Source organism: Trachemys scripta, chromosome 6, assembly GCF_013100865.1.
Source record: "Trachemys scripta elegans isolate TJP31775 chromosome 6, CAS_Tse_1.0, whole genome shotgun sequence".
Classification (NCBI taxonomy): domain Eukaryota; kingdom Metazoa; phylum Chordata; order Testudines; family Emydidae; genus Trachemys; species Trachemys scripta.
Window position 1 is genome coordinate 118,496,451 of NC_048303.1, and position 67,924 is coordinate 118,564,374.

A 67,924-nucleotide genomic window follows, 5' to 3' on the forward strand; every position below is an offset into this window, starting at 1 on the left:
TTTCTTACAGGTCACTCATAAAAATGTTAGATAACGTAAGGACAAGAACTGATTCCTGTGGGACCTCACTGGAAACACATCTGATCAATGACAAGTCTCCATATACAATTACATTTTGAGACCTATTAACTATTTAATGTGTGCCATGTTAATTTTATATCATTCATGGTTTTTAAACAAAGTGTCATGGGTACCAACTCACATGCCTTAGTGAAGTTGAAGTATATTATGTCAACACAATTACCTGGATCAACCAAACTTATAATATCATTAAAATACATCACATTAGTTTGATGAGGATCTATTTTCCATAAATCCATGTTGATTTACATTAATTATATTTCCCTCCTTTAATTTATTAATTAAGTCCCATATCAGCCAATCCATTCCCTTGCCCAGGATCAGTCAGGCTGACAGGTCTATAATTACACAAGTTATCCAGTTTGCCCTTTTAAAAATAGGCAAATTTGTTTTTTTCCAGTCTTTTGGAACTTCCAGTGCACCAAGACTTATTGAAAATCAACATTAATGGTCCAGCAAGATACTCAGCCAACTCTTTTAAAACTCTTAGAGACAAAATTATCTAGACCTGTTTATTTTAAAATATCTAACTTTAGTAGCTGCTGTTTAACATCCTCCAGAGATGCCCATGGAAAGGAAAGGTGTTACCTTACCTCTTTGTGTCTCTGATTCCCCACTCATACAGGGGGCACCAGACCCTCAAAGATATTTACACTTCTAACTTCCATCTGGGGTTCTCATAATACATGCTAGGCACTAGACCTACAAAATGAGACCACATTATCTATTAGGGCAGGGGTCGGCAACCTTGCAGAAGTGGTGTGCAGAGTCTTCATTTATTCACTCTAATTTAAGGTTCCGTGTGCCAGTCATACATTTTAATGTCTTTAGAGGGTCTCTTTCTATAAGTCTATAATATATAACTAAACTATTGTTGAATATAAAGTAAACAAGGTTTTTAAAATGTTTAAGAAGCTTCATTTAAAATTAAATTAAAATGCAGAGCCCCCTCACCCACCCCCCAGGACTGGTGGCCAGGACACGGGCAGTGAGAGTGCCACTGAAAATCAGCTCTTGTGCTGCCTTTGGCACGCGTGCCATAGGTTGCCTACCCCTGTATTAGGGCCTCTAAGTGCTACTGTAATACAAAGAATAAGTTATAGATCTAATGTTTCCTTTTCTTCATATGCATGAACAAATCATGAAATTCTTATGAAATACAATAAAGCAGTCAGATTTCTTTCGGGTCTAAATCATGATCTATACATTGCAAATTCTGTATGCAGAAGACAATTTGAATTGTCTTAATTACATGATTACAGTAAAGGACCAGAAATAATGCCACATGACTTATGTCTCTAGCAGAACATATTTCAGATTGTATATGTGATTGTAGCATTTACTATTTACCACTGGCAATGGCTGTAGCATTGGGTTTGTAAAACCAATATTCAAACCATTGAGCTTGAAATTCACTTTAAACTAGTCAAGGCTCAAGTTCTCCAAAGCTGTGGGGAGTTGACATCAAAAGATAATAGTCCAATCAGGATCCGCTTTCTAATTTGAAGTCAAAATTTGCCAGATAATCATTTCAACTATCCAGTCAGCTCAAATCATAACCCATATGTGAGTGTAACTTGTTATGTACACTAAATACTGCAAACAGGGCTGTGCACAACCCCTCCATCTCCTGCTTCATGACAACTAGACTTGATTTTAAAAATCAGTAAAAAGCCAGCTGTTCTTTGAGAGAAATTTTGAAAAACAAAGGTTGGGGGAGTTGATAATAAAAAAGGGAAATTATAAGTTTCCTTTAAAAATGTTTGACAAAATATTTTGGACCAGCACTAGTAGTACTAGACAATGATTAAATAGGAATTTTACACAGAGGGGTAGCTTTCTAAATATATATTTAGAATCATTTTTACTGGAGGAGGATGGAAAGGAGAGAGAATAAAAAAGTCCATCAGCTTTGCTAGTAGGGGTGGGAGACCAAGAGATGGAGAGAAGGAGGGTCTGAGCAAGGGGAAAATAGCTTCCTAAAAAAGGCAAGGACACTTCTGGTTACAGAGTGCCAGCTTTTTACAGGGATTTAAGCATCTAATACCTTTAAAAATTGAGCGCAGAATGACTGCTGGGCTCAGATATCCTGCCTCAGGATGTAGACTGAATTTCACCAAAGCACAAGTGAGCAAGTCAGACACACAGTCTCTCCTCCAGTAACACAACAAAAAAACCACACACACACACACACACACACACACACACACACTTCCTTACCTAGAACCACAAGCCCTGGAGTCAGGAACTACTGTTCTTCCATACAATCTCCTCCTCTCTACTCCTGGAGCAGCTGCATCAACAGACCTTGCCAGGAACTCCTGCAGGAGCCTAAGTTGGTATTAACCCCTTGTTTGATAAGGCAGGGATCTAACCCGCCCTCAGGGAATTACTCATCCTGAGACAGGAAGATCAGGCCCCTTGTTTACAAATGTTTCTCCAATCATCCACTTAATTATTTCTATTACATTAGCACTTAGAATCCCCAGCTGAGCCCACTGTGCAAGGCACCTCTGCACAAACCTAGGAAGTCCCCCCCTCAAAGAGTCTGAATGGACACAAGGATGTATTGTTCGCCCCATTTTACAGCTGATGAAACTAAGGCAGAGAGAAGGAAAGTGACTTGCCCAAAGTCACGTAAGAAGTCTGTGACCCTGACAGGAAATGAACCAAGATCTTCTGCTCTCCAGTCTGGCATTTGAACCACACAGTCAAGTTCCTTAGCGTGTCTATACATTCATCTTAGCTAACATTGAACGGAGCTGTGATAATTATTATTAATGTCAGTCATCTCATGCAGAATGAAAAGGCACAAAACACTTGAATTATTTTAAATGGCATATTTCCACCTTTAAAAATCCATTGCCCTTTTTAAAGCAAAGAAGCCATTTGCTCATGAAAAGGCAAATCCCAGGTACTCAAGCCATCATTGGAGTACTACGCCTAATACAGTTATAATTGAGGGCAGGAACCCAAGAGGAGTTTAGCAACTTGCATTTCCTTGTTGAGAAACCACAGTGTGAAGCTAACGCTCCACAGGGCACAGCATTTACTTTCATAGCTTCTCCATGTACACAGAGCACAAATGGAGAACAAGGCTCCAAATCTGTTGGATTAGAAATCCCTTATGTCATCTATAATTTTAATCTATTTCCTTCACCTGCTATTGTACAAATAAGGATGCACGTCTCTGTTGGTATTTTCATTCCCATAGATACTTTAATAAAAGAATAATATCATTCTTTCTTTAGCTAATGCGTAGCAGCAGCAAGTTTTGGAGAAAATTTGTTCTGAACTCACACACTGTCGGAGGCAGGAAGATTGGATTTCTTGTTTAATTTAAATCTACAAGAGCTGAAACACCTCATTAACAGGCAGGCCCTGTGGACTGGAATATGTCCCCCTAATATCAAGATTGATTTAACTAGCTGAATGAAAAATGACTTTTTAAAAACCATTGAATTTTGTAAGACATTTGATAACGTAGTGCCTGACCCAAAGCCCACTGAAGTCAGAGGGAGTCTTTGTATTACCTTCAGTCAGGGCCGGCTCCAGGCACCAGCAAAGGGAAGCAGGTGCCTGGGGCAGCCAATAGAAAGGGGCAGCAGTGCGTCCATTGTCAGGGTGGCACATCCGGATCGGGGGGGGGGGGCAACACTTTGGCGGCAGCGCAATCGGCCTGCTCCGGGTTGGCGGCAATTCGGCAGTGGGTCCTTCAATTGCTGTCTTCCTCTTCGGCGGCAGCTCAATCGGGTTCTTCCCACCCCCCCCCCCTCTCTTTTCTTTTCCGCCGCTTGGGGCGGCAAAAAAGCTGAAGCTGGCACTGCCTTCAGTGGTCTTTGGATCTCACCCTTCATGGCCAGCTTGTGTCTCCAGCATTAGGGCTGGCCCAAGAGCAAAAAGAAACACTAGACCTTTAAAAAAAGTGTGAATAAATACAAGACAGTGCCCCACCTCCATGGTTAAGGGACTTCCTTGGGCTGTAGTTGACCTTGGTTCAAGTCCTGTTCTGAATCAGGCAGATCCCACGTCCCAGGACAGTGCCCTATCCAATGGACTATTATAGTGTCAGTCTTGTGCTATCGCCCAATGAATATTCCATTATATAGGTAAGCAGAGTCTGGATGAGCTCTCCCATGACATCTAGTGGTGAGCTGTGGAAAATGACTTCAGAAGCTGATTTCGTTTGCATGGACACTCACCCTGCCTAGGTGCTCAACATGGGGGGACTGCTGGCCCAAATGATCACTTGTGGCTGGTGTTGGATCCCCAGTCTCCTTGTTATTGGGGCAGGAGTAATAAAGGGTTGTTATCCTTGTTGTGTGAACCGAGGGCAGCAGAACTGTACCTGGCATACCCTGATAGAGGGACTCACCCTCAACTGAACAGCACTCGCTAGGCAGGGGACATGGGTTCCAAAGCCCAATGAGCTGAGAGAGTGTGGGGATAGATACTTCTACCTGTTGGGGGTGGGCCCTGTTTACGGGTCCTTGACACCATTTGACCTTTCTTCTCTCCATAGTATAATAAAAAGATAGAATTTAGACTCAATTGAGAGTCTTGTTACATGCTGCAGTTGAAATCACTGATACATTTGGGACAGTGTCTCTATTGGAAGAGACTACCCAGTGTGCACTAGCAGTGAGGCTCCCTCACTAACAGCTGAAATCACTTAGTGCTGTGTTAACTGTGTGTGTGGGAGGGGCTGAAGACATCTTGGCGAGCAGGCAGCTGGTGGAGAGGTGTGGCAAGCAGGGTGGCTGGCGGAGAGGTGTGGCAAGCAGCCAGCAGAGGAGCTGGTGGAGAAGGCCACAGCAGAGCTCCACAGAGGTGTGGCAATCGGCTGTTGGGGCCACGAGCGAGTGCCCAAGCAGTGCAGCATGTAAGATGCCTCCTTACCTCCCCCTGCCTTCCACACAGCATGGGAGGTGAACTCTGTGGATGAAACTCTGAACTCTGGGGCTGCACTGGCCAAGGACAGCAACTGCGAGTGGGGTACAGAGAAGGGATGGGCATGTTAAAGGGACTTTTGGGTTGCTGGACTTAAGACCGAGGGGAAAAGGACACTGCCCAACTTACTTGGGGGTGGGTCTTTTGCTCATGGTTTGTGTTTAGGAATCCTAGTTGTGGTGTTTTCCCAAATTAATGCTGAGTTAATTCCTTACTTTTATTAAAAGTTTTTGCCACACTCAGACTCTGTGCTTGTGAGAAGGGAAGATACTGAACCTGTCCCTTGTTGCTGCTGGCTCCACCTGGCAGAAGAGTTACATATACAAAAAGTGGAACAGTACCAACCGAGGAGCATTCACAAGAGGCTGATTCTGTATCCAGTGGCCCGAGCACTCGTCTAAGATGTGGGCAATCAAAGTTCAAGTTCTTACTCAGGTAGAACAAGAACTTCAGCCTGCCTCTTCCAGGTGTATGCCTTGGCTAGGCTGGTCTCTCTCATTTTGCCAGAAAATCCACCCTGGGCCTGAGAAAGCTTAGACATTCCCAGCCACCTCTACTCAGGGTGCAGCCTGGATAACTTCACTCTTCACTAGGGATATACTTCAGAACTGAGGGGAAATAATCTTGTCCCCCGTGGTGAAGTATAAACCACTACTGCAAGCTCAGTATTGCAGAGGTGCCTGCAATTGGTGTGCTACCCTCATGGAGGGGAGAAGGTCTGGTGTATCTGCATACTCAGGGATGCACTAGATGCACCTCATTCCTGTGTCTGTGCTAGTGAACCAGGAGGCCATGCTGGGGAGGGCAGGGGGTGCACATTTCCTGCCCAGGCTTGCAAAAGATTGGTCTCTCCGCACCGTGAAACTGCATTAATTGATTCCGCTCCATGCAAGGCCTTGTTAGTTTGTGGGGTAGGTGGAGCAGGATTTGCCCATAAAGGTGAAATGCAAGATGCCAAACTACATGGAAATAATCATCAGGACAAAATTACAAGAGTTGGCAACATTGACTTACTCTAGTATTTGCATGAAAAGGAAGTGGGGTAAAGGTTAAACCAAAACAAGCATGCTAAAAGCCAGGCCTTCTTCGGCTTTGATTTACACTGATGTAACGTAGGAGCAACTCCAATGAAGTCAGAAGGCCAGGTTCTGCCTGGTCCATAGGCAATGGGAGGGGTGGCAGTAAGAAATCTCCAACCCCACTCATGGGGCCCACTTAAGGACCAATCAGAAATCCAGCCCCTGTGCACAAGGGAGTACACAAACTGCTCCCTCATAGAATATCAGGGTTGGAAGGGACCTCAGGAGGTCATCTAGTCCAACCCTCTGCTCAAAGCAGGACCAATCCCCAATAAAGCAGGACCTACTTCACTGGGGTGTACACTGCCTCCAAGGGGAAGGGAGAAGAGAGGCAAGGAAGATGCAAAGTAATCGCTCTAGTCACCCCCATGAGCCAGCCACGGGGCATATGCTTGAAATTATGAAGAGGTGTAGCAGCATTTGTGCTCCCTGAGATGCTGGGGACTTCCAGGAGGAATGGTTCCAGGTGCTCCCAATGGGCAGCTCTGCACTGCCTTTTGTTAGAGAGGCGGCATACTCTAGCCCAAAGAGATTACAGTGGCGTAACGCTGAAGTAGTTGAGAGCAAAGTATATGTAGAGTAACCCCTCGGGAATCTCCTAGGCCTGATTCACAATTGCTGTGCACTTTTCAGAGTCTCCCTGTGCAAAGTGGCCATAAAACACCACCAACTAGGCTGGATTGGCATTCCGCACAGGTACATGTCAGTATGCCAGAGGCATGGCGACGTCAGGCAGTTAACATGGTATCAATACACCCGTGGGGTTTTTGTGCTGCATTAAATATGTGCTGCCGTTTTGGAAGATAAGTAAAAGTAAAGTCTGCTGTGAAGAGTCCACTTCCCTTTCAAGGCCGAGGTTCTCAGAGTTACAGTGAACTTGGAGAAACTGAAGGAGAAGGCTGATCGCGGACGTGACACATCCTTTGGCAACAGCCAGCTACAGTTATTTATTGTAACGATGGCGAACACGTCAAGTCCAGTTTCAAATGAGTTCCACTGGGATGCCCCACCTCCCCCCAGTGAAATTTGCCATATCCATGAGGCTAGAACCTCAGCAAATAAACATTGTCTTTGTGGAGTCTGAGTCAGCTCATTCCTTCTGGTCACCATTCCACCTCCCAGTGTGTCAAACCATCCAATCATTCAGTGCTTTACTCTACATTCTGCTGGCTCCCTGTCATTAAAAAGCTTAACTGTTCATTTCTTTGGCCATTCTCTTGCTCTAGGAAGAGATGAATGGTTAGAATGGGGGCTATAATGAGACTCTAGACAACCATAAGGAGCCCTGGAGAGCTGTATATAAACAAGTTTGGTCCAGTCCTATAGAGCTGTGTAATTATTTGTGTGTAAAAAAAATCCCCATTCTTTTGAGTTGCACAGCGGGAGCATGGAAGCTTAGGGGAGGCTCAGAAATAATCAGGGGTTGCTAAAAACTAGTTCATTAATTAGTCACGTCTTTGTGGTCCCCTCTCTCTTCTGCTTCATCTCATCAATATTAATTAATAATGAATATTAACAAAGATATACAAGAGGAGCAGACAATTGCTGTTTGACGGCGTGCCTGGAAGAAGACAATAGTCCCACCAAATAATAAGTTACTTTTATTACAGCACAAGAATTTCTTCTGGTAGTCTTTTGAAGAAAGGGAGGAAATATATTACTGTGACACAAAGGTAGCCAGAAGGAGCCAAAATGGAGCTGAAGTAGCACTGCAGCACAGCAGCCTCCTACCTCAGAAGGGGAAGCAGTTTTATTCATGGCAGGTGGGGGACTGAATAGTGCCTCCCAATCAATCAACACACTGGCTAGTGGAACCCTCCATTCCATCAATGCAGAGTATTTGGGGACCTAATGGTTTTAAGATGAACCACTAGGACATGCAGAGTGCAGTATTTTCCAACCCCTTCCCACCCCCGCCAAGAAGTCCTGTTGAAAATTCCCAACTAGCTCTACCCAAAACATTTCCTCCCACAGCTGCTGTAGGAGAAAGAGCCTGAGACATGAGGCCTCGTATAAGAGGCCCAGTATGAGGCCTGTCGCCTGGACTAAAGTGATAGTCAGGCTCTGCTGATATAAAGTAAAGTGAGCAAAGGTTAGGCTGTGAGCAGAAGTCAGGCCAGTATACAACATGCCTGGTGCAAGCTCACAGAACCTGGCAAGACCAGGGCTGGTATTACAAAAAAAACAAAACAAAAAACACACATGTTCCTGAGATGTACTAGGCACAGGACATAAACGCAGTCCAGAAGGATGGTATGAGAACACCCTGGTACCAAGTAGGGTAAAAACACTCTCCACAAAGATAACAAGGACACATTGGCCTCTCCTAAAGATAAAGTCAGATGAGAGCATGCTGGTGAGATATGTTTTGATTGAACCAACATGTACAAGGAAAAGGGTGGTAACGAACATGAAAACATAAGAACATAAGAATGGCCATACTGGGTCAGACCAGTCCATCTAGCCCAGTATCCTGTTGTGACGTTGCTCCCCATAATGTTTTATAGAAATATGCTTATGAGTGTAAATATGACATAACTGGAATATGTTTTATGACAGATAAGCCATGTAACATATCTTTGCAAAGGTTATGATCTACCGAATATATTCATCCTATTCATATGCATGTATCACTTTTATATCTGAAGTTATGAGTGTTGGCTCTATGCTTGTATTTAAAGATTTGGTCAACATAGTGTGAAGGGGTTATTCAAGTAATTGGGAATACTTAACTAACAATGGACTTTGGGAGTTGCCAATCCACATCTGAGCTTTCCTAGGAACGTTCAAACGAACATGTAAACAATGGCATCGCACTGCAAAAAGCTGAATCATTCATAGACATGTGACTTGCCCAGGTGGCTAGAGACCCCATCTTGTGGCTATGATGTTGCACAAGAGAGAGAATATAAAAAGGCCCTGGAAACCCCTCCATTTGGTCTTCAGTTGGCTCAAGAGATAGCCTCTCCACCCCAAAGAGCTGCCTGAAAGAAACTGGAACAAAGGACAGTAACTACAGGGGTGTGAGTAGGACCCAGGCTAGGAAGGAAGCTAGTAGGACCCAGGCTGTCAAAGAAGCTTATTGGAACATCTCAGAGTGAAATTTACCTGCATTTAGTTTCCTACTGTATTAGGCTTAGACTTGTGTGTTTTATTTTAATTTTGCTTTGTAACTTACTTTGTTCTGTCTGTTATTACTTGGAACCACTTAAATCCTACTTGTTATATTTAGTAAAAATCACTTTTTACTTATTAATTAACCCAGAGCAAGTAAGTAATTCCTGGAGGAGCAAACAGCTGTGCATATCTCTATCAGAGTTAGAGGGCAAACAATTTATGAGCTTTATACAGAGTAAAACAAATTTATCTGGGGTTTGAATCCCATTGGGAACTGAGTATCTGGGTGCAAGAGACAGGAGCACTTCTTAAGCTGTTTTCAGTTAAGCCTGCAGCTTTTGAGGGATGTGGTTCAGACCTGGGTCTGTGTTTGTAGCAAGCTAGAATGTCTGGCTCAACAAGGCAAGGTACTGAAGTCCCAAGCTGGCAGGGAAAACGGGCTCAGAGGTAGTCCCAGCACATCAGGTGGCAGTCCCAAGGGGGTCTCTGTGACCCAACCTGTCACAGTGGCATAGTCGAGCAGGATCTGTGCTCAGCTGATTGCTTTGAAATACTGGTAGTGATTTTAAATGAGTTTTGAGTGTGGTGACTGGAGAACAGACAAAGTGGTTACTGGTTAGTTATTTTCGGTTTGTTTATTGTGGGTGAGGGAAATAAGCACAAGAAAGCAGGAAAATGACTACCAGTGAGGCAGCTACAAAACTAGAGCTGGCCAGACTGGAAGCAGAAGAGAAGGCAAAGGACTGAGAGTTTCAACTGAGGCTCAAAGAAGCAGAGGCAGCCAGGAAGAAGACTGCAGCAGCCAGGGAGGAAGCTGCTCACCAAAGAGCCATGGAAACCCAGAGGCTAACCCTGGAGGTCAGAGACCGAGAAATACAGGCCCAGAAGCATGAACTGACTGTTATGGAGTGGAAGAGACAAAACCCTCCAGCAGCTGGCTCCACTTCCCCAAAAATCCACAAACGGGAGTGACTATGTCTGCAGTATGATGAATCCAGCAATATTGCTGAATATTTCATCACCTTTGATAGACTGTGCACCCTCCATGCAATTCCTGACGATAAAAAAAATGACTATGTTGATGGCAAAATTGACTGGAAGAGCTCTGGACATATTCAATAAGTTGCCTATTGATGATGCTTCAAACTATGGTAAATTTAAGGAACTGGTTTGAAACAGTTTCAGAATACACCTGAAACCTACAGAATGCATATGCTAATTGTTGTATCTTCAATAAACGCGGCGTATTGCCTTTTCCCCTGAAAAAGATCCCATGTGCTTCTTATAAGCATAATATTTTTGGTGGAGAACTGCAAAAAGGGGGAAGCTATTCACTGTGATTGTTGAAAATACTGCTAAATATTGCTAAAAGGTATACCATCCATAGAAAGTGATCTACAACGGGGTGTGTGCACACCTGAATGATTGAAGTCCTGTGCAATAGGGAGAGGATTAGAGTCCTTGCTCCAACCCGTCTGTCAGGGAAAAACTATACAGATAAGATATATACAAACTGTCTAGGTATATACACCCCCTGTTGCAGAGGTGCTGGGCCATAAGAGGGAGGGTTAGAGTCCTCATTCCTACCCGTGTGTCGGGGGGAAAATTGCATATGTGAATATACCCTCGGTTGCAGCAGGATTGAGCCCAAAATGTTTAGCAGTCCTCCCTCCTGCTCTGTCAGGCAGAGTTTTTAGTGGATATAGACTTTTTGTGTTTTGTAAGTCCCAGCACAAGGGTGGGCAAATAAGGAGTAGATTTCTGTAAGACCTCACTCTGAAGGATATAGGAGTGTGGGCTATTGTTGTGATTTCACAATTTTAAGAAAAATGTTTAAGAAAAGGGACCAGGAGGTGTGGGGGCTAGTTAGCCCACCCTCCTTGCTAAATGGGTAATGGAACACAGCCTGTGTCCATGAAAAGAGACGGTTCAGCGAGGAAAGCAGGATCGGGCCCAGACAAGCAGGCAGGCAACAGATAAGGAGATTGGAAAACAGATTGGGAGCCCCGAGGGGCATAGTGGCAGGAGTAAGGGAAGCAGTAAATCCAGGCATGGGGAATTCAGATCCCTGGGACAATACTTGAAATGGTGAAACCCGAGTTGATGAAGGGGTCATATGAGGAGATAAGCAAGTGAGTTAAGGAAAGAGTGAGAAGTTAACTCTGCAGAGGCTGGGGAGGGGGAGAATTACGCAGTTGGCGTTAAAAAGCAAAAAAGTGTTATAGAAAGAATTCTTGGTTTCTTTGCAGCCATTCTGAAGGGAAAATGGGCCCCTTTCCAAATGAATGTCTATAAATAAGCCAGGCAAAGAGACAATCTGATTTAAATAATTTGACTTTGAACAATTTAGTCAAATTTGCTAAAAGAACATAAAGGGTTTCTATTGGAATTTAACTACCTACAAATGTAATCTATGTACAGCTGTGTATAAATGTTGTGTAAATATGTGGAGTGTTTAGAACCTAAACCAACACTCCTGGCTTGTAAAACTCTGTTTTGTAGGTTTAAGATAAGAACAAAACAAAAACCAATCTAAATACTACCACTAACAAATTCACCCTTTAACTCCCCTGTGTGGCCACTGCTAGAGGCAGACGGCTAATCCTGGCGTTTAACAATTGATTATAGAAGAAGAATTGTTAAGGGCCCTGTCCCTATGGCCCTTATTGTGGCTGATATGACACAGGTCATACAAACAGTGCAGGCCACATCTAAATATTTCTCAGTTATTGATTTGGCCAACTGTTTCTTTGCCATCCCCCTACATCCGGAGTCACAAGATCGGTTTGCCTTTAAATAAAGAAGCAACAATGGACCTTTTGTCGGTTGCCCCAGGGATATCACAACAACCCGGCTATTGCCCATTGGCATGTTGTGGACAAAACTGGTTTAGCATATCCACAAGCAAGGCCTTTTGTGTTTTCATATGTAGATGACATTGTAACATTTGGGGAAACTCAGGCGAAACACTAACAGAAAAAGTTTTGGCACGAATTCAGGAAACAGGGTTCAAAGTAGCCTTAGACAAGGCTCAGCTGGTGCTACCTCAGGTTACATACCTGGGCGCTGTCGTTGGACAAGAAGGGAGACAGGTGGAGGTGAGGGCCCTGGCAGAAATGCCGGCCCCTACCGACGCTCACTCTTTCAGAGAGCTGCTAGGAGGATTCAGTTTTCTTAGCCCACACATTTATAAATATGCTGAAATAACTCACCCATTGTGGAAACTGCTAAAGAAAAAGACAAAATGGGAATGGGGAGAAGAGCAGGACTCCGCTTTAACCCTGCTAAAACAGAAGGCTCTCAACCCCAGCCCTGCATTTCCCTGATGAATCACAGCCTTTTGTTATTCCTTTGGCGGCTAATAACATGGCCTTGGCTGCCACACTATTACAAAACAATGAAGAGGGAAAGCTAGTACCAGTAACATATGAATCCAGGAAATTACAAGGAGCAGAAATAAATTTTGATCCCTGTGAGCGTGAGTGTCTAGCAGCCATCTGGGCAGTACAATTTTTTCAGCCTCTTACAGGAACAGCCCCTATTACTATCCAAAGTACCCACACTCCTCTCAAGTACATTTTATCAGGGAGATTGATGGGAGGTAAAGTCTCAAACACCCAAATGGCCCAAAGGACGCTTATTTTAGTTAACAGAGGGGTGACCACAGAAACAGTGTCCAAGCTGGACATGCTAACACATGCCCTATTGAAAAAGGGAACTGACATGAATGTCACTCTGGAGCAAAGAATTGCCTTGGTAAAGGCACCCTCACTGGAAGAATTAGATACCATGGGCCAAGAAAAGCACGTCTGGTATACTGACAGGAGTGCAATGGTAGGAAAAGGGAAAAGATGTGTAAAATACGCTGCCATTAACTTAGAAGAGGAAGTCATTCAGGGACATTTAGACCATGGATCAGCTCAGCATGCCGAGCTCCACGCAATTTATTAGGTTTTAAGGCAATATGAAAATTCCCCCCAGCCCGTGTATATTTATGCTGACAGTGACTTGTGTGGAGGGGATACAGTTTTGGATACATGATTGGTATAGGACCAGGTGGAAGGCAGCAGATGGAAAGGATATTGCATATTCAGAGGAATGGAAATGGATTTGCCAATGGGTAACAAAGAACCCTAAACAGTTAAAGGTACGACATGTAAAGGCACGGGTATGGAGACCACCTGGAATAATTAGGTAGATACAATAGCCCAACAGTATGACATAGCAGTTGTAACCAGAAGTCAGAAAAGGAATGTCTGTGTTGACACATCTGAGCCAACAGATGGCACTGCAGACCACCTTAACCGAGTTCCAGGAAAGATAGAAAGACAGGAGTTACTTAATGTAGCCCATCAGTTTATGCATGAAGGAGTGGAACGGATTTTAAGAAGGCTAAAGCAAGTAGCAGAACGGGAGTGATGTTAAAACATGGATGTGTAATTTGTGCGATAAGCTCAGGACAAGGCTCGTCCTCTGCACTGGCAACCCAGGATGCACCAACGAAGGCTTGGGCCGTGGTACAGGGTTCACATTGATTTTATTGCTAAATTGCCAAGGAGTAAGGAAGGATTCCAGTACTTATTGGTGATAACTGATTCCTTTTCAGGATGGATGGAGGCATTTCCTACTAAAGATAACAGCACCAGGGTAGTGATCAAAAAGTTCTTTAATGAGGTAGTATGTAGATAGGGCACCCCCAAAATAATAGATTCTGACAATGGGGGAGTCTTTGTAGGAGAAATTTTTACAGCAATGATACAAGCCTTGGGAATTAAAGAAAAGCTCCATATACCATACCAGCCTCAGTCCTCAGGCCAAGTAGAGCGCATGAATCGCACTATTAAAGAAGCGCTCCGGAAGGTAGTAAATCACACAGGGAAAGACTGGCCGGATAAACTGCCTCTGATTTTGGCAGCCATCCACAGCAGTAGTAGACTAAGGAGAAAAATTCAACCCTTCCAAATTCTGTTTGGACATCCAATGCGCCTAATGATTGATCCGAGTTACCTGATAGGGTCAAGAAGAGAACTAATATAACCCAGCATGATTATTTTCAGTGGCTTAAACAGTTACAAGAAGATAAAACCATCCTCTTGGGTTAATCAGGCCATTGAACACATGAACAACAAAATTCAAAAACAAAGGCAGCCCTGTGGGAAACAGGGGACCAAGTCATGTACTTTAAAATGGGGAAAAGGGGTCACTCACTGGAATCAAAGTGGATAGGCCCTTACTCCATAGCGGACTGCCTTAGCTCATTGGTATACCATATTGAAAAAGATGGAAAACTGAAATGGGTACATGTTTCACAAATTAAATGGTTTACATAAATAATGATGTTTCAGTTCTTTGCAGAAAAGGACATCCCGGAACTTGAGCACGAGGCGCTGCTTAACCACCACAATTTTAATCCACAGAAAATGAGATTCCATTGTAAGGTTTGGTTTTACCTGCTTCTGGGAACTTTTAGTGTCCAGATAATTAGAGCAATCATTGGAGAAGATGCAGCCCTTCTTATAAGCCAATATTTAAGGAATAATTCACTCCCTGCCAACCAATCATGGATTCCTACCTGTGATCCTCATGGAATGGTATGATAAAAACACTAGCCAAATCTTAAAAATGTTAGGAAATACCAATGTGTATGCCTGGTAAGGGGAAGTGGGACTTAAAGTTCACCTTATAAATACCACAGGAATACCAAACCACTGGGAAATAGGAGTTAAAATAGAGGGTCTCTATGGGGATACCACCTGGAGTTCCAGCTACTCACGACTACCATATCAGTGGGATGAGCCTGTTAAGACTGGAACAATACTAACAGTTATTGTGGGATATTGTCCAATACCCCGTAGTGAATTAAACCTATGGTTCCCGTACACATGCACCAGAACCTGGACCAGAGACTATGCATTCGAAAGAGGTACCCCAATTAAGATAAAGAAACCAAAATTGTTTGTGACTCAGTGATCCAGTAAAAGTCTTGTTAAATCCACTATTAGTAAAAATGAAACCTGATATGTATTAGACTCAGTTGAACATGTCTAAATTGGAACCCAAATGTTCACCCTACTCCCTTCCTATTATAACGGCCTGGATAAAAACACATCAACACTCCAAAGGCCGAGCAAAACAAAATGTAGTAGACACCATATTAGGAGGAGCTGGATTTGGAGCAGGAATTATGGATAATGTAGACCTGGAGGTAATTAAGAATAAGTTAAGTTTCTTGTCACAACTGCAAGATAGTCTCATTCAGCAGCAGGCAGATAATACTGTGGATTTGGTACAAATAGGTCTGGGAAACCTAAAAGCAACATGGACTATGTGGTGGTGACTAAACACCACCTCCTGGCTGCTGTATAAACAACCAATAGAATTAGGGAATAAAACTGCCTCGGCCATAGGATGCACTGAGGTGCAAATTCTTAGTTTAGCATCACTTGAACACGAAATGTTGTGTGTAATATCTGTGAATGTTTGGGTATTAACGCATCTTTTAAAAGAACAGAAGAGGTCCTGGTTTGACGCCTACAAATATGAATGGATGCAATATGTTTCCAGCATGGTTAAGCCTGATTTCTTATTAGGTGAAATTATTGTTAAAATTGCTCACCAACAGTCTGTGGAGACAGAAATATGGAAAGTGAGCCCTCTCCCAAAATTGACTATGGGATCCTTTTGGCTACCCTGAGTTATGGGTCAGTGGTCTGGGAAAGAGAAGAAATTATTGGACACCCAAGGGTGTACAGAGTGGAGCCCTCAGAAATGGGTGTGCTTGTCCCTACCTGTCACCACAGAACTATGCAGCAAGGACACATCATTGGGAACATGTGTATGGGACGAACTAGAAAAGGTGACTTAGTTTTTACAACAGACAAAGAGGGATATTGGGAAGTGTATCATTCAAATATTACATGCCAATGGAGACTTGCTAAAAATTGCTAAGTCTGAAAAAGAACTGACAGCCTATCATTGGTGTGAAGTTTTTACAGACTGGTCCCCGACCTCTAAGGGCATATTGGCTATTATGTTTCAGCCATTACTAGTTGTGTTAATATTGTCCTGTGTTTGCTTGCTAGGAATGTGTTGTATGTGCTGTTGGACAAAAAGAATGCTTGTTAAATTACAACCACAAGCTCAAATGGTCTCAGTATATTGCTATGAAACAATTGTATAAAATATGACCCACTCAAGAATTGTTCTTGAGGGATCAAAAGGGGGATATGTAGTAGTAGGATTTTATGTTGGTATTTTGTATAATTTAGAATGAAGGATTAAAAATAAAATAATAATAATACAGCATGTATTAAATGTATTGGTGTATGATTTGATCAGATCCTGCCAGCCACGCTTTTTGAATAGCAGAAAGGAATGGCCTAATGGGCCATTTGGTAAAGATGCATCAGCTGGAATCTGTGTCTGGACTGATTTCAAGGCAATAACAGACCTTTTAAGGTCACCACTTTGTTGTGGGTTTAGCATTTTAAAATAAGTAAAAGAATGCAATGATTGTTTTTCCTTTGCATTGCAATTTGATGTTCCTGTTCAAAATGTTCTGTGTAAATCAATTCTGTTTTGTGTGTGAATGAGGAATGTGTGTATTAAGAGATAAGTGTGAAGGCCATCACTGAACCAGATGCTCTAGGGAGGAACCGAGGACAGACGCAAGGGCGCCAGGAGGCTGCAACACGCCCCTATTGAAATGTCAGAGGAGGGCAGATTGACAACTCTAAACATGAGACAGGCACCTATCAATGGGGACACAATAGCGGTGATCAAAACCAGCATGGGATAATTCCCTGAGCGACTTGATAAAAGAACAAGATAAAGGATGAGATGGACAATTTAAGAAAACAAGCACTCGTCAAACTGCATGACGGTGCAAAACTCATTGGTCCCAATGAAGGGAAATCACTATATGAACAGGGTGCCTTTCCATGAAACTTTGGGTTTGTCCTGCCAAGACTTCCCTGGAGCATCGTGTCATGACCAATGGAACCCAGCTCCTCCCTACCCGTGATCAACCTAGCTGGCCCCTAGATTGATCCAGACTCTGGACTGGTAACTAACATCAGCTGGCGGGAGTGGATATAAACTGGACATTAGGAAGTTTAGACTTTAAATTAGACGAAGGTTTCTAACCATTATAGAAGTGAAGTTCTGGAACAGCCTTCCAAGGGGAGTAGTAGGGGCAAAAGACATATCTGGCTTCAAGACTAAGCTTGATAAGTTTATGGAGGGGATGGTATGATGGGATAGCCTAATTTTGGCAATTAATTGATCTTTGATTATTAGCAGGTAAATATGCCCAGTGGTCTGTGATGGGATGTTAGATGGGGTGAAATCTGAGTTACTACAGAGAATTGTTTCCTGGGTGCTGGCTGGTGAGTCTTGCCCACATGCTCAGGGTTTATCTGATCGCTATATTTGGGGTCAGGAAGGAATTTTCCTCCAAGGCAGATTGGCAGAGGCCCTAGGGGGTTTTTGCCTTCCTCTGCAGTGTGGGGCACGGGTCACTTGCTGGAGGATTCTCTGCACCTTGAGGTCTTTAAACCACGATTTGAGGACTTCAATAACTCAGGCATAGGTCAGGGGTTTGTTACAGGAGTGGATGGGTGAGATTCTGTGGCCTGTGTTGTGCAGGAGGTCCGACTAGATGATCATAATGGTCCCTTCTGACCTTAAAGTCTAAGAGAGAGAGATTGAATGCATATTTGTTGTATGGTCAATAAACGTGGTGTATTGTCTTTTCCCCTGAAAAAGATCCTGTGTGCTTCTTATAAGCATAACACTATCTATCCCTCCCCTTACAACCCCTCTATTTCTCTATCTATCTGTTTATCCCCTTTTGCCCCCTCTATATAGGTATCTATCTATCTATCTATCTATCCCCATATGCCCCCTCTATCTATCTGTCTCAGCAATGGCTCAAGCAAAACAGAAGAGACACCAGAAAAAGCATGACCTATCTGATGCTACTTTTTAAAATATCAATTATTTGCCAGCTACTTAATCACGTTTTAGCAGAAACTCAATTCACATAGATTTCTTAGCGAAGGGAGCCTTTCTGCTAAAAATTTTAGTACACCTGCATGTCAGCCAAAGCTCTCTTCTTCAGGATATTGGAAAGGAGATAGAACATATAAAATGCCAGATTCAACAGCATAAGAGGTGACAACTTGCCAGTGTTACCTAAAATAACCAGATGTGTCCCTCAGCATTTGCAGTACTTTCTCGTACTTCCCAAATGCCTTGAATACTGCAAATAGCAAAGTTCTCATTGCAAATTAGTTATTTACGGTCACTGACATGCTTTTAATCCACAAACCAAACTTGATGGAATGAAGTACGCCGATTTAAAAGGTCTCCTAGTTCATTCTGCGAGAGAGGCATACTGATGTGGAGGCTGGCTAATGTGTGTTATTTTCTAGAAGCTGGACTCTCCATTACCAAATGACTCTTGAATTGATGCTTTTAAATTCTCTTCTTTAGAAGTGCCTACATGCCCTTTGGGTCCCTTCCTCTCCTCCCCTTTTAGACACAGTGTTGGAAATATGCCTGTCACGGCTGGGCTCTGGTACCTCTCACAATGAATAACTCTTTAAATCAGAACAACCCGGTAATTCGAGATAACACCTTACACTGGGAAATCAGACTAAAGGTCAATCAGCCAACCTCACGCAGCCAGCTGTATTGCACCGGTGTCCAAACCAGAAGACTAAGGTGCTTCGATACCATGGTAAGAGGCCACAGAAGTAACTTAGAAACATCTATGTAAAATTACTCATGTAAGGGCTTGTCACAGGTCAGGGTAACTGAACTTGTATTTCACTTTGGTGGTCCCTCAAGGGCACACACTCCAGGCTCCCAGCTGCCCAGCAGTTACCTCTTTTGGGCAGAGATCTGCATCTCTCTCCTTCCTGGCCTGGGTTTTTCCAGGCTGAACAGTTCCCTGCCTATACTGTGATGTCCCCAGCAAGCAGACTCCTAAACAGGCCAGCGTCTTTTTGCTTTCTCTCCAAAGGCTTATGAACAGTGTAATTGCCAGCATTTATAAGTTACCACATAGCTCTTTCTGAGCAAGCACATTTATTCTTAAGGTGAAAGCATTCCAGAGAAAACATTAAAAACAAACATTCATACACATATGCTAAAGATTTACCAGCGGTCACCCCTCAAGACTTACGGGGCCTCATATAGGCTAAAGTCCTTCCAACCTCTCCTAGGAAGGATTGGGACCCTCCTTGGTAGGAAGGCCATTAAACTCAGGCAATTTATTTAAAGGTCCTCTATTGTTTGCTAAAGTATCCAGCCTGAACCAGTATATGTGAGCCTCTCTAGCGGCTGGTACTTCCCTGGAGGTGTTACAACCTGAGTTAATTTGCCTAATCAACCCCCTCTCCCCCCAGTTCTTAGTTCCTGGAGGAGCTGTGGTCACCCTCCCCCATGGAATTACATACAGTCACTGGCCTAACTTAATACTATAAGATCTCCTAAAGATATTGAGGGAAATTGCCGTATCTGTCCCAGTCTACACTTGAAATAACTATCTTGCTAAATTTCCATTACAATTCCAAATGTAGACAAGCCCTAAGTGTTGGCAGGATTGGACCCTTAAAGCAAGATGTAAAACAGACACCAAAAGAAGAGGTGTTGGAGAGGAGGGAAGGACGAAGGGTTTGCAGTACAGATGTCTGGAGATTTTGACTCTGGATATAGTTGCAAGTGTTTACAATAATCCCAAAAGTTCAGATGAGTTTTTTTAAAAAAAAATTAAATCATTTTTTGCTCTCTTCTGATTTTTTCCACTTCTGATCATTACAATGCTGCCAACTCTCATCAACTTAGAGCAAGCAAGGCAATTCTGGCCCTACTGGAGATCTCCCTAAAGGGCCCAACCGAGATCAGGGCCTCATTGTGCTAGGCCCTGTATAAAACGTTGTGAAGGACAGTTCTTGCTCCCAACAGCTTACACTTTACTGCAAACTATAGTCATGAATATGGGACATGGAAACTGGATCTGCAAATTTCTCAATAGAGGCTACCAAACTTCCATGAAATAGGAACAACTTTTAATCCCTGCCGAGATGAGTTGTAGTCATATTGGTGACCGCAGGGGATCAGCACTATTGCTCACTAGCAATACTGTGTTGCATCAGGCCCCTGTACGTTTTTACATCTGAGGGAGGCTGCTTGCTTTCTGAAGAAATCAGTTTATTCAGTCAAGTGTTCACCATTCTGGAGCTTGCACTAGCACAGTCTTCCACTCTCTGGCAATGCAGGGAAAGTGTCTCACAGACGGTGTTCTCCGTCTGCCACACCCTGTTCTTCAAGTGTCAGCCCATAGCCCAGTGGGACACACCACATTAGCTGGTACTTTGAGACACAAAAAGGAGGCAGTAAGCACTCTAATGCAGTCTCAGTGACCCTGCGTCTCCACTCCCATCCAGCCCCTGCCCCAGTCTGTCCTCACCCACTAGCCCTTATGTCTGTCTGTGACCCCCAGCAACCTTATGTGCCCCATGCTGTCTGTCTCCCGATATCCCCTGTCTCCTGATCTGACCTGACAGGTGCTGTGAACAAGGCAGGCTCTTTCTCACCCTTATGGAAGCTGGGGCTGGCTGGGAACTGCTGCTCTGTTCTAGTGCCACAACACCCTCCGGTGGGAAAAAGGCAGAACTGCAGCAACTTTCTGGCAGAAGTTATTTTCTGCAGAAAAAAAAATATGCATGGCACATTAATTATGGGTACACACAATGGCACAGAATTCCCCAAGGAGTAGCTTTTTTGGCACTTTATACATCACAGCTGCACCAGGTGGTAAAAATCCAACTCTTTCCTTGTTCCTCATGGCTGGTTACTTTTACCAAGAAGCAGCAACAGAGCTGCCTATGCTAACTGAGCTGAGAGAAACTGGGAGTAGAAGGTGAAGTCTAGGACACCACTTGTGTCTAAAGAAAACAGAGCTACTTCCAGTTAGAAGCAGGAGTATTTGAGACCTAAGGCTATATTGTATACCCTTCGGTGTCTTTAGTTTATGCTCAAATAAGACTAAGGTTGATGACAATTGCAGGAATAGTAAGTCAGTCATACTAGCAGAGTAATACCAGCTCAGGATTCTGGCTAAGAGGGAAAGATTTTCATGTCTGACAGGGCACTATGGGTAGAGAGCAATGTAGGTCAACTGGCATTGTGGCAATAGGCCTTGGAAGAAAGTAGTAGGTTACCACCCACCAAACAGATGGTGAAGACCCTAGCTGATTCAACCCAGGAAGTGGAAGGTGTATTTCTTTACTGGCAGAAGCTCATGAGTGGTCACGTATGTGGCTAGAAGAGAAACTCAACAAGCGTCATTTTCTGTAGAACCCTGATGATGAGATTAAGGTTGAATTATGGGTCAGTGGTGAGGAGGGAGATGTAGTTGTACCTCCATTTGCTCCAAGAGGCATAAAAAAAAAGGAGATCACTTACTCTGGTTTTTGACATATTATAAGAGCCCTAGTCTTTGTCTGAATGGTGTAGTATTTATTTTGGGAGACAGTGTTTAAATACAGACACTTCTGTGGCAATGGCAGACTAGTGCTACATAAGACAGGGAAATCAGGAAGGTCTGTTGAACAATATTAAAACCTCAGGCTTACCTCCCTACCGTGCCAAGTCTGATGAGACTAGGAAATAGATAGTGTCGCTGAGTAGGCACACCCCATCGCTGGTAGCTTATTAGGATCTGTTGCTATAAGGGCTGATGAAACAGGACTAATAGTGTTGAGTATTCTCTTTTGGAAGGGCTGGTCTATCAAGATTTCCTCCTTTGGAAGTAAGCCAGCCATACTTCCCCACCTTGTTATATTGAACGACAACATCTGCCCTTAGGAACTAAAACATCCCCCAAAGACAGTTAATCCAACTCCTACTGCATTCCCGTTGTGGTTTAGGCCCTTAAGACTGAACAAACGACTACGTTTTTCAGTTTACATAGAGCTGAAATTTGACAAGTGATATCCAATCCTCAACTCTGGGAGCAGCCTTACCCTGCTTTGCTGTGAGAACCCCCACTCCTGGGCTGTTCACACACAGCCTCTAGCGTGGAAGCTGCTCCCAGCTACACAAGTGAGCACTTTTGGCCAGCCGCCGCTTGGATTGCACAACTGAATGACACTAGCCAATATCTCCGTCATCAACCATTTCTTCTGTGAAACCCCATCTCTGGGTAAGCTGTCATCAAGGGCGGCTCTAGCTTTTTTGCCGCCCCAAGCACGGCAGGCAGGCTGCCTTCGGCGGCATGCCTGCGGGAGGTCCACCGGTCCCGCGGCTCCGGCATACCTGCCGTCGAATTGCCGCCTAATCCGTGGGACTGGTGGACCTCCTGCAGGCATGCCGCCGAAGGCTGCCTGACTGCCGCCCTTGCAGGGACCAGCACGGCAACTCCCACAGCTTGCCGCCCCAGGCACGCACTTGGAGCGCTGGTGCCGCCGCTGGCTGTCATGTGAGGACACCTCCAGGCACAAAACCCTGATGCTCGTGGGGGGTGTTTTCATATTGATGGTCCCTCTCTTCCTAGTTCTGGTGTCCTATGTTCACATCCTGGTGGCCATGCTGAAACACCTCCACTGCTAGTGGTAGTGGAAAGTAAATATATGCCACTTAGTATGTTACATTGCCTAGCGTTATGTGATCATTCAATGCAGGCTTGCAAAACTGATGAAAAATTACCAGGCCAGGCGCAGAATCTACTCATCCCCCTTTTTTCAGAGGATGAGGAAACCGAAAATGCTCGTGGTGTTTATTGAGCATTAAAAAGAACTGGGTAAGTGACAGTGTCAGATTTTGCAAAGAAGATGCAATCACAGAATCATAGAAATGTCAGGCTGGAAAGGACTTTGATGAGTAATTAAGTCCAGCCCTCTGCACGGTGGCAGGATCCAATAAGCCTAGGCCACCCCTGACATGTTTGTCCAATGTGTTTTTAAAAACCTCCAATCATGGGGTTTCCACAACCTGCCTCGGAAGCCTAGTCCAGAGCTTGTCAAACCATATCCAAATGCATACACCTCCAAGGTGCTCAACCGCTGGATACTGGGTTTCCTGGCTTATAAGGATTTCCAATCTCACTTTTAAAGGTCCTGAATTCATGTAACACGCACAGGCATTTTTATAAGGATGGGCACAGAGAGCATAATTAAAACTGGATTCATTTCCCAGTGAGAAGCCTGGCAAAAACTAACCAATCGGTCTCTGCTTCCGTAACAGCTGGGCGAAAGCAACAAACTTACTGGCCAGTAAATCAGGAAGAGGTCACTGCCTTTCCTTTAGAGTTACCCTGGAGTCAGTGTCTGACAGGATGTTTGCTTTCCTGCTGAGCGGAGGTGGGGAGGAGTAGTGAAGCAAGGCGCCCAGTGTGCCCAATGCAGGCTGAGAGGATTGCAGCACAGCAACCAGGAAGAGTGCCCCCCCAAGTGCCAGCTGTGTTCTGAGATCTGAGTTATTGCTCACGTCTGCACCCAGCAGCAGCATAGTGCATTAGCGCCTCGTGGCGCTCTCTGCTGCACAGCCAAGATGCTCTCTGCAGAGGCATGGTAAGTGCAAGCAGTAAAGTTGGGAGGATGGGCTTGGCTTTGAGGGGGTTAAAGTGCAGTTGCCCAGCTCCTGGGTCCACAAGGGCAGATTTGATGCGGTACTTTCAACACTTCATGCAAACGAGAGGTGTGACTGTGGTCTGCAGAATCGAGTCTCTTTTCCAATCTGAGTCACCGGCTACTGCGGTCCTGAGGCTCCATTAATGAGGAACTAAAAGAAAATAAACCACAACTACAGCAAGGAGCAAAATGAGATACACAGCAGTGGGCCCAATTCTGAGTTCACACTGCTTTTACCCATTGGCTTCCATGAGTCACTCCTGATGTGCCCTGTGCCTGCCAGTGTCAACAAAGGACGTAAAACACTCCCTGGGACTGGCTCCGTTACAGCAGGAAGCAGTGTACTGTATCTGGGTTCTGCAGCAAAATGCACTCTCAGCCAAATCCCTCCCACATGGGTGCAGGCAGGGGCCTGTTAATCATTTCTCCACTTGAGAGCCCTGGTCTAACTGATACCATCACAATCTATAGAGATCCATTCTTTCTTCGGTGTATTTTTTCCAGTAAATGTGCTACAGTTATTGGTAGTTTGTATTTGCCTTGAGTTTGCAATAATTGTTAAAGTTGTACAAAATCAGTACATCAGATAATAAACTGGCAAATAGTCATGCACGAAAATTATCCCATAGTGCTATAAAAACAGTGAAAAATGACTACACAGCAAAGTAATTGCTACTGTCCTAGAACAGACCATACATGAAATTCTTGAACACCCATCCCATTTTCATAAAACATGTTCATATCTAGCTGCACCATAAGTCATGGACTTCTTGCAGGAACCACAGAGTATAATTTTCTGGGAACTGAGAATAGATGGACATAACAGCTCTTTCTGGCCTTAGAATCTATAAGTTAAAGGAGCATCCGGTACATACTATACATTACGGTCTCAATAACAGTCCTAATCAACAGAACAAAGCACATATAGGAATATTACAAGCTCTTTGCATGATGGAAGAAATCAAAGGACATTCTCTTCATTTGCCAACCTATACTCTTTTCCAACATAGTCTCAGTGCCCTATCTCCCTAAGAGTAGAATGATGTACTAGGTCCCCCGGCTAACCTGTCCCACAGGGACAGGTGCTTAGGGATTTAGAAGGTCAATATTACTCTTTCTACCGGTGACTATAAAGCCAGACAGGCGAAGGTGCAAACTAGAAGGAAGTGTTGATGTAAAGGCCAGTCGTGAGCAAATACAAAGTGCCAGGTCCCACTGAGCAGAGTTGGATTAAGATTAGGACTCCCCAAGCAGGACCTTTGCCTCTCTCTTGATTGCACTGTGCTGATGTTTAACTAGAGGGGGAAGTTTTCCATCTGTTGTTTAATCAAGGAGATACGATATTCTACAGTGGACTCCTGTGTATAGTATAAGCGCAGTATTTTGTGAAGACAATGCTAGATTTCTAACCCACCTGTCCAGCACAGAACCAGAAATCCCCCTTCACCGGGATTCAAACTCCCTACATTTCTGGAGGCTCTGGAGATAAGGCTGTCCCCAGTTCTCACTTGGAAAGTCAATATAACAAGGCTAAAGAGTCCAGCCCTCCATGAGCATAGCTTAGCAGGTGAGTTTGTTTCCACAGCTCAGATACCAGCTTACCTGTGAGAGCTGTGAACCTGAGGAGCATTCTGGGTACTGCCATGCAAATGAGCACACTGCCTCAAGATTTCTATAGGAAAGGGGCCTTAGTGGTCCAAACTCCTTTTGTAAGTGCAGAGGCTTTTCCCAGGGTCCTTGCCCAAAATGTCATCGTCCTGAAGTCTGATTCTGAGCTCACCCCGGTTTACACTCGTGTATCTCCATGACTTCTGATTCTTGTCTGGAGTGAGTGGGATCAGAATCAGATCCCATTCTGATGGGAAGTAGGCTACACTGTGTGGGGACAGTTAGCTGCTGCTCTCAACCTCTCAGAGATTCATAGATTCTAGGACTGGAAGGGACCTTGCGAGGTCATCGAGTCCAGTCCCCTGCCCTCATGGCAGGACCAAATACTGTCTAGACCTTCTCTGATAGACATTTCTCTAACTGCATCTGGCTGCATTTCATTGGTGGTGCATACTGTATATGTAGCTTGTGAGGTGCTTCGGGACCTATCAGCATGGAAAGTGCTATGCAGATATAAAATACTGGTACAAATTCGGTTTTCAGTTATACTGGGGTGAAAGCCATTGTCTTCAAAGGAAGCTATACCAGTCCAATTGAAAGAAAATGTGGCCCATTGGGCCAGCTCCTCAGCTGAATAAATCAGCTAAGCATCCTCGATGTCAGTGTGAATCCTCCATATTCCAGCAGCTGTGTGTGTGCCAGGCCTCGCTGCAATGACACAGAAGACAGTCACTCTGCTGTATGTTGATGAAAACGGTTTTGTCCTGAGATGCATTAGAGCCAACATCTGCCTCACATTTGCAGGGACCGTGAATTGCAAACATTTCCTGGTGTCTATTTTTGGCATTGTGTCTGCTCAATCGCTGTCTAGCGCACATCTGAACTCCAGTGGTTGTGTGCAACCGCATGTGTTGGGTCGCATGCAGTGCTCACTTCTCCAGGCCCACTCCTTTGGCACCAAAGAGATAAGTGGGAGCTATGCAGTAGAAAGAGAGCTGGCACTCTAGAAAATGCAGGATGGGTCAGACTGTGTTAACTTAGCTGCAGATTCCCCAGGGGCTGATGCAGGTCTGATGCTAATGTGACTATAGCTAATGTAACACCAATTTTTAAAAAAGGCTCCACAGGCGATCTTGGCAATTACAGGCCGGTAAGCCTAACTTCAGTACCAGGCAAATTGGTTGAAATTATAGTGAAGAACAGAATTATCAGACACATAGACGAACACTATTTGTTGGGGAAGAATCAAGACGGCTTTTGTAAAGGGAAATCATGCCTCACCAATCTATTAGAATTCTTTGAGGGGGGTCAACAAGCATGTGGACAAGGGTGATCCAGGGGATATAGTGTACTTAGATTTTCAGAAAGCCTTTGACAAGGTCCCTCACCAAAGGGTCTTAAGCTGTCATGGGATAAGTAAGCTGTCATGGGATAAGAGGGAAGGTCCTCTCATGGATCAATAACTGGTTAAAAGATAGGAAACAAAGGGTAGGAATAAATTATCAGATTTCACAGTGGAGAGAAGTAAATAGCAGGGTCCACAGGTATCTGTACTGGGACCAGTGCTGTTCAATATAGTCATAAATGATCTGGAAAAAGGGGTAAACAGCGAGGTAGCAGTTTGCAGACCATACAAAATTATTCAAGATAATTAAGTCCAAAGCAGTCTACGAAGAATTACAAAGGGATTTCACAAAACTGGGTGACTGGGCAACAAAATGGCAGATGAAATTCAATGTTGATGAATGCAAAGTTATGCATATTGAAAAACATAATCCCAAGTAACTATACATACAAAATGATGGGATCTAAATTAGCTGTTACCACTCAAGTAAGATCTTGAAGTCACTGTGGATAGTTCTCTGAAAACATCCACTCAATGTACAGTGGCAGTCACAAAAGCAAACAGAATATTAGGAACTATTAGGAAAGGGATAGATAATAAGACAGTAAATATCATAATGCCACTATATAAATCCATAGTACACCCACATCTTGAATACTGTATGTAGCGCTGGTCTTGCCATCGCCAAAAAGATATATTAGACTTGGAAAAAGTACAGAGAAGAGCAACAAAAATTATTAGGAGGCATGGAACAGCTTCCATATGAGGAGAGATTAAAAAGACTGGAACTTTTCAGCTTGGAAAAGAGAAGACTAAAGTGGGATATGATAGTGTACTGACGCGACGACTCACCGGTGTAGCACCTCCTGCTGGTTGTCCTGGGAATTAGATCTTTTCCAGCTCTGGAGCGCCCTCTGCCGGCTGATGTCTCGCCTGCCGCTGGCCCCTGTGTCCCTCCCAGACTCCGGTGCCCTTTTCCTCAGGGTTCTGCCACAGCAGTACCCCCACACTCTGGGTCTCTCCTCCCAGGGGAATCCCTAACCCTTTCACCCACCTTGCCTTAGTGGCTACTCCCAATCATCATCTAGCCCCCTTTCTCTGGGGCAAACTGCAGTCTGTCATGGCCACTCATCATTAGCAAGGGGTTCAGACCAGTTGCCTCTGCCTATCTCTGGGCTGCTGCCTCTGCAACCCCAGTACCTGTTTTGGCCTTTAACCAGGCCCGCAGCCTGGGGAGTTGCCAGGGCAGAGCTCCCCAGCACCTCTCGCCTTTCCCCAGCCCTGCTCCGTTCCCTGTACCCTGAGCTCCCAGGCAGCCCGGTCCTTCTCCCTCCAAGGCTGGAGAGAGAGTCTTCCAGCTTCTGGCCCAGAGCCCTCTTATCAGGGCCAGCTGGGCCCTAATTGAGCTGGCCACAGCTGTGGCTGCTACTCCAATCAGCCTAGCTTGGCTGTCTTAACCCTGTTTTCCAGGTGTGGGGCAGCCGCCCCACTACAGATAGACATCTATAAAATTGTGACTGGTGTGGAGAAAGTGAATAGGGAAGTGTTATTTACCCCTTCACATGCCACAAGAACCAGGGATCACCCAATGAAATTAATAGACAGCAGGTTTAAAACAAACAAAAGGAGTCAACCTGTGGAACTTGTTGCCAAGGGATGTTGTGAAGGCCAAAAATATAATGGGGTTCAAAAAAGAATGAGATAAGTTCATGGAGGATAGGTCCATCAATGGCTATTAGCCAAGATGATTAGGGACGTAACCCCATGCTCTGGGTATCCCTAAGCCTCTGACTGCCAGAAACTGGGACTGGATGATAGAGGATAGATCACTTGATAATTGCTGTGTTCTGTTCATTCTCTCTGAAGCATCTGGCATTGGGCACTGTCACAAGACAGGATACTGGACTAGATGGACCTTTGGGATGATCCAGTATGGCCATTCTTATGTGGATCTTCCTAGGCCCACCTCTTCTCACCATTGTCCTGCTCCTCCCAGCCACTGATCTCCACCCTATAAGGGAGTGCAACACCATGGAGGCAGCCCAGCCCCACTTCTACACAGGCAGATGGAGAACCATGTCTGGAGGATGCCTTCTGTATGTGGATCCCCACAGCCTGACGGGGCTTGCGACTGGATCTCAGGGGAGCTGCACAGTTAAATGGGGTAGGAACATGCAAAGAAATCAAACTGGTGCAACTCTGCTGTCAGGAAGGCAAAGGCACAATACTACATACATTACTGGAGTCAGACAAGACTCCCAAAGAGGTGTGAGAATAGTCCTAAGGAATCACCTGGGCAGAAAAAATCATTGTTAAAAATAGTGTGGCTTCAGAAGAATGTTAAAAATCAATGGTTAAAATGATACTGATAAACAAAGAAGCATGGAGCTGTACATAGCTCCTGGCCATCTAGTCTATTCTATTTCAAATTTGGAGAAGGGATCTAGGCAAACTGACCTCAACATTTCAAACTTGGGTGCCTAGCAGTAGGCACCTAAATCCGTATTTAACCACCTAAATGAAGGTGGTATTCTAAATTAGGCGGTGCTTGCCCAACTCCTATAGAAGTCCATGGGAGCTGCAGGTGCTCTGCACCTTTGAATATCAGGCCACTTTTATTTGTATGCCTCACTGTAGATTTAGGAGCCTACCCTTAGGATCCAAAGTTTGACAATTTGGGCATTAGGTTTTAGGACGTAACAGGCCAATATCTACTGTCATATCAAAGATACTTAAAATGGCAGTAGACACACAGCTAATGGACCATATGTAGACGGGAGGACATACTAGATTTTTCATACAAAACAAAGAGGGGGAATCCATACTTTAAGTGCAAAACGGAACTCAACCTTACCTATGGACTGCTAGTCCCATGCTGATGAGCCTGACAGGAGAAGACTTACCCATGGACTTAGCAAACCCTATACCAAATGGAAAAGGTATTGATTTTGCCAGTACTGAATATGGGAACTCTGAAGCAAACCAGGGAGTGTGGGGTGCCTCTTTGCATGTCAGAATCCAGAATTATCTTCCAGCTGGCTATCTCATAGCTGTGTTCGTATCGGAACCATAAGAACAACCCAAAAAGTTTGGACTTTCTTGCATGAGTGCATTGAGTTATTTCTACACACTCACAATCAAAGGTCTGCTATTCAGAGACCATACTGCAGGAAAGTAGGCTAAACTAATGTGTTTATTATCTGCTCACGTGTCTCCAGGGGCTGGCAGACAAATGTCACTTGTGAGAGTTCAGTAGACATGGACCTGGTTCTGCATTACTCCCTTATTCCATCGGTAAGTAAACCAAGTCACCAGCAGCCTGGAGCTGCCATGCTCAGCAGAAGTACTGTTAGGGGGGAGGGATAGCTCAGTGGTTTGAGCATTGGCCTCCTAAACCCAGGGATGTGAGCTCAATCCTTGAGGGGGCCATTTAGGGAACTGGGGTAAAAATCTGTCTGGGAATTGGTCCTGCTTTGGGCAGGGGGTTGGACTAGATGACCTCCTGAGGTCCCTTCCAACCCTGATATTCTATGAAATGTATCTTGATTATGTGCAATAACGGATCGATTCCTTGCTGCAATCACAGCTCTCAATTCAGAAACAAGCCATAATAGCATCAGACACTGAAACACTGCAAAATGTTGGCAGGAAACTGAAAAATGCTCACACCAATTTTATACGGGAAACAAGCCATCCTAATATCTACAAACATGCATGTGCCAAATTTCAGTGTTCCCTCATATTGATTTTAAATATACTCTAAGACCTTATGTGTACACCCAACCTGTGTGTGGGCTCTGGGGGGATTTACTGAACCTGTTTCCTTTCATAGAGTTAGCTTATTAGGCTTATTGCCTGGGGAACGGATTCAGTCATGTTTGCAGTCATTCTGGGTGGGCAGGTTTCTCTGGAGCTCTGTGGAACCCAAAGGATCTCTGCTTTTCATACTCACACCACACCTTAGGCCCAATTGTGAGTTGAGTCTGAGGGTCTGGTTTTTGTGGCGGGGTTCCAGAATGAGATGCTCAGGCTGAGCAAAAGTGTGACTGTCAATAACTTACACACTAAGGGTACGTCCAGACTACCCGCCGAATTGACAGGTAGTAATCGATCTATCGGGGATCAATATATCGCGTCTCGTCTAGACGCGATATATCGATCCCCGAATGTGCTCCCGTCGACTCTGGAACTCCACCAGGGTGAGCGGCGGTAGCGGAGTCGATGGGGGAGCTGCGGCCGTCGATCCCGCGCCGTGAGGACCCGAGGTAAGTCGAAATAAGATACGTCGACTTCAGCTATGCTGTTCCCGTAGCTGAAGTTGCATATCTTACATCGACACCTCCCCGCCCCCCAGTGTAGACCAGCCCTAAGAGGGCTTAATCACAGTCATTTACACTCACCTTTGGATTTGGTCCCCTGTACCATGGCCCTTTTCCTTACACCGAGGGCTGGATGGGATTCTCTTAAGGAGCACGTAGTTGGGTAGAAGAATCACCCCACGAGGGAGAGGCTGGGGTGAGAAGTCAAAGTCAGATTGTCGTCAGCCCAAGTGGGAGAAAAGATCACATAGTGGTGCGGGAAAGGCATGCTCCGAAGTGGGAAAGGGAAACCAAGGAAACCTGGAGGCCTAGCAATGTGTGATCGTATCAGCATAACACCCGAGAGCATGTGGCCTCAGGAAGGGGCGCTGTTCTGCATTGCCAGGGTCATAGAGTCTAGGATTTAGTGCATCTTCCCCATCTCTATGGTCCTAGTAGTCTGTGTTCAGTGGCTCATACACTCCCATCTCAGAGTTATTCTCCTTTCCTTATAGTTTGCCATCATTTTGGTGCTGTCCTTCCTTGAAAGAAGAGCGAGCAGGAGTAAGATAGATGGAAAATTGCACCTCCTCAATGGCCGCTTTGGAATTGTGATGTGAGTCTGAGCATAACTTGTTACTATTGGTCCCGGCCATTCCCAAAGGCATGGCTGCCCTATGCTCCCCTTACCTCTTATAGCAGGCTGCTGTGCTCTGGAGAGGTGGGAGGAGAGTGAGATGATGATCTTTTAATTCAGGAAGCTGAGTCTGGAGAGGAAATGCATCTGCAGGCCCTTACCGTGTCCAGCTCTCGCTGCTGGGTTTCACCAGAAACAAGAAGGCTGCTTCAACCAGTAATTCAGACACTCTGTATATATCCATCTGCCCCAGAAATATCAACTACATGATGGGCTCGATCCCCCTTTCACTGACACCTGATTTACCCCAGGGCCACTCAATCCATCTCTGTGCCGTCACACCTGATTTATCCAGGGTACCTGAGAGGAGACTCAGGCCCATTGTCTCTGAAGCAGGCCCAATGCCCCTGGCCTGTGGAGAGAGTGGAACGCACTCCCACGTGCCTGGCTGTCTCCGCTAGTCACTGGGGCATTTCTGGAAAGGCTGAAATCCCTTCTACTGCCGCAGAAAGCTCACCCTACTGGAGCTCAGGGCCCCTGTGGAAAATGAGGGAGGGACTTCTGGTGTCCAGTCCTGTCTCTGAGCAGCCACGCAGTGCTAGACACAGCCTCCCTGTGGGTCCTCATAAACCTCTCTGCAGGAAGGGATTTGCTAACAGCTGCACTGGGTGTTTTGATAAGCACATGTTCCCCACAAACTGCTTCCGTCCCCTTGGTGTCTTATTAGCTAACTGGTCTCCATAGTCCCCTTAATTCAGAATGTGTGGAAAGGGATACAGTCTGCAGAAATCTACTCCATGAAGGGGCTGATGGCTGTATCTGGAATATACAGCAGCACCCAGTTAAGGAGAAAACTTGGGGCAGCCAGCCAGCAGTGCATATGGCTGTGAACACTCTGTAAAGGGGAAGGTGTGAAGCACTGAACTTCTACACACATGGGAGCCTCCTTACTAGAAGGCCCGGCCATTTGTTACTATGAAGTGAGCTTCCGCTAGGCCCAGCCAACTCCCGTGTTTTCCCATTTGGCTCAAGGATGCCAAAGGACCCACTGAAATGTTTGAATTATCCCATAGAAAGGTGCAGCTGTCTGCCAAGAGCTGGTTACTGCTGCCCAGAGCAGCATGACACCTTGGGCGTGATGTTGATACACAGAAAAAAGGAACAAAAGGCAACCTGTTAAGTCTTTTGGGGTTCAAAGTATGTACAGGTGTCCAGAGCATGGCAGAGAAGAGCAGCAAGGCCCCAGGATGTAGTGTAGTGAGTGCTTTTCCTCTCACTGCCCCATATGCTCAGCCATACGCGCAGGGCTGGAGCACCCACAGAAAAAAATTAGTGGGTGCTCAGCACCCACCGGCAGCCAAGGTTTGTCTAGGGGTCAGGATTCCCTGGTAGTCTTTGCCGTGCACAGCCCCATGCTGGCCGCGAGGGCCTACCCATCTCCAGCAGTAAGGGACACTGATGCTAATCACGGCACGTTTGACAGAGTCCTACTGTCTCCAAGGTCAATGGCGATGGCAGGGTCAGCCCAATAGGGCGTCAGTGGAAATTTGGCTCTGATTTTCAGAGCCAAAAGGAAGAGTTTTCAGGAAGAGGGCGTCATAGATCAGGGAGATAGCTGGAGCTTTATTAAAGAGGTTGATGGAGGAGCCACAGAACTTCCAAAGGCTAGCACAGACCTTGACAGAGACAAAGCTGTCACAACACCACTTAGAATCATAGAATCATAGAATATCAGGGTTGGAAGAGACCTCAGGAGGTCATCTAGTCCAACCCCCTGCTCAAAGCAGGACCAACACCAACTAAATCATCCCAACCAAGGCTTTTTCACTTCATGAAGGGAAACAGAGTAATAGATTCATAGATCAGAAAGGGCTATTAGGATCAGCTAGTCTGACCTCCTGTATGACCCAGGCCATGGAACGTCACCCAGTGATTCCTGTATCAGGTTCATCACTTCTGGCTGAGCCAGAACACACCCTTTAGAAAGACAAGAAAGGGAAAGAGGATCAGAAGAGTGACTGGTGGCATTTGCAGTTAAATCAAGTCTGAGGAGCAGAGCAGAGTGGGAACCTTGGATTCAGCAGCAGGAATTGCTCTTTGTTCACAGACCCTTGGATTTTGTTGGGACATTCAGCAACCGATGGTCATTTGGTTTTGCATTTGGAGCTACAGCCAATAAAGTTATGTTCCTGTTTTCGGAAGGTTACCTGCCACTACGAGTGCCCCAGTGGGCCCAAGGTATGGTGCAGATCACACAAACCACGCTAGAGAGGGGGGTATTCGTCCATCTTTTCCTTCTCTAGCTCTTCAGTCTGGCATTTGGAGCAACCTTAAACCCGGGGAAGGGGTTAACTTTGCATGGCAGCCTGGGCACTTGTGTGAGGCCTGGTGGCTTCCTCATGCAATAATGCTGCTGGGCACGGGGCCTTGGTCAAGCCTGGGAATGAGGTAAGGGCCTAGATCCGGGAAGCATTAGGGTTCTCTGGATCTGAGCATCAAGAAGACCTGGTAGCTTGGGGTGGCTGTGGCCTTTTCCCTGCACCCCCATCCTTACCCCATCACCATGGCAAAGACAGGCTGCCTTTGGGACACATCTCATATTAGAGATTTAATATAGCTGTGGTCACTTGGCCAAAGAAGATCATTCTTGTCCCCAACTCCAGTGGCCTCTGCCGTTTGCAAACTGAGTAACTCCAGTTAAGATAGTGGAGTTACTCTGGATTTAAACTGGTGTAACTGAGATCAGAGTCTGATCCTCTGTCTCAGGACCTAAGGACACATGCACAGCTGTAGCTACACCAGTGTAAATCCCAGTGTAGGTGTACTGCACCATTGTAAATGCAGGCTGGCGTCAGCATGGGATCGCAAGCCTTACACTGCAAGCCCCATAATGCACCGGCATATTGCATCTGCACTGGGGTTTGCAGAGGTGTTGTTACTCTGGTACATGTGTCCCGGCATAGATAGGCGACACGCCTAGGGACTATTATAGACAGGGAAACAAAAGACCAATTTCAGTGGTGACTTATGTGGTGGGTTAGTTACTTAAGAGGTACAAATGTGTCAGCATTAATGGACTTATATCAAAGCAATGAACCTACACCAGATCGGCCCTCAGCAGTTGTGCAAAACCCATGTAACCTATATGCTGAAGAGGCAGAAGGGGAAGCATAACTGGAAAGCAGCTAAAAGGGGATTGTAAGTTAGGACCTGGATAAAAGGTGTGTTAGTGAATACATTTTAACACACATAGGCCAAAGCCATAGTGCAGACAGGGTGTACCTTAACATATGTTGACTAGTCAAGGGGAATCTTAGGGGGCAGCCGAGGTTACTGCACATCCAGCTAACGGGTTCAAATACAATTTGCCCTGTCTACTCAAGGGTTTGGAAAGGTGTTACCATGCACATTTAATAAATACACCTTTTACTCTAGTGTGGACAAGTCTTTGGAGGCCTGCTCTTAGCTGCTTTTTCTGCTGTGTTGCCCCGCCCTCCCCCTTGTCTTATAAGTTATACTCATTTTGCACACTCATGGCCTGATTCTCCGCTGCCAGGCACCCTGTGTCGTCGTTGAAGCTGGTGCCAAGCGAGTTCAAAGTGGGTGTAAAGTACTACCATTCACAGTCCTGTAACCTCACTGTGCATGGTGACACGAGCCACAAGGCCATGGAGACTCAGACCCGCACTGCCTGTCGAGTTAGTGCAATGTGCACTACTCTGTGACACACTCCTCCCTTATTAGGTATTCTCTAGCCCCTTTACACCTCATGTGTAACTGCTTCCATTGGTCACCAGTAGATGTACCTCAAGTATCGCCAAAGGCGCTGTACTTGCTAATGTCAGGTAAGGGGTAAGCTGAGTAGGTTTTGAATTAGTTTGGTCTTTGAAGGAAACTAGAAGATATTGAAGGATTTCTCATTCTGTCAGGATTTCCTGTATTTTTGTCACCTTCCTGCTCCATCGGAAGGCCACTTAGCTTCAAGGAGTCCTTGACAGCGAGAAGGTGCCCTGTGCCGGTGCAGAGCTGCAGCTCGTTCAGCCGCAAGAGGAGACCAGGACCTTGATTGTGGTCACAGGGGCCTCATTAGAACACAGGTGTAACTCCACAGACCCCCCCCCGGAATGCATCCGCTTTCCCCACTCTGTCACTAACCAGTGAGAGGAGACTGGGGCTGAGCAGATATTGACCGACGGTAGTTCACAGTTAGACAAGGATTTCAGAACTAACAATAACAGCCTGGCATCCTTTGCTTTCTCTCCAGCCATTGTGCTTCTCATAGGAGGCACTGAAGTGGGCCTCTCATATTTCCCTTTCTTCGCCTGCCTCGCGACGGAATTCCAGATCACAGGGTCTGTCCTGGGGTTCTTCTACACTTTCACTTGGTAAGTTGTGTTACCCTGAGATCCAGCCCCTGGCTGGCTGGGCTTAATCCTGCAAAGCACTGAACAGTGACTCCTTGTGCTTAAGTGCTTTGCTGGGCCAAGGCCACAGTGCTAAGAACCTGGCAGAACTGAGCCCTGTTTGGGCCACTCACAGCTTTTCTCCACCCACAGCACAGTTTAGAGCAGAGGTGAGCAAACTACGGCCCGCGGGCCGCAACCAGCCTGCAGGACCGTCCTGTCCGGCTCCTGAGCTCCTGGCCCAGGAGGCTAACCCCTGGCCCCTCCTCCCCTGATGTTCCCCCTCCCCCGCAGCCTCAGCTCACTGCACCGCCAGCGCAATGCTCTGGGCGGCGGGGCTGCGAGCTCTTGCTGGGCAGCGCAGCTGCAAAGCCTGGCCTGACCCGGTGCTCTGTGCTGCGAGGTGGGGTGGCTGGGTCCAGCCGGGCAGCGCGGCTCCAGCGCCGCCAGCCACCAGTGTTCCAGGCAGTGTGGTAAGGGAGCAGGGGGCGTTGGATAGAGGGCAGGGGAGATCAGGGTGGTGGTGATCAGGGGGCGGGGGTATGAATAGAGGTCTGGACGGTTAGAGGGCGGAGAACAGAGGGGTTGAATGGGGGCAGGGGTTCCGGGGGGTCAGTCAGGAAGGAGGGGGGGTTGGATGGGGCGGCGGGGGGCAGTCAGGGGCAGGGGTTCCAGGGGCGGTCAGGAGACAGGGAGCAGGGGGGCGTGGATTGGGCAGAGGTCCCGGGTGGGCTGTCAGGGGACAGGGAACTGGGAATTGGATGGGGCAGGAGTCCCGGGGGGGCGGTCAGGGGGGGGGAAGAAGGGGGGGGGGGCGGATAGGGGGGGGGGGCTGGGCTATGGCTGGCTGTTTGCGGAGACAGAGCCTCCCCTAACCGGCTCTCCATACAATTTCGGAAACCCAATGTGGCCCTCAGGCCAAAAGGGTTGCCTGCCCCTGGTTTAGAGTATGTGTTCTGTGTATTTTTATACCGGAGAGCAGTGTGCCGGGGACACTGGAGAGCAGCCTGGGGAGGGGGAGAGGGTACTGGAGAGTAGCATGGGGTAGCATGGCAGTACTGGAGACGGGGGCCACTGCAGAGCGGCATGAGTTGAACTGAATAGGCCTTAGAGACTGAACTCTCCCCTCCCATCCCTGGGGTGCCCCCTTTAGAGCAGGGCTGAGACTTATTGGCAGGGCAGAGTGGGGAAGCCATTTGGTGGATAAACAAAGGATTTCAGTCTCAAGGGTCCTTGCTCTGGCACTTTTCAGGAGTATTACATTTACACACACACACACACACACACACACACACACACACACACACACACACCCCAGTGCTTTGGGTAAAGGGACACTCACTTTTGTGGTGTCATTGCTGGGCAGGGAGGGTTGGAGTCAGCTTGGTCTATGGGTATGTCTACACTGCAGCTGAAGGTGTAATTTCCAGCTCATGTACATACTCTCTAGCTCTGACAGCATGAGCCTCCTAGAGATAGCAGCAGCAGCATGGTGGGCTAACCACCCAACTACAATCCCATCCAAGATCCATGGTACCTATTTGGGCAGCTAGTCTGTGCCACCACCTGCACCGCTGTGGCTACACTGTTATTTTTCGTGTGCTAGCTCAAAACTAGCACATGTATGTCTACCCAAGCTGGAAATTACTCCACCCACTGCAAGGCCAGCCTACCTGATGTGGGCAGCATCTGCCGTTTCCAGACGTTACCGTTTGTCAGGTTCACTTGAAGAATAGAAATTATTTCATAAATGCATTAAAAAACCCTGAAGGTAATTTTATGCAAGTATCTCAAAATGCCTTGGGCCCTGATCCTGCAATCTGAATGCACGGCCCCACTCTCTCCAAAGGGGTGCAGAGGGTTCTGCATGTGTCTGATTACAAGATGAGGGCTGGGGATCCTGTGACAGAGGCCAGGCTGTGCACCATGAGATTGTGTGTGTTGTAACTACTGCAGTAGGAGTCCAGTAACACCTGTGTGTTTTCCAGGTTCGTAATCACGATCACAAACATTGTGCAGTGCCCACATGGACGAGTAAGTTTCTATTTTTGTCTGATGATGACTATTTTATATGTTGCCAATGTTTATGATGCCACCTGGGGCACTTTAGCAACAGAGATTTAACCAGAAAGCCAAATAATCTAACCGAAAATTCAATCCACTGCTAAGGAAAATAAATATGTTCAACATCCTTCCCAGAAGATGCCTAGCCTGGAGTTTGGAGGGGCCACCGAGAGGAGTAAATGCCACAGATGGGGTCCCCAACTGAGAAAGCCCTTATGCCGAGAGCTTCTGGACGGAGGAAGAGGAAGAACCCTAGAGCCATGCACAAAAATGAGCATGTAATTGCTCACCTAATTTGCACACCTAGTCCCGTGACTGCATGTGCAAATCAGATTTTAAACTGATAAGAACAGATAGTAGATAATGTTTTCACCTCTCAGCTCATCTACACAGGCTCTTGGACTGTCAGAGGTCAGATTATCCCCCCACATCCAAAAATACATGGTGTGCATGCCAGGACTTTGATTCCCCAAAGAAATGAGTGCTCCCACCCTTGGGCCTGATCCACATGGAGCCTCATTGACTTCAGTGGGGCTCTTCACCCATGTAAAGGGTTTGCTAGCATGGATCCAATTGCAGGATTGGGGTCAAGGTGGGCACATTGTATGTGCCTGGAACTAGGGGTCTCAAGTTGAGAACCTGGCTTGAAGGGTTTAAACTCGGGCCTGAGCACGCTTCCCATCTGGTCTGCCTGCTGTGATTGGGTAAGGTGGTGAGACAGCCTGGCAGAGCTGGAAAATGGCTGAGAGACAGCCCTAGTATTTTGAACTGAGCGCAGAGCCGGACAGAAAGCATCACAACTTTGTAGAGATAGGCATTTGCTTTCCCCAAATTCTGCCCACTATGTAGGTTAAGAAATAAGTAGTTGTGCAGCATCAAACGGTTGGTGTCTGTGATGGAGCCTCACTTCCTTGAGTGCTTCGCACAGGGGACAGGCTGCCCTGCCTTCTGGGGCTGAGAGTAGAGTGCATCTGCAAGACACAGAAACCACGGCACTGACAGCTGAAAGCCCAGGTCCAGCATGACATACAAGGATTTCCTTCTGAGGGCCAGTGCCCTGTCCCTGACTAGTCCAGCCTAGGATCTGGGGAGGCCCTCGGTGGTGAGGTGAGGCTTCACTAGTTGGGTTAGATACCTGGGAGCTCGGGAACTACAAAGTCTGACTGTCCAGTAGATTCAATAGAGAATCCCCTTCACAACAGCGTCCTCAGTCTCATCTCTGTCCAGAGACATGGTACTGGGCTGACTGCAAGCAGACCGGGATTTACAAATAAATATATTTACACTAAAACAAACAGGAAAGGCTACAATAACAGTTCCAATTCCCCTCTTCTCCCAAACAAGACAACGTGTGCTGTGCTGCCAGCTAAAATTGACGTTGTATGTCAAGGTTTCGTAGCTTTTAAGACTAGAAGCGGCAGTTATGATCAGCTAATCTGACCTCTTGTATAGCCCAGCTCAGAGACTTTTACTTGAGAATTCCTGTATCAAACTCAGAACGTATGGTTGAACTCAAGCAGACGCTGTAGAAAGAGACTGGCGGTCTTGATTTAAAGACATCAAGTGATGGAGATTCCACTGTGTCCCTTGGGATTCTGTGCCAATGGCTAGTTACCTGCATTGTCAGGAATTGTGCCCCATTTTTTAGACAAGTGACCCTTGCTCCCCATTCTCCCTCTTCCCTTGTCCTGTCACAGCAAACCCTACAGGTGCAGAGGGAGCAGCAGCAACTTAGGTCCTGATCCGGCAAGGCACTTAAGCACATACATAAGCCCATTCAGATCAATGCGAATTGATATGTGCCTAAGTGCGCTGCTGGATCTGGGTCTTATGGCCAGATTTTTTACAGGTATTTAGATGCCAGAAAAGACAGAGAGTGGCATTTTCAAAAGCACCTAGCATCCAAATCTGGCCTTTAGTGTTCTTGTCTCCACCCAGCAGTAAACACCATCATGGGATGCAGAGGGAACCATCAGAGCTCTGACTGGGGAAAAGTCTACACATTGTTGGTGTGCTGAGCACTCATGTCCCATGGTGATGAGTGCAGTACAAATGTGAGAGAGAGAGAGAGAGAGAGAGAAGCAGGGAGACAGACAGGCCTGCTGACATCTTGCTCTGGTTGGGCGGTGGTGGTTTTGTATACCAAAGATGGTGATGAGCCACAGCTTGTGGAATGCGACTCCACAGTCACACAGACCACGAGGCAGGGGGAGATAGAAGTCACGCCACAGGGGGACATGTTCCTCTTTAAGGGGGCACCCTGATGTCTGGCTGCACATTGCTCTTGAGTGTCTGTACGTCACTCTCCCCGCCCTACTCTTTGGACTTATCCCACCATCAGGAGTTCTATGACATTTGTACATTCGGCTTTCCCCACCCAGGTGATGGGAGACTATGAGAAGATCATATTTTATTGGCCTTCCTTGTTCTGTCTGGTTTTCCTACTGGGCCGCTTTGCCCTGATGTTTGTGAAAGCACTGAGGGTTCACTTAAAGATGGATGTGTCAAGTGTAAGTATTCCTGGGTAACTGCTTCCAGTTTATTAAGCTCTCCCCCGCCCCCCTGGGAAAACTCCTTCCCTGACCCCTGGGATTAAGTAGGATTTAACCAGTGCATAGACTTCGTGCTGGTGCACCTCTGCCAGTTACCTTTAACCAGTAACAAGAATTGATTTCACACCAGAGATCTTGGCACATTTCTACAAATCACCCACCTGACTTAAAACATGGCAGAGCACCTCCCCCTGCAAGACCCCATGGACTCCAAGATAGACTTCAGTGCTGGCTAGCCACTCAAGTAGCCCAGGGTGCTGGGCAGGCTGGTATACCGCGTTCCATAATTGCAGTGTAGACATACCCGGAGCTACATGGGATGAGCACCCCAGGAGAATGGCCATTTGTCTCTTTGTGCTATTCCTGCCTTTGTCTTTCATTTCCCCATCACTATTTCCTATGCCTCTCGCTCCTCACTCATTTTATCTCTTGCTCCCAGTGCCCTGTGGCGTGGGAGTGTGAATCAGTGTCTGGGCAGCAGCACGGGGCAGCTATTTCTTCCTTGTATGTTCCTGCTGACAGGAATGTTGGGTCTTCCCACATACCTTCCCTTTCATTCTCTCCTCCCCTCCAAGGCCCCAAGACAGCAGGGAAAGGCTTTGGGTGCCTGTGTTGTTTCCTGTCACCCTTCATCATGTCCACCACCTTCCAGCTGTGACTCTCAAAAATGACACTCCACACAGGCAGGGCTGCTGTTTGCCAAGGGGAATATTACCCTGGGCTTTGACAGGAGGAAAATGACTGGCTCCATCATAAAAGCAAGAGGCTTGTGCTGGGTTTTCTTTCCCTCCCCCCTTCTACCACATTCCATTTTGTCTCTGAGCCTGGAAACCCATTAGCCTCACTAAAGGGCAGGCAGGAGGAACATAGCTGTGTGAGACACACCTTCCCAAGGGACTCCTACTGCAGTGTGGCCCTTCCTCACCATAGTAGGGTGTCTGCTTACTGGGCTCCCCATCATGGCCAGGGGTTGCTTTGCAGGTGCCCTGTGTCAGGATCCCAACAAGGGCAGTCAGGGCCAAGGGACACAGCAGGAACAAACCTGAAGCTGGCAGTAGCAGAGAAGTTCATAGTCAGGTTTCAAGCCAGGGTTGATGCAGGAGGCAAAGTCTAGAACAAGTCATGGCCAAAGCCAGGAATGCAGGAAACAGTCATGGCAACTACACAAGAGCCACACTGTTGCTTGGATGCTGCCTGGAATGGCCCTTGGGTTTACATAGGGCAGGGAGCCAATCAGGAGCCATGAGGCTGCTGTCTATCAAACCCTTGAGGAGGAACGTCCCATGGTCTGTGTCCACAGCAAGTCATGGGAAATGGAGTGCAAGCTGGTTACAGCTGCTGCTGGGTGGCAGCCTGGAGATGCCAACTGCCTGGGCTCTAGAAAGGTCCTTATGTTCTGCCCCCTTGGCCCCCTCAGAACTCCACCCAGTCTCCTTTGTGGCTAACACCTTCACCCAGTCCTGGATTAATAACAGGAAAGGTTCAAATAATCCTCAAGGTCCTTAATAACAAAAATGATTCAGAGTCCCCAAAATAAAGTCCATAACAAACGTTTATAGTCAGCCCTTGTTCTTCTGCCACTCCTGGAGCTCTTCTGCTATCCCAGTCTGCTTCATCCAAACAACCAGCCCTAGCCCCAGCTTTGTTGTCCTGTCAGCCTCACCATGCATCTTCCTGCTGCTCTTTGTAAGGAATCCCCTGATCCAACCTAGGTATGCCTCTTCAGTAATCTGGTTGTCTGACCCCAGGCCCTCCCACCAGCTGTTAAGGGTTAGCCCCCTGTTAGCCACACCCTTCTCCCTATGCCTGCCAGTGTAAGCGGGGTGGGTTGCACTCACCTCTTGAACACCCCATTGCCAGCTGAGTCTGGTGCTGCCAGCACCCCTGCAGGTGTCAGCCTACCTCTACAGGTCTTCTGTGGCTCAGTCCTCCAGCCTCACACAGTCCAAACCCCCTTCCGAGGGGTAACAAACTCAAAATAGAAGCAGTTCCTTGCTCATCAGGGCCAATTACAAACAAACTAGTTTCTGACCCATCTGGAATTGAATTGCCAGGGTCCTTCTGAACTCCTGTCATAACTGGTGGGCAGCAGTGAGCCCTGCCTGGCCTGGCTCAGGTCCTTTTGCTGCAGCCTAGAGAGCATCCCTCCTCACTCGTCTGGCTCCAGCAAGGAACTGACTTGCTGACAGTAGGCAGCTCCTTGGTTGGCTGATGGTCCCCAGCCATTCTGGCTGCTGCAGAGCCAGATCTCCCTGGTCCCCCAAATGGCTGCTCTTTTTCTCTCAGAGAACTGTTTCTTGTGGTGGGGTGTTGCAGAGCAGTGAGGCTGCAAAGGCCTGATGTACCCCCATCACAGTAAGGTATCTTCATAACTAAGATAAGAAAATAGGAGCGGCCATACTGGGTCAGACCAAAGGTCCATCTAGCCCAGGATCCTGTCTTCTGACAGTGGCTAATGCCAGGTGCTTCAGAGGGAATAAACAGAACAGACAATCATTAAGTGATCTATCCCCTGTTGCCCATTCCCAGCGTCTGGCAGCAGAGGTTTAGGGGCACCCAGAGCATGGGGTTGCATCCCTTCCCATCCTGGCTAATAGCCATTGATGGACCTATTCTCCATGAATTTATCTAGTTCTTTTTTGAACCCTGTTATAGTTTTAGGCTTTACAACGTCCCCTGGCAATGAGTTCCACATGTTAGACCGGCCTAATACAGCACCCACAAGGCAGCACAGTATCTATATGTTTGAATCTGCTGTCTTTTTCCTAGTGGAATGAAGAACATTCTTTCATACACTGACAATCCCTGTTCCTTTAAAACAGCAGGAAAATCATTTCCTGGAGGTGCATCAGGCTCAGCATGTCAAGCGTCTGGTCAGCAAGCCCCCAGAGCGGTGAGCATGGCATCTTCATTTCAGATCCGGAACACCAAGCCACAGAGAGTTCAGATTTGGTTCTGATAAGCTTCTAAATTTGCTGATACTTGTTGACTGACATGCACACTGAGGCCCTGCCTGCTCACCTGAGGTGAGCCAGGGACAAGGCATGTTCTCTGGCCACTGGGAGGATCCCTGATCATCCATGATGGGCCTGCCCCATCTCCCCTCTGCACTAGAGCACTCTGTCTCCCATCTCCTTCACCTCAGACTCAGAGGCTGTGGGAGTGTGGAAGTTCCTGAGGTGAGCCCCCAGTGGCTTTGTGCTGGAGAGCAGGTAGGCTGCTGAGAATGGGTGTGAAGGAGAAAGGCTGACACCTGTTTAGGCCAGGTGGGGTCTCTGCAGACATGCCAAGTGGGAGGGAAGTTTGGAGTAGGAAGGTGTGCTGGGTTGTTTTTATGGAGAGGGAGGGGACTATGCTGGAATGGGTTTGGGGCCTTGAAATGCCTCTAGTGTCCCTGTGTCATCGCCGAACATTTCAGGTCTGTTTGTCCATCTTCATCCATCAACAGGCAGGCTCAGAAATCTTGGTTCCAGCGCAAGGTGTATGAATGGGACCCATGCTTTCAGTTCCCAGGCAGAATGATTGGCACATCTGCGCTAGCCTTAATCTGCCTGTACATTGTAAGTAAATTGCACACTTATTTCCTGAGAAGAATCGCCCCAAATGGAGCACAGTGTCACACAGCCTTTGTGTGCTTTGTAAGGATTTCGATCCAGGTTGTTGAAAAAACAGCTCTCCCGTAAATCTCTGCCATTAAACTAAAACAAGGACTGTCTATGCATCTAACAGAGCCACTGGCTCCATTAAGACCAGAATCCATAGTCTACTGGCTCCCTGACCAGAGTACCTTCCAACTAGGCCAATGGATGTTCGGTGGGAGTTTATCTTGTTCATGATAGGTTGCTTGAGATGCAAGCCAGAGAGAAAAGGCTGCCAAGTATGTATGTGTCACATAAAATACATGATACTCATGTGCGAATGTTTTCAGAGTGGTAGCCGTGTTAGTCTGTATCAGCAAAAAGAACAAGGAGTACTTGTGGCACCTTAGGGACTAACAAATTTATTTGAGCATAAGCTTTCGTGGGTTTTAGCCTATGAAAGCTTATGCTCAAATAAATTTGTTAGTCTCTAAGGTGCCACAAGTACTCCTCGTTCTTCATGTGTGAGTGTATTTATATTATGTTGTTCCCTGTGAATACTTACAAGTTTGCTTAATTCTAAGCATCCTGGTCTTCCTCAGTGTCTGGTTCAAAATCAGTGGAGATTAACTCCAACAACATTCTTTGAGGGACAAAATTTGTCTGCATCCACTTGCTGTCATTTAAAGGTTAAGATGACTCCCCATATATGAAAGGCAATGTGTGTTTAAAATGAAATGCAACAGGTCGGATTCCCATAGAGTCACACCAGGGATGAATGTGGCCCTGTGTGATTACATGGCATGTAGTGTTATTCTGTAGAAGTGGCCAATGACAAGATTGCTAAACTGCTGTTTTTTATCTATTTTTCCGCAGTTTATTGTTATTGAGTTTTACATTTACAAGGAATTCTCCCAAGAGCTGAAGATATTGGATCAGAGATTTGAAGAGTTTGTTGAATCTAGCAATGGCTCAGAAGTACTTGTACCAGCTGTCCTGCAGCTGAAAGAGTTTATTAATGTCACACAAGGTACAGACATGCCATTTTTGAAAGGTGGAATGAGTGCGATACATTTTAAAAAAGCCGACTGAACGCATAGTTCTTAAGGCTGACCCAAAGCCCATCCTAGTCAATGGGACTCCTTCCAGGATTTTGACACATTAGTTCCAAATGGGAATGAAAACTAAAAAAAATTTCCCATAAAATGAAATTCAAACAAAAATAATTTGGGGTCCATTGAGATGGAAAATGTCATTTCAAAACTGACATTTTAAATGTAAAGAAAATTTTAAAAAATCAAAAATTCAAAATAAAAAGTCATTTCAAAATGAAGAATTGAACAGTCGACTCTGAAAGTGTTGAAATGGAATATTTCAACACCGTCAAAATGCTTTTTTTTTCTAGTTTTCCCCCCAAATCAAAATTTTATGAACATTGGCTCATTCCCACAAAAGTTTTGGTTCAACAAAACATCATTTTCTGATAGAAAAACTTTCGACTGGAAAATTTTTGACCAGCTTTAGCTAGATACTTAGTCCCTAATACTGAAGCAAAATGATATGATGAAGGATGAATTGTCACTTTACCTGCTGCCTAGTGTGTTGGGAGTTGAACACTGAGTAACTTGGAGTTTGACAGTAGAGGGACGGCAGACCAAAGAACAGGAGAACAATGGTTATGTGTATTCTTTTAAACATCTTTGCTCAGCTGGCCGTGAAAAGAGGTTTGGGTGGGATGGCTTCATTGAGTTATGGCTGGTGTCTGAGGAAAGCTTTATTTTTATTAAGTAAAGTAGTCTAAAATAATTGGTTTGAATTTCATAGCTTTAAAGGTCAAAGGGGACAATTCAGACCATTGAGTCTGACCTCTCTGCATAGGCCAGAGATTCACCCGGTGATTCGTACATTAAGCCCAATAGGTACATGTGTGGCTAAACGAGAGTACGTTTTTAGTAAGACATTCAGCTTTGATGTAAAGACTCCAAGAGAGGGCAAATGGTTAGGAGGACACAACAAAAGGGGTTCCCTCTAAATATAAATCTGACTCGGGCCCAAGTGGAAAGCAGCTAAGCACCTGAAAGATGTCTATGGTTATTTAAGATGAATTGGAGATCACAGTCTAGTTTCTAGTGGACAATTTTCCATATTGCAAAAAGCTTCATCACAGCTAACATGAATTGCAACTATTACCTTTATCAGTTTGCTGTCTCAGCAGAGAAACCAAGGACTGAATGGACACGGAGACTGAGCTGCATGTTAGGAGAGTAATGTAGGAAAACTTGCACTTCCAAGTTTTGACATGTGAGAATCCAGGATCTTTGTTCTGCTCAGTATAAATTTGGATTTGAATACATAATTCTGATCCAGAGCTTTGGTTTGGGCTCAACTCTATAATTAAATGATTAACAAATAATCAAAGCATTTCTGAGTGACTAGGCAAAAAGTGTTCCAAATAGAAATGTGTCCAAGCAGAGACACTGGAGGTTTTCAAAAGGAGGCTGGATAGCCATCTTTCTTGGATGGTTTAGAAACAACAAATCCTGCATCTTGGCAGGGGGTGAGACTAGATGACCCTTGTGGTCCCTTCTAACTGTATGGTTCTATGATTCTATGTGTACAAAATAGCTGCGAACTTTGTGCTGAGTTAAAATACTTTTATAATCATGTCATGTGAGCTGCGGAGAAAACATTCTGAACAGATGGTTGCTTTTCTTTTTCTTCAGGTGTTTGGGTTTTCACCACCTTTGCTGCCTCCCTGACTTGTGTAAGCTACGTATTTCACATCTTAGCCTGCTACAGGTATGGACATGTAGCAGATAGTGCTCAATTCTCAGAGGTGCTGAGAGTCCTCAAGTACCATGGAGTTTATTGGGAGTTTCGGACACTAGTCAACTCAGCACAGGCACTTGACAGCTCCCAGGATTGTCCCCTCCTCAAGGGTTCTCAACCTTTTTCTTTCTGAGGCCCCCCTCCATGCTATAAAAACTCCACACCCTACCTGTGCCACAACAACTGTTTTTCTGCATATCCAGTAGATTAAAAGCCAGGGCTGGCATTAGGGAGTAGCAAGGAGGGCAACTGCCTGGGGCCCCACACCAGGGGGCCCACGAAGCTAAGTTGCTTGGGCTTTGACTTCAGCCCTGGGCAGCAGGGCTCGGGCTTCAGCTTTCTGGGGCACCTGGCATTGGCCACTGTCAGAAGACAGGATACTGGGCTAGATGGACCTTTGGTCTGACCCAAAATGACCGTTCTTATGTTCTTTATGTTCTGCCCTGGGTCCCAGCGAGGCTAACACCGGCCCTGCTCTCTTGTTTATTTTGGCGGATCCCCTAAAATCTGCTCGTGGCCTCCAGGAGGCCCCGGACCTCTGTTTGCCCTAGAACTCTATTCTCCATTCCATCGGCACTCAGTGGGAGGTGTCTCTATTACCTACCCTGGGCTCCCCACAGTTCTAGGCCCTGATGGGTGGCGAAGACACATCGGTCCACACAATCCTCCAATTTTATATAATTTATTAACTAAGCTAAATAACTCAAAATAAAACACAAACTAATCAAATTAGAATAAAGCAGGTTAATATCAAATCATCAGCTTACTCTAATTATCAGGTTAATTAATCCAAACTGCACAACAATTCCTTGCAAACTTTATCGAATCATGTGGGAAGGCAGCAGACCTTGTCTAGCTATAAGCCTTGGAAAAATAGGGCATTATTTATTTCAATGCTAATTGAAAGTTACTGATATTCCAGACAAACAGCTGATATAGGCAGGAAGAAATCTCTCCCAGGTTGAAATGAATATCAGCCAGCAGCTCTGATGCTACGTAAGACAGACTGCACAAAATAGAGATATTAGATAATAGCCAATGTCTCCCTACACAATATAGGGTTGTACCAGACATTCCAATACAATTCAGGATAAAACAGCTTGTTAAATTTAACTAGCAAACAAAAAGTTGTGTGAAACTAAGTTTCTCAGGATTTAAACGCAAACCACTCAACCCATAAAATATGAGTGTGCCATGAGCCTAGTGAACCTTATTGCAGGCTGTTTGAGAAACCATACTCAGCTACGTTCTGAGTGTTCTATCCACATGCACACTGTCAGCTGCTAGAGTTAAAAGGACCAGGGTGAGAATGCCAAGGTAGAGGTGTCCCTCTACTAATAAAAATTGAAAAAAAAACCCACAAAACAAAATCCTTATCAGATTGATACTTATGCATGATCTTTGCTGTGACTCTTGAGGTTTCATTCAGTTTTAGTATGTGGTTGGAAAGATTAGCTGGTGGTTGTGGTTTTCTTGGACCTGCCGACTAACTCAACAGGCTTGTGGAGTGGCTAAAGCTGGGGTTCTCAAACGTGATTGCACCGTGACCCCATTCTGACAACAAAAATTACTACACGACCCCAGGAGGGGGGGACCAAAGCATGAGCCCACCCGAGCCCTGCTGCCCAGGGCTGAAGCCCTCGAGCTTTGGCTTTGGCCCCAGGTGGTGGGGTTTGGGCTTGGGCTTTGGCTTTGGCCTCGGGCAGTTGTGTTCGGGCTTCGGTTTTGGCCCGTACCCCAGCAAATCTAACACCAGCCCTTGCAACCCCATTAAAACAGGTTTGCAACCCACTTTGGTGTCCCGGTCCACAGTTTGAGAACCGCTGGGTTGCTTGCCTGTAGATGCCAAATCTTGGATGGTGTGTGTTGCTGGATTCTGGCACCTCAGTGACTGTCTGAGAAAGGGAAGGAAGCACAAGCCCTTTGTCAAGCCTGGTGGCATTACCACACCAGAGGCTATTAGCCAGAAGCCATGGCTTCTTCTTTTCCTTCCATTTGTGGAGGATGGTGTCCTGACTGATTCCTCCCCCTTGGAACTCCTACTCTACTCTGGAGTTTCTTGGCAAAGCAGAATGGGGCATTCCTCCTCTAAAGTCACGAACATCACCCAGTGGGGCAAATAAAGAGACTTTCCTTGCCAGTAAGCATTGGCTTAGAAAATCAATCAGTCAGCAGACCTGAAAATATTTTGAGACATTTTAGGAGATAAGATCAACTCTTCCTGGTTATGGGTCAGTCCACAGAGATTATCTCAACCATCCCATACAAGGTCCAACTCAAGAACCCAAAATAAATTGAAAAAAGTACAGAGCTAACAAAATGTTGCAACTGAAATAATAGAAAATCAATCATTCATCTTCATTCAGTCATACACATAAAACAAAGTTATTTATTCTAAGATTAAGCAAGAGTCCTTAGTCTACAGACAGATACTTCTCTTTTTGTATTTTGGTACTCAGTGGCTATCAGCAGTTTAACTTTAAACAGGAGTTTTGACACACACAGTCTTGGTGAAAGGTTACACTTTACCTCTGTCTTTTACTCTTGAAATCACAATTTTGGATTCAATTTTCATATAAGGCCCCTGTCGTAATTACAGTGCTCTTAGCCTGTATGTAGACCTGATTCTATTTTACAGATGTACTACTGAGTCTTAGATAGGTAAAACTCCTGTTGAAGCAAAGGATAAGCCTTCAGTGTTGTATATTGTATTGTGTTGTATATATCAAAACTTGTGCTTTGGGTGGCATGCCCAATAACACACAATGTGTGCCATTCTTTCACCATTGCTCCCCTTGGCTCTGTGTTTATTGCATTAATCCATGATGCCTTTAGCTCTAGGTTACTGCCCCCTTTGATATTCAATCAAATCATCTGATATAGCTTCTCTGTGATCAAACAGTCAAACAAAGTTACTGAGTGAATAAAATCTCCAATGTATTTGTGTGAAACTTTTTAAAACTCATTTTGACACCTTTATTCAGAAAACACATGAAGCGGCTGTGGGCAGGGGAGAAACATTTCCTTCCGCTAAGATCTCGTGAGCCTGCTTCTTCTCAAAGCGTGGTAAGTTCTCACTGCTTTTCCCAAAAAGTTCCCAGCCGGTAGCTCTGATCCGCTAACACTTGGAATTCAAGGGGACAACTCGTGAATGTAGTTAGGGTGACCAGATGTCCCGATTTTATAAGGACAGTCCCGATTTTTGGGTCTTTTTCTTATATAGGCTCCTATTACCCCCCACCCCCATCCCGATTTTTCACATTTGCTGTCTGGTCACCCTAAATGTAGTTTACACGTGCGCTCCAGTATTTTGCAAGAAGAGGCCATAGTTTTAATGAGTCAATGCAATATTCCATGGGCCTGATTCTGGAGCATGCTAATCTCATTGTATGATGGCTTCACACTGTAAAACTAATGTAAAAGGCAGGTTTATGCCAAAAGTAACCAGCAGTGCTGATTCAGAGTGGTCCAAATCAGACAGCTGCTGTATTACAGTCTAGGGTTGGGACATGGACACTGCACCAAATGGAAGGAAATGGGCATGGGAAGAGTAAAGGGGATTTATTCCACCAGTAAGACATATTCATGCTAACACTAGATGACAGTTTGCTGAACTCCTCCAGCAGCAAAGAAATGGAGCAGATTCCCAGCCTCACTGTTCTACTATTACCAGCACCTCAACCTTGTGGCTGGGGCACACACCCAGTCCAGCTCTCCTTGCTGCCTCACTAGCGAGGCTGGGCTACTCCTCGCACACAGCACCGGTAGGTAGGTGGGGTAAAGAAGTGGTTCCTAACTGAACCGAAGTTCAGTCACACAGAGACGTGCTGCGTTTCCTGGCCTTTGGGTTTGATTCGTGTGGAATGACTGTGAGGAGGGAACACAAACATTTGCCAGGGTGGAGGGAGTGAAAGGGAAGTCAGCATCAGGCTGGAACGGACTATTTGAAAAGTCTGGCAAGGGAGGCATGCCTGGCTGCAGCCACAAGCCTTTGCTCTGGAGGAGGCACGCCCAGGCAGGCTTGGCTACACTTGAAATGCTCCTGCAGCTGTGCCACTCTAGCGCTTCACTGTAGACCCTACCTGTGCTGACAGGAGGGGTAGGTAATCCAGCTCCCCAAAAGCAGTAGTTAGGTTGATGGAAGAATTCTTCTGGCAACCTAGCTCTGTCTACACCAGGGGTGAGGTCAGCTTAACTACGTCACTCTGGGGTGAGGACTTTTCACACCTCTGAGCAGCATGGCTAGGTCGACTTATCTTTTTAGTGTAGACCAGGCCTGAGACTATTGCTACTTGCTTTTCGCATTCTTAGGCTGTGACTACACTTAAAATACTGCCACGGTATAGCTGCACCGCTGGGGTGCGTCAGTGTGGATACTCACTGCAGTGACAGACGGGGTTCTCCCCTCACGCTGGTTAATCCCCCTCCCGGAGGGCTAGTCTGCGCTAGACATGCTACAGTAGTGCAGCTGCACCGATGTAGTGTCTGGTGAAGACGACTCGTGCCGACGGGAGAGAGCTCTCCTGTCCACATAATAAAACCACCTCCGCGAGAGGCGGGAGCAGCTCTCCTGCTAAAATAGTGCTGTCCACAGCAGCACCTAAGTCGGTGTAACTTACCTCACTCAGGCATGGTCTACACTTTGGGGGGGATCGATCTAACTTACGCAACTTCAGCTACGTGAATAGCGTCGCTGAAGTTGACGTGCTTAGATCTACTCACCACGATGTCTTCACTGCGGTAAGTCAACAGCTGACGCTCTCCCGTCGACTCTGCCTGTGCCTCTCGCCCTGGTGGAGTACCAAAGTCGACGGGAGCGCGCTCGGCGGTCAATTTATCGCATCTAAACTAGACGTGATAAATCGACCCCCGCTGGATCAATCACTGCCCCTCGATCCAGCGGGTAACGTAGACAGCCCTCAAGGGGTAGCTGAGCGATATAAGTTATACCAACATAACCTGTAGTGTAGACAAGCCCTGAGAGGCAGTAACTGGGTCAATGGAAGAATGCAGTTGCGGGTTAGGTCAGCGTAGCTATGTCTCTCGGCGTGTGGATTTTTCACACTCCAGAAAGTCATGGCTATGTTGAAGTAAATTTTCAGTGCAGACCAGCTGTCAGTCTAACATTGATATCTCTCATAACAAGCTGTCACAGGAACTTGACCCTGATCACCACCAAGTGCTGTACATTTGTTTATTACCGCCAGACCTGGAGATAATCGCTGCTGGCTATTCAGTGATCTCCTCATGCTGCATTCACACCTCCAGAGCTGACATGCTGGGAAGGGCATTGTCAGCTTTTCAGGGAGGGATGGAGCAGAGGAGGAGAGCCACTCACCCCTCAACTTTGCACTCCACACCTCAAAGCGGCCCCCCGTGCAGTAGCAGTTTATTATCTGGTACAGACAATGTCAGTGGTTTGGTTTGTCATTCAGAATGATGAAGCTGTCTCCCAAAGAACAGCAGAAATGGCATCTTTTCAAATCCACATTGCACTAAACATAACAAATGACAATCCTTACTCTATGGAGATTGCCCTCCGGGAAAGTGAGGGTACCAGAACATGGGGTGACTAACACCCCATCACTTAATCACACAGTTAAGTAACCAAATGTTCCATCGACTAGGACCCAAATAGGTCTATTTGTGTGCTTACCGTTAAGCATATTGTATGTTTGCAGGACTGGAGCCTTACTCTGCATAGAAGTGAATGGGAAAACAATTCTTGTCCCTATGTTCTTCAGCCATGTTCTAACAGTTATAAAGGCAGCTCTGCAGGTAGAATTATGGGTAAATGTAGTAGTGTTCAGGTCCCTTGTGTGAGCTGTGCAGGAGTCCAAGTCAAGCTCCTCTGGTCTCCTTCCACTTTCAGCACGTACTTCGCTTCACTTTTCCACCTTTCCTGTATGCTTCAATCCAGCCCTGGGGTCCGCGATGAAGGAGTTGGACCTGATTCCTGATTGCCCTGCACCTTGTCCAGTGACTTACCCAGTGCAGAGTGGGGGTAAACTGTCACCAGTGAAAATGGTATTAATTCACACCCACTTTCCACTCACTCTGCACTGGTGTAAATGCTGAACAAGGTCCAGGACAATGAGAATCAGGCCCTGTGATTGAAAGGTGGCACAAAGGAGCCAGCAGGATGAAGACCAGAATCAGGGCCTAAGAATGTATTTTGTTTCTCTGATCAAACATGCAGCAATTCCAACTTAATAAACTTATGTCCTTCTCCTTTTTTTAAACTCAGGCAGCAATAGCAAGATACTCTGGTTGGCAAATTGCATACATATTATGGGGTACGTGCCAAGCCTTCAGCATAAGCATGCATTCAACCAAAATTAGAGCGGTTGCCCTTTTCCTCTGCAGTAAGAAATGTGTTTTCTCTTTTCCAGGCTACCTGATCCTTCATGTGGTACAGTGTCTGTTTGGTGTAATGATCATGTACAGTTTTGTTTTGCCAATACAGCATGGCCAAGGGCTGGAAATGGCAAAAGGTTTGGGAATTGGGATGTAAGTGCATTGTTTTCACACATTTCTGGTGTTATCTCACTTTCTTTGCGCTGATTTAGATTTATAGGTCTATAAAATAACAAGAGGTACCTATCTGAAAACGGTAGGTTCCTGTGACAGATATAGGCTATGTCTACACTATGGATCTTACAACGGCACAGCGGTACTGCCACAGTTGTGACGCTGTACTGCCCATGTAGCTGCTTCTGCCAGCATAATTAAACCACCCCCAACAAGTGGTGTTAGCTATGTTGGCAGAAGAGCTTCTCCTGCTGACGTAGGGCTGTTCACACCAGCATTTTTGCTGGTGAAACTTATGTTGGTCAGGGGGAGGTTTTTTCATGCCGCTGTTGAATAACCCTGCCACATAACATAAATTCTGCATTTGCCTTAAACATAGCCCCAGCAGCCCTCCTCTGAAGATGTGCCATGCAACCTTTCCAAAGGTCAGCAGATCTTTAAACTTGTTTTCCCCATGGGGAATTTTTGAGAGGTTTGCAATCTAAGCACATTGTTTGTTTTCCCATCTTAAGGAAAATGTTGATTATGAGGGGACCGGCTGACAATGGATAATCAAAGGGTGAAAGCGCATAAGAATACAAGCTGAGCCAAAATGCAATCCATTGTCCACAATGTTCCACCTTCATCTTTAATGCAGACAAGGAGGTCCCAGCAAGCATTGCTCCATTTTGATCTAATCTCCTGACTGCTCAATCTAAAGGAAGCATTCCATACTGGGACCTGCAATCTCCATGGCCCACAGCTCTGCATTAAAGATCAGGCAGCCACACTCTTCTCTTAACTGTGTCTCTCAGCCTCCTGGCAAGTTGCCGGCACTGTCCTCAGGTTGGCAAAGATTGGTTATCGCTGTTTCAAGGCTTCATAAGATATAACAGCTGATTCCACTTCCTGAAGGCAGAGCCACCAGCCCACCCATATGGGTCTGGGTCTGCCTTTTTGTAATCTGTCCTGGCCAACTGCACTCTTTTCCACATGATCTCAGGAATCAGGGTGTCATGTCAGAAAAAATTGAGGGTGGAGGGGGGCAAAATTGTGTCAGCACAGGAAAAATTAAATATGATTATATTATATCCTGTAACGTCGGGCGAGGCAGGAGGTGGGAGTGGAAGACACAATGGAGCTTATAGACCTATGAAAAATCTGGGAGGGATAAACCAAGGTCTGGGGGTGGGGGCAACAGCCCTTCTTGCCCCCCCAGCTAATGAAGTCTCTGTCAGGAACTCCCTACAGGACGCTATTAGTCTCCTGAAGCCACTCTCTTCCTAAAATCCCAGAAATCTGTGCAGAGGGCGGTCCTGTTTTGGTCTATTATCTTCAGCCAGTTGGTGACTACAGATGATAAGACCAGTAGCCACAGAATTAGAATGAGCAGTTATTAAAAAAAATCATAAGAAGGCTTATTCTGTGAGCATTGTAAAGCAGGAGGAAGATTTTATATCTTAGTAAGAATTAAAAAGAACTACTAGACAATATGGGCACTGATACTAGATCGGATGGATATTACATAGGGCACAACTCCTCTGTGCTCATTTTGTGCTCTGAGAAGGACAGCTAGATTCCGATACCCTTATTCCCATTGGGACAGATTTTCTGGTTTGCTAAGGCCACTTCAGGGCTCGTGGCCTTAAAGCTACCAGAGATGAGCAGGAAGAGAATTCCCCCTGCGCAGGTGAGCTCTCCAGTGGGGTTAAAGGTGGTGGGCAGCAGTTCTGATAATTATTGTGCCAGCTGCTCATCCCCACCCTCAGCATAACATGAGGGAGACAGTGTCTTAGTGGAGCTCTTGGGATTGGAGGGAGGTATGGCAGAGTGGAGCTTTGCTACACGTGATTCTCCACTGGCCTGTGGTCCCTGAGGAACCGTATGGTGGTTGCATAAGTTACCGCTGGTCCTGTGCAGCTTTTCTTGTGCCAAAACCAAATGGCTGAGGATTAGGGAGTATCAACGGGTTCCCTGCAGCCTCCCCCATTCAACTGGAGAATCTGCCCCATTGAATGGCATCGTACACCTTGAGCAGCCCTTCTGCAACCAGTGGAGCTATTTGCGGTGAGATACTACCCCAAGTGTAAGGGTATCACAGTCTGGGCCATGCAGAGGGCGAGGAAGAAATTCACCACAGTGGTTCTCAACCTTTTTTCATTCACAGACCCCTAAGAACAGAATGGAGGCACAGACCCCTTTGGAAATCTATTCTCTTTATATAGAGTTGAATTCTAGTCAGTCAGTTTTCAGACCCCTTAGACATAGTCTGCAGACCCCGGGAGGGAGGGGAGAGGGGGGCTGTAGACCACAGGTTGAGAACCACTGAGATACAGCACAGGTACGTGCATGATGGCGGTGCAGCATCTTCCTCTACACCTGTGCGAAGTGGGCGTAAAACCCTACAAAGCAGAATGGTGGCATTTCACGCCTGCTTTGCTCTTCCTTTGCACAGGGCAGTGGGGAATCAGTCCCAGGGGCTGGCAATCAAATGCAGGTCTCTCCTCCCATTGCCCAGGGGCTCTAACAGGCTATATTCCCAGCCCCTTTCACCACAACATCCATATTAAAAGGGTAATTTCTCTTTTCTTTTTCTATTACAGTCTTACAGTTGGAATTGCCACAGGGCTCATGATATTACAAATCAAGATCGCCGCGAGATTTTTCCTTCAGCCAAAGATCTTGCCAGATGATAAGCAGAAGCCATTAGCTCTCAATAACAGGTGAGTGGTAGGAAAGAAACAGCCCTTATGGTCTTGCATCCTCCAGACCAGGATCTCCTACTGCAGGGGGCTATTCATACAAAGGATCTGAATTTCAAACACCATGCGACTGGGAGTGTGTGGATATCTGGGCCAAATCCCACAGTAGTAAGGTGGAGTAAGGTATGCAGTGGGAGTGGGGACTGTAAGTGAGGCTACAGGGTCTACTGTGCTCAGGCCAGCAAAAGGGAAGAGGGGCAATGGGCCCTAAAAGTCTCCCCTCATCGAAAAATTGCAGTCCTTATACTTTGGTGAGTGCAAGGACTTTGCAAGTTCAGCACCAAGAATCTTAGGGTTGCCAACTTTCTGATTGCAGAAAAGCAAACACCCTTGCCCCACCCCTTCTCCGAGGTCTCACCCTCCTCTCACTCCATCCCCCCTTCGTCGCTCACTCTTCCCCAGCCTCATTCATTTTCATTGGGCGGGGACAGGGAGTTGGGGTGCGGGAGGGGGTGAGGGCTCCGGCTGTGGGTGAAGGCTCTGGGGTGGGACTGGGGATGAAGGGCTTGGGGTGCAGGAAGGGGTTCCCAGCCAGGGATGAGAGGTTTGGGGTGCAGGAGGGGGCTCTGGGCTGGGGCAGGGGTGAGGGGTAGGGCTCTGGCTGGGGGTGTGGGATCTGGTGTGGGGCTGGGGATGAGGGGTTTAGGGGTGGATCAAGATCTAAAACCTTTGTGTCTTTGATCCATCTCTGTTAGTTCCCTGTGAGCTGTTGTGGCACACTGAAGCCCCAAACCAAAGCCATGATTGGGGACTGAGTGTGAAAGTGGATTTTCCCCTCTTTTGCAGGAAAGCTTTCCACAACTTCAATTACTTTTTATTCTTCTATAATGTGCTCCTGGGCCTGGGGGCTTGTTTGTTCAGACTGCTTTGCAGTGTCCTGTTGGGAACTTGGCTGATTGCACGGATAGACAGGACTATAATGCAGAAAGGGTATGAAGCTGCTGACATGGGTAAGTGTACGAAACGTCAGAGCATTGCATGGCTAGCTTATGTGGGGATTTGCCATTTGGTGGCTCTCTCATAAAGAATATTGGAACTTTTCAAGAAAACATCTGATGTATCTACAGGGAACCTCTTCATGCCTAACACACCTGCAAAGGAGCAAGGCAGAATATAGTACAAGCCGTGCTCAGGCTGGACGTGGCCAGGGCTTTGGCCTCCCTACATGCATCCGAGAGCTAATAGTGTAACTAATCCTGCTTGTTTGAATCCAAGATCTTCCATGCTAAAAGCACAAGCCTCTAGCACCTGATTACTGTAACTGGGAGATGCTGCACTCTTTAATCTCTTTCATTGGTCAGACACTAGAGGGGGACAAAGACCCCTCATCTCCTAGGGTGGTTTACATTAGCAGCCACTATGGTGAGCACAGGATGCTCCTTCTTGGAGCACTGTACAGCAAGCTCTGGTTCCATTGTAGATATTATGGTGATGGGTGCTATAGAAAACAGCACAGCCAGAATAGCTCAGTTACTCTACTCAGATGCTGCCACTCCACTTCTCCCAGGATTTTGTCCTTGGCTCTTTTTAACATTAAAAACTACACAAAGATGTAAACCCTGAAGCATAGATTCTGCCCCTCTGCAGTGATGGGTTTGAGGGAATTATTGCCATGTATTGGTTTGAAGCTGGAGGTGTATATTAGATGACTATTTTTCCCCCACTGACATTTTCAAAAAGGGGAAGCTTCCGAAGAATAAAGCTCCAACAGGGGAGTTTTCTTTTAAAATGTAGAATCAGTAATTTAATTGTGGATTAGACTTGTGAGTTTAGGGTACAGCTGGTCGATATATTTATTGCTCCTTGCTTATTAATTTGCTGAGACCAGATCACAATTAATTAGTCCAAAGGCCTGGTGTGTTCACAAACACATTTGAGCTGAGGGTTCTTTACAAACTCTTTGTCGTTAGTATTCAGACTGTCCTTAATATTCAGAATTGTTTGTTTGAATGTTGTGACTGGCCACTTAAGTCACATGGTATGGTTTCTCTTTCCTGATTGGATGGCCTAACTTTTATGAACTACTGCTCTGTTAAACAAATATTGTTTCTTTCTTTATTTCTTTTTTGAATGAAAGAATCCTAACTCTTCCAGTGCCCCCACCCCTCAAGATGAGTGGTGGATCAAGCACCACCCAATCTGTCAATGGCTCCCTACACCCACACCGTGTCCAGGGAGGACTTGGGTTGAAAAGCATGTGGCTGTATATGAATGAAGAGCCTGAGCCTGCATTCTTTGTTCTCACAAATGCCTACTGACTTGAACAGGAGTCTCAGGTGCACAAAGAATGCAGTACTGGGCCCGCAGTTTATAGAGAAGGGAGTTAAGCTGCACATCTCTGTAAATGTATCCCTTTTTTAATGCAGGCTTCAACACATGGATTGGTATGATATTTATGGATCACTACCACACTAATCCCACCCTCCTCAGCTTTTGTCACATTCTTCTGGCTGGAACCACTGAGAAAAAACTGCAGAAATCCACCAAATACGGTTTCTTCAACAATATATCAGGTAAGCACTTTGACTGAAGTATTTAACATATATGCCACTTCACTGAGTACTGTGAGCTAGTTAACTCTAAAATTATATTACTCTTTGGGAATCCTTTATCTCTGGTATGAATTCTGACCTCCCTCTGCTTCCCATGCTGATGATCAGATGCAAGGCATGAGAACTGATAAACCCTGTCATATTATCTCAGCACACCTAAGTGCAGAGGCTATTCTTATTCATATGCAGAAAGGAGACATTTCTGCTCAAAGTTATATGGGGGCAACTGAGTTGAAGTCAATCAGGTTGCACATGTGGGTCTGAAAGATTAGCCCTAAGGCCCACAAAAATGGCCTGTAATCTTATGACCATAACCCTGTATTGAAGCTTGCTATGCTCTTTGTTTTATACAAAGGGTCATATTTGGGAGCCGGTGTCTTCAAGTTAATGCATGCAGCAAAGGTGGAGCTGTTGGCCCTCGGGTGGAGGGAGGATATTAGTCACGCTGTTTATCAAGTGGTGCTGACAGTGTTCTGAGCTAAATTCTCTTCTCACTTACACCAGTGCTATTCCACTCAAGTCAGTGGAGTTACCCCACTGTAAATAAGAGGAGAATTTGGCTTCACGTGTCTTTTGGGTCAGATAGAAGGTGAAGGGGTGACTTGATCTCAGTCTATAAGTATCTACATGGAGAACAAATATTTAGTAATGGGCTCTTCAGTTTAGCAGAGAAAGGTCTAACGATCCAATGGCTGGAAGTCGAAGCTAGACAATTCTGGCTGGAAATAAAGTGTATATTCTTAATGGTGAGAACAATTCATCATTGGAACAATTTATCAAGGGTCATCACTGACCATTTTTAAATCAACATGGGATATTTTTCTAAGAGATCTGCTGTGGGAATTATTGTGGGGCAGGTCTCTGGCCTGTGCTATACAGGAGATCAGACTAGATGATCACCATGGTCCCTTCTGGCCTTGGAATTTATGAATCTTCAGTGGGTGTCTATTGATATAACTCCACTAATACCAACTGAGGAGCTGGTCATTAGTTTTTGAGCTACAAGAGAAAAAGAAGTGGAGTGTGTTGATTTAAAAAGAAGTGGAGTGTGTTGAGTTCTGTTTTTATTTCATTTTAGAACCCAGAGTATCAACCAGAGCCAGGACACGGTGGTTGCTGCTCTACACCCTTCTTAACAACCCCAGGCTCACTGAACTCAGGAAGCCTAATGTGCAGTCTGGTGCCAGTGCTGTGCCACAGAACCCCTGTGTCTAGCTTACTCTGCAGGTGGAAACTGGAAGACTCTTGAACAGCTGGTGACTTGCCTCTTGGGACTTTCAGAAGATGGAGCTCTATTTCAGAGCTATACACGATGAGCAGTTAGGGCTCTCAGCCCTGGTGTGACAGGAGAGCTGTGGGAATGGATGTCCAGGAGCACTTGCTGTCATTGGTTGTTGTGCATTACATGTGTTTCCAATAGACAGCTGTAAATTGTGTTACATCACTATAAACCCCAGCAATATTTTAATTGTTTTAAACCAAATCGAGGTACATTGGTTTTGCCCAATATTTCCTTGACTGTGTGGGGCCAAGGACCATTCTTCTCTCATTTTGCCAAGTATGCAAGTTCAAGGGGACAGAACCGAATTTCCCCATTGAATACAAGGCTCCAATGGGAGTTTGGTTTTGTACTACCTTTCCTCTCACAGCAAGCACAACTTCTGTTCGTCCTAATTTCCAACTGTGCCAGAGCCTGTGCAGTGACTAATGAATGTGCAATGAACTTTGAAACACCAGCAGTGAGTTTGAAAAAGTTACAATCCAGTTATAAGTAGCTGACAACTGATGCCTCTTATTTCCTAATAGCTTTTAGTTACCGATGAGAGACAAGATGGGTGAGGTAATGTCTTTTATTGGACCAACTTCTGTTAGTGAGAGAGACAAGCTTGCAAGTTTACACAGAGCTCTTCTTCTTTATGTACTTCTAAGATTGATCTGGTCAGAGGAGTGGATCAGCCTCTCTCATTCTACCAAACCACTGAGCTCTGATCAGCACAGGGACTCTTATGTTTTCTTATCATGCTGCCTCACCCTGAGATGGTCAAGATGGGAAATTATCTATCACTTTCCTCTAGTCAAGCTGTTGCGGGTGGTGGGAAGAAGGTCCCCTTCTTCTGACAAGCCTATCACACTTTTTCTCCAAGCCATTCTACTTCTATCTGCAAATGACCATCTAAATTCTTCACTTACTTCTGGTCCTGTTCATGCCCCTTTATGATATTCAATGTCCTCTCTCCACATACACATATCTGAGCAGTCCCCAGCTCCTCAATACTACTGAGGATCTTCAACAAGTCTTTAATGACATACAAACATGTATCCAAGGAGAATGATTAATTCCATGCCTAAAAGGTAAAGTCTTTTCCACAGCTACCTTTATAGTCCTAACATAACATGTTGCTTTTCATATCATCATGACATTACAGTTCTTATTAAAAATTGATATTTATTCATATCACAGTAGTACATAAGGGCTCCAATCAAACATGGGCACCATTGTGGTAAATGCTGTACATATACGTAGTGAGAGGGAGCTGCAGTCCTTGAAGAACCTACAATCTAAACAGGCAGAGGGTGGGACAGCTGTCTCCCATGCATCCCCTCATGGCTTATGGTCTCACTATAGACAACTTGTCTCAGCTTCCCCTCCTGGACTATTCAAATAAACTTCACTTCGGGCTTTTTCTTGGTCAAAAACACCTCTCTTTGGGATCTGGGTTTATTAATATAAAAGAGTGCAAATAAAACTCAACATCTTCCCAAAACAAAGTCCAACGTCTCCCCAAAATGAAGTCCATACACAACTCATTTTTTCTCTTTCTCCTCCCAGGCCTTCCTGCCTGGGGCCTTTGCTCGCTCTCTCTCTCCCAGGCCTCACTGCCCACTGAGCTTGTCTCACTCTATGCCACAACTTCCTGAGCTCCCACTCCCCTCTTGACTGCACCTTCCTGCTCCTTTTATACTGGAATCACCTGATTCCTCTCAGGTGGGGCTCATCCTGTCATTATGATTGACTTAGCCTCAGGCTTTCCAGCCCATGGGGCAAGCCACCCTGTTTCAATCCCCATTTTATTGATGACAAACTGAGGCACAGAGAGATTAAGTGAGTTGCCCAAGGTCACAAGGGGAGCCTGTAGCAGAGCTGGAATAGGACCCAGAACTCCTGAGTCCCAGTGTTAAATCCTGGCCCCATTGAAGTCACAGCGAGTCATAAGGACAGCCTTTGGCTCCACAAGAACAGCTAATACTGTAGACAATATTCTGAATCAGGAAAGGAAGATGACATACCTGTAGCTGGAGCTCTGCCAATGTATTGTCTCTGCAGATGCCCACCTCCACAGTCTGAGCTCACAAGCCAGGAAGCTAGGGAAGGAGAGAAAGCTGTTAAGGATGCTCACTGACCTCACCACGTAGAAGAACCTGTCCCCAAGTATCTCCTATTTCCCCTCTCCCTCATGGACCTTAGGACCATGGGCGTACTTTTGGGGAGGGCAAACTGCAAGCCTCAGGCAGGTGTGGAATTAGCCCCACCCCCACCCCCCCTGCACGGCCCCATTGGTCTGACTGGAGCTGCTCCCACAAATACAGAAGTCAATGTACGCCTATGCTTAGGACTGTCTCTTTTCTCACCATGGGATGTGGGACTTTCCCTTTCCCGTTTGCCCTGCTGCCCTGGGCTACAGGGTGCAGCATGTTACACTGCAGTTGCTAAGCACCAGATCATGTGCGAGTAAAAGTCAGATCCCGCCAGAAAATAACACATCCTGTCCATTTATGCGCCTGAACTCCCAAGTTGCACCACCTAAAGTACTTCTCCAACCATTGGTATGGTGCCAACAAATCTGGAGTCCAGTCAGTCTCCATGGATCCAAGAGGATCCTTCATTTTCTGGCAGGATCTGACTTTTATCCACACCCTGTTTAACCTATGTCAAAGGCACCGAGAGCCCTAGCTTGGTGCTTTTCTGTGTAGGGTATGAAGCTAAATAAGTACCCTGACTAAGCCTGGATCCCTGTGGACTACTGGGTCATGGGCAGGACACTTCCACATCCCCACACCCTCCGTCACCCCTTGGCAGGCTCTGGTCTGGCACTTCCATGCCAGGCAGCAGTGATGGCTGGTTCAGCTCCAGCACTGTGACTGGGAGGTGGCAGATATTGTCGGGGCAGGAAAATCCACTGGTGTCTTGATGGATAGCAGCCAGGAGTGTGCCTGCCCCTGAGGGAGGCTGCTTGTCTTGGCTCTCTTGGAGATGCCAAGCCCTGAGATGCCGAGCCCTTCTGTCAGCCATAGCGCCGAGTGCCGTGGGCCAGGATGGGCGAGGGAAATGGCCGCACAAAAGCTGCTCCCTCCTCCATGCTGGCCTGAGCCACCCAACTGTCACTCCCAACTGCCACGGAACCTTCCGACGCCAGCATTCTAAAATGGGGGTCTCCCTGTGTCCTCTCCCTTACCAATCCCAGCCTTTTCCTGATACTCCAAGCATTGACGCTCCAGGTGCCTCTCAGCATGTAGCTATCATCGCCAGTCCTATGCTGCACTAGATCACGGACAGTTCTTCTGATAGCTTTCTTGCTTTAGAAAGTTTTAAAAAAAATCCCTAGTAGGTGGTGTGGGATAGTGGTGACCTATAAATACGTGCAGTGGTTGATCTTTTAATGAGAGTCCATGACTATTGTTCAGATAAGTGGGATAGGTACAGAACGAGCTCTGGCATGTGAAACGATCTAACGTTAGCAATTTAGCAGAGAGTTTACAAGATCTCAGTGGCTTCTCAAGTGAGATTTGGTCTAATAAAAGGCATTTGGGATCTTCCATGGTACAGTTTCACAACAAAATAGCGGTAGGCTTCAAACACTAAAAGCACTGCATGAGAAGATCTTAGATTTTATACCTAGCAATTAAAACTAAGGAGTTTGTCTATAAAATGGAAGCACATTACACAGTGGGGGAGACTAGTACCCAGACACCCTCAATTCCCGTAATATGACCAAACCAACTGCAGCTGTATCTTATTTTCCTCTTTTTGTTTGTTTGCTATGCAACTTAGGTAGCTTTCCATAAGCCTGTTCCTATTGGGAACCAATTCTTTTCCTTCCAGGGCCAGCAAAAAGCAGCCAAAGGTGTTATAGTATCTCCCTCCCATGCCATAAACAGTGTAATCTCTGAGCAACAGAAACTATTCATGTAGTGCTAGGACTGCAGCAGGACACACCTGATCTACCTCTAACCTAAGCAGCAAATAAAGAAGGGGAAAGCCTGCTTTTTCTGGAGTGGGGCTGGCATTCCCCAATGTTCACATTATTTAGAATGCTGGTGAGAACACTCCATAAGGCGTTCACTTGTTTCTACTAGACACCCCTAGATCTCATTTTCAAACTTGCAATGTAATGCCCAACCTTAACAGTGACTTCATGGGCTCTTGTATCACTGGATTAGCAGTGCTGACTGTTACACAGTCCGTGATCTGGAAACTTAATATGCTTTAACATTGCTGAGGTCACTTTTATAAGATCATATTTTATCCACCATGATATCAGCCATTACTCTTCCTTAGCATCTGAGCCTTCCCACTTCCATTATCAGAATGGATCTGGCTCCCAATGAAACACACCTAGGCCACCCAGAAATCTCCATGCCTTCCTCATGGCCTTCTTTTTGGGGGCCCACCTCGCTGCTACAGCCAGCCCAGCTTCCCACTGCTGTTACCTGCTTCTGTCACTGACTTCGGTGGATGTGTTCCTGACTAACCCATCTGTCCTCAATTAGACCATCTGCCAGATGGAGGGAAAGTCTTGTCTCACTACTGGGAACTGGCTTCACAGTTCGTAGAGTAGAAAAAACCTTACAGATCCTGCTTGCAAAGACCTTAACAACAGCCTGATTCAAGATCATGCTGCCTAGAAACAAGCAAGCTTTCCAGGGGAAACGAAGAATAGCTAGCAAAGTTTAATGAGTGCCCAGTGTTCCATGGATCATTTAATCTGGGGTGATCAGACAGCAACTGTGAAAAATCAGGACTGGGGGTGGGGGGGTAATAGGCGTCTATATAAGAAAAAGTCCAAAAAACCAGACTGTCCCTATAAAAATGGGACATCCGATCACCCTAATTTAATCCAAAGTGATTCTTCTAATTTGCAGGCTGCAGAGCTACAAATGTATAATGTAGTCCCCCAATCCTGAAAGCACTTATGCATGTGCTTAACTTTATAAGCATATGAGCAGTCCCATTGATTTCAATTGAACTACTTGCACCTGAAGTTAAACCCATACCTAGTTGCAGGATTGGGGCTGTAACAAGTGTAGCTGGGAAATGCTCTGACAAGCAAAGGAGGAACCTAACACACTGTATGTGGAAGATTCTCCCTGCAAAATCTCTGTGACGGAGACAATGCTCTTGTTGGGCAGCATAATAATGGCTCTAACTTAAAATGGAAAATTAATTGCAGCACCAACAGCACCCAGACCACCAAACAGTGGCTGAGAGACTGTCAGATACTTGTGCCGGTGCTCAGAGAGTGCATTCGGGGAGCACTACATTCAGGGACAAAGGGAGTGATTTCAAGTAGCACCAGAAGCCTCTCTCAGGCGTGGGCCTCATGCTTTGCCTTGTACATGCAGTGGAAGACACCCGCTAAGATTTCCCAGGGTATTTAGGCATTGCTCCACTCAGCACTGCATGACAGGTCTCATTTTCAAAAGCAATGTATGCACTTGGTAGCCTACATCCCATTGACTGGCACTAAAACATAGGCTCTACAGCCTAGATCCTGAAAGGTATGTGACACTGACACAGCCCTCATCCAGGGTTGGTTGGGAGGGTGGCATCACCTAGTGGTCAGGGCTTAGGCCAGTGACCTGAAGTGGGGATGATGGTAGGGAAGCTGGGGTGATCTCACCCCACTTCCTACCACATCCCTGCAATTGTCCCAAGGTTGCCATCTGGGTAATGCAGCGTAAGGGCAACTGCTCCTCCGGTGGTATGGCCCAGCTCAGTCCAAGGCTTTCCCCTACGGCGGTAGTCCAAACAAAAATAAAGGGGATCAATCCAGTCCAGAGTTCATAGGCATGGGCAGCAGGTAGAGTAGGCCAGGAGAGACTCTGACTCCCTGATGCTGCCAGATGGCCGGTTGTGGGTTTGGTGGGGGGAGTTTTTGTTTTATTATACCCCATGCAGGTTCCCAGGCAGCTGTGGCAGCAATATGTGCTATTCAACTTCCTGGGTTCATCAGTAATCTCCCTGGACTCCAGAGAGACTACTGATGAACCCAGGAAGCCGAGTAGCAAACACCACTTCTATAGCCACCCCAGAACCTGCACGGGATATATCTAAAGCTCAGGTTCCTCTTCAGAAGAGATGCTGTGGTTTTTCCTGGGCAGCTTGGGGAAGGTACTAGCCCAGGGCTCCTCTGAGCAGGTGGCAGGGGGCCTCCAGGCTTCAACCAGCCTGGGGTTCCTCCAGCCAAAGGGGGTCCAGTTCAGGGCTCCTCCAGGAGTAGGGCTCATTGTTCCAGCCACGGTGAGGGGGCAGCATACAGAAGGGGCAGAACCAGGGACTAGCCTCCTCAAAGGGGGAACTCCACACACATTCATAGGCAAGAGGAATGCTTCCCACACAGGCTGTGTCTGCAGCAGGCCCTTCCTTCCCTCAAGGAGGGACCTATGGACAGTTATTTAGGGAGAGGAGTGGCCTTGCCTCATAGACTTTAAGGTCAGAAGGGCCCATTATGATCATCTAGTCGGACCTCCTGCACAACGCAGGCCACAAAATCTCACCCACTCACTCCTGTAACAAACCCCTGACCTATGCCTGAGTTACTGAAGTCCTCAAATCGTGGTTTAAAGACCTCAGGTGCAGAGAATCCTCCAGCAAGTGACCTGTGCCCCACGCTGTTGAGGAAGATGAAAAACCTCCAGGGCCTCTGCCAATCTGCCCTAGAGGAAAATTCCTTCCTGACCCCAAATATGGTGATAAGCTAAACCCTGAGCATGTGGGCAAGACTCACCAGCCAACACCCAGGAAAGAATTCTCTGTAGTAACTCAGATCCCATCCCATCACAGGCCATTGGGCATACTGCTAATAATCAAAGATCAATTAATTGCCAAAATTAGGCTATCCTATCATACCATTCTCTCCATAAACTTACCAAGCTTAGTCCTGAAGACAGATATGTCTTTTGCCCCTACTGCCCCTCTAGGAAGTCTGTTCCAGAACTTTACTCCTCTAATGGTTAGAAACCTTTGTCTAATTTCACATCTAAACTTCCTAATGTCCAGTTTATATCCATTTGTTCTTGTGTCCACATTGGTACTAAGCTTAAATAATTCCTCTCCCTCCCTGATATTTATCCCTCTGATATATTTATAAAGAGCAATTATATCTCCCCTCAGCCTTCTTTTAGCCTCTTCTCTGCTGGTGATATAGGTCTACTCTTTTCCCTAGTTTGCCCCCAAACAAGCGGCTCTCCTGCCTTTTAACTCCTCCTCCAGTTGGTGCATTTCCTACAGACGTGGCAGGGCAGGGCTGGCTGAGCGCAGAGCAGTTCCTTAACCCCTTGTTGCCCAGTGTGGGACAACCTACCTTTGAGGTTCTGGGCCCAAATCACTTAGGCCTTGCAATGCTGAGTGGAGCAATAGCTAAATACCTTTAAAAATCTGTGCCATGTTCTCTTCTGTGGACAATTCCACTAACAGGAAAGCTATAAATGAACTGAGGAAGCAGCTTGTGCCAACTGGGCCAGAGAAACTAACCCAGCCTCTTCTGGAGTGGGCAGGAAAGCAAAATCATGCATCAGCTATCAGCACTCTCCCCTCTTAGATTGTTTTACTGACAAAAACCTTCTACACTGAAAATGTTACTAGGGAGATGGAATGTAAAGGTGTTCTCCAGAGAGAGCAACTGGACCACTATAAGAATAT

The 67,924-nt window shown here is 46.2% G+C and overlaps 1 protein-coding gene across 3 annotated transcripts; it reads left to right on the forward strand.

The window, feature by feature from the left end:
- The first annotated feature begins 23,549 nt into the window (after window positions 1-23,549).
- LOC117879135 (stimulated by retinoic acid gene 6 protein-like) lies at window positions 23,550-60,472 on the forward strand. Of its 3 annotated transcripts, XM_034774105.1 has the most exons (18): window positions 23,550-23,806; window positions 30,038-30,113; window positions 31,633-31,733; window positions 33,862-33,992; window positions 36,019-36,139; window positions 38,146-38,191; window positions 40,603-40,731; window positions 43,596-43,666; window positions 44,222-44,333; window positions 45,228-45,381; window positions 47,075-47,150; window positions 50,165-50,246; window positions 53,428-53,476; window positions 53,573-53,690; window positions 56,294-56,413; window positions 57,239-57,402; window positions 58,819-58,965; window positions 60,083-60,472. In XM_034774105.1, exons 1-18 carry the CDS (start codon window positions 23,787-23,789, stop codon window positions 60,217-60,219), a joined length of 1,854 nt encoding a protein of 617 aa, XP_034629996.1. In that variant the 5' UTR covers window positions 23,550-23,786; the 3' UTR covers window positions 60,220-60,472. The 3 variants fall into 3 exon arrangements, with proteins under 3 accessions (XP_034629996.1, XP_034629995.1, XP_034629997.1); XM_034774104.1 differs by having other exon boundaries at window positions 53,428-53,690; XM_034774106.1 differs by lacking the exons at window positions 23,550-23,806; window positions 31,633-31,733.
- The last annotated feature ends 7,452 nt before the right edge of the window (window positions 60,473-67,924 follow it).

Bases quoted from the DNA above. Each gene is read 5' to 3' on its own strand.
- LOC117879135 (XM_034774104.1), top strand. From the start codon at position 23,787: ATGCTCTCTGCAGAGGCATG. The intron at 33,993-36,018 runs GTATGGTGCAGA...CTTTCTCTCCAG, and splicing joins AGTGCCCCAGTGGGCCCAAG to CCATTGTGCTTCTCATAGGA. The intron at 43,667-44,221 runs GTGAGCATGGCA...ATCCATCAACAG, and splicing joins GTCAGCAAGCCCCCAGAGCG to GCAGGCTCAGAAATCTTGGT.